Genomic DNA, 72,089 nt, shown 5'->3' on the forward strand with positions numbered 1-72,089 from the left:
CGGCGGACGTCCTTGCTCGTATCGGTGCCAAGCGCGACCCCGTCCCACCTAACACTTTCCTGGAACGGCTTTTTAAGCCATCTGTGGTGTGGCAAGGGGAGGCCGGCAACACTAGTCCGGATCCGAACACAACCCCAGATTCCAAACAGACCGATATCATCGGGGGCTTGGCCACCGAAATAACACCGTCGGCCCATCTTATTATGGCAGTAATTGCCCCATGGACTGAACCCTTCTTGGCCTACCTCAATAGGAAGGAACTCCCTGAAGATCAGAACGAGGCCCGTCGCATTGTCCGGCGTTCGAAGGCCTACAAGGTTCACGAAGGAGAGCTCTACAAGAAAAGCGCTACCGGAGTCCTTCAAAGATGTATCTCCGAGGAGGAGGGCGGCAACTATTGGCTGAAATTCATGCCGGTCTCGGCGGCCACCACGCCACAGCTCGAGCCCTTGTTAGCAAGGCCTTCCATACAGGTTTTTATTGGCCGGCGGCCCGAGCAGACGCGCAGGACCTTGTCCAACATTGCATCGGATGCCAGCTTTTCGCCAACCAGAGCCATATGCCACCTACCGCTCTGCAAACAATCCCAATCACTTGGCCTTTTGCTGTCTGGGGATTGATATGGTTGGACCCCTTAAAGGAGGAAGCCATAAGAAAAAATATCTGCTGGTCATGGTGGACAAATTCACCAAGTGGATAGAGGCCAAACCAGTTAAAACGGCCGAAGTCGGACCAGTAATAGACTTTATATCCGGCGTTGTACACCGTTATGGTGTTCCACACAACATCATCACCGATAACGGCTCCAACTTCACAGCGGATGAGGTAAAAATTTGGTGCGCCAATCTGGGCATTAAGCTTGATTACGCCTCCGTCTATCACCCGCAAACAAATGGTCAAGTTGAACGGGCCAATGGTCTTATTATGAGCGGCATCAAACCCAGGCTGGTGCTGTCTTTGAAGGAATCAGACAAGCACTGGGTTGAGGAGCTCGACTCTGTACTCTGGGGGCTGCGGACCACACCCAATCGCACTACCAGATACACACTTTTTTTCATGGTGTACAGCGCAGAGGTTGTGCTACCCTGCGACATTATACATGACTCACCTCGGGTGCGCATGTACGAAGAGAGAGAGAGGCCGAGCTCGATCGGCAGGACAGCCTAGACGCCCTGGAGGAGGAGCGCGACGTAGCAAAAGCCCGTTCCGCATTTTATCAACAACAGGCTCGCAGATATCAAAGCAGAGAAGTACGGGCCAAGACTTATAACATTGGCGAACTTGTTCTACGCTTGCCGGAGAAGAAAAAGGACAAACTCAAGCCCAAATGGGAGGGTCCCTTCATCATTGACGAAGTTCTCACCGGAGGAGCGTACCGCTTGCGTGATGCATCAGACAATCGCCTCGAGCCGAACCCCTGGAATGCGGCCAGACTCCGAAGATTCTATGCCTAAGCGCCGAACTCTTTGTTCGTCTCCTTCTCCCTGTTGTTTCCATAATACCTTTTTATTCTTGTTTCTTTCTCTCTCTTTTTGTTTTTTCTTCAGCCTTACAGCTTTCGTGCGGTTAGACCGTGCACACCTGACGCATACATCTTTAAAAATGTACGTCCATTATACCTGGGGGCTTCTTGATCATAAGATTGCTATTATTATTTCCCGAGCATCAAGCTCATCACATATGCGCTTTTTCCATATGTACCTCTTCTTTGCCATTATATGAATCGATATGACTTAAGTTTTGGCCAAGCTGGGTTGTCTGGCTCCTGTGCTTATGCCCTACGTTCCCGTTAGTTCGGCTAGGGCATAAAGGGAGCACCTCTGCGATTGTTACTGCCGGGTCATCCGGACGTGTACCTCAGACTGGGTGAAGCCGAAAGCTAGCGTTCTTAAGGGAATATTCGGTCGGTGAATTAAAGATGTTTCTTGCATTCACTCCATTGCAAACCCCCAGAAGTTATATATACTGCGATTTTTCAATCACAGTTTGGACATGCACTTTAACGCATGCACACCCAGGGAAAGGAACCATTAACGGAACTATTCTCTCTGGAAGATGTTTCTTACAATGTTAACGTAATATAACATAACTAGCCGGATACAACTTGTCTGTTCAAGCAACTATGACCCCTACACCTGGTTTCCACGCATACCCCGGTCTATTCGGCCGCACTGGTATTCGGAAACACTCCGCGCCTTCGGCTAGAGGTCGAAGCAAAAAGGTCTGCCATGACAATAGTTTTACAATTCAGCTAGAGTTACATATATCAAGGAAAGTACACATTCACTTGGACTCATAAACTTCCTCCTCTATACCATCCAACAGGTTGTCCAACTTACAATTCTATTGGGAATACTTGGCAGCTACTGCTACTTGGTCATACACCAAATTAACGGGAACTTCTTTTCCGTCTAACCCTAGCGGTCCGACCCGGGCCATGCGATTTGGATCAAGCTTGGTATACCGTGTCTTCACCATGGCCCAGGCCTCTCGCGCACCCTCCCGGCAGGCCGATATTTTCCACAATCGGATACGCCGCCGCGCTCCCTTGAATAGCTCTAAAAGCTCCTCCATGCTTCCTGGAGGGGAGGCGGATGGCCATAAGGCCTTGGCAACACTCCGCATTGCCTGGCCGTCTTGCTTGTGCATTTGCGACAGCCCTTGCAGCAGATCGCCCGACAATCCGGACATCTCATCTTTGGGACGGCCCGTCAGCATACCTGCAAAAATACATCTATTAGTTCCTTGCGTCTCCGAACTATCATAAGGTAAGTTCGGCCACATATTGAATAGCCACGCAACATTTTGTTCTCCTTCACGGAGTTGGCCAGCTGGGCCCGCACATCTTTCAGTTCCTCGCCCAGCTGGATGTTTTGATCCTGGAGCTTATTTTTCTCCTCCCTGACCCGGACTAGCACACGCTCGCCCGCGGCGTGTAGTCTTTTGGCTTCTCTCTCTCTCCCACTTTTGCGATTTTCAGCTTCTCCTCCAGTTGATCTGACAATCCTGTTATGACAAGCAACAATATTAGCACAAGCCAGTACATAATTATTGTTTCTCAATGGAGGGAAACATTACCAGACGGCGCCTTCTTGGACTCTTCTAGTTCGGCGGTCGCAGCAGTTAGCTGTGTCCGGCATTTTTCCAGCTCTTGGGCTAGCAGATTATTCTTCTCCGTTAGAACTTGGTTACACAACGCTCCTTAAATCACTTGTACCAACTGCTTCAAGTCTCGGGGGCTACTGGCATATGATTACCATATTCGGACAAATCAAACTTACCTGAACATCTTTTAAATGCTGCTCTGTGGCCCTGTTAAGACCATCCCGAGCAGCCCGGATGTACGCATCAGCTGAGTTGAAGGCACTGAACACTTCTTTTGAGAAGCGAGGATCTCGTAAAATGGTCCTCCGATGCCGATGATTCATGGCGCTTTCCACTTCCGAGTTGGTGACGGACATATCTTCCGAGCCCTCAGCCGAAGGACAGTCCGGCGCCGCTTCCCTATCAACCCCCGTCTCCTCGGCTGGGACCGGATCCAGGGTATTGGGAGTGCGACCGGCCAGATCCCCGGACATAGTCCGACAAACCCTCTTCCTGATACAGGGCAAACATAAAAGTCACAGTTGGATGCGACTGCTACAGAAACATATTTGCGAATCTATACCTCTTTGATGAAGGCTCGGCCGTATCTTTGTTCGCCTTCCTCTTCGAAGGCTTACCCGGCGTAGGGACCACCCTCCTTGGAGATACCCCCGGGGCAGCATGGCGCGCCGAACACCTCCCCTTTTGAGCACAGGACGCTGCGGTGGGTGAGGTAGAACGAGAGAACTCTTTTGGACAAGGTGTCTCCTTATTACTTACGTGTGAAGCGGGGAGAAGACCGGGATAATCGGCGATGATGGCTACTTCTGTTCCGTCGTAGCTCGTTCGGTAAAACACCCCATTCTCGAGCGCCACGAATATATCCGGATCCTCTTCGAATCCGGGGTCAAGGTCCCGATTGTGGCCCTCGGGCTATGGGGTGGGGTTGTAAAGCCCCTCGGAAATCTTTCGCCAGTGCTGTTATAAATGGACGGGTTAATGTTCATTGAACGTAGCTCAGAGAGTGGAATGAGTAGAGCAGAGGAGTTGGGGGCTTACCCAGCTAGGAGGACTGTACATAGAATATCCTTCCATGTGCTGGATGCGCAGGAACTCCTCTTCCTCCCCTTTGAACAGTTCGGCCAATATTTTGGCCAGGGCAGCAGGGGTGTCTGGACCCTTCCTGCCGCAGCGGGAGGTGTCATCTTCCCCATTGTAGTGCCACATGGGAAGTCCTCTGTATTGGAGTGGCTGGACCCCCCGCACTATGGAGGTCGCCATTACTTCAACTATCGTATATCCGGACTGGGCGAGCATCCTTATCTTGCTCAAGAGTTGGCGAACTTCCGCACTATCTTCCTCCTCGAGGCTCCGAGGGCGCCAGCTGTGGCGTTTCTTCAAAGGAACACTTGTGAACTCAGGAAGACCCCTTTGGACTGGGTCTGGAAGTACGACGTCCTTGATGTAGAACCACTCGGAAGTCCACTCTTCAGACGCCTTCTTCGGTGTGCCGGATAGGTATCCGGTCTCGGCAATGCGCCATATTTCGGCTCCGCCCACTTCAAATACTGATCCCTCGTGGTTACGCGGGACAAGACAGAATAACTTTCTCCATAGTTCAAAATGGGCCTCACAACCCAGGAATAGTTCACATAAAGCGACATAACCCGCAATGTGCAGGATGGAGGCCGGAATAAAGTTGTGCAGCTGGAGGCCATAATATTCCAGAAGCCCTTGGAGGAATGGATGAATTGGAACGCCCCTTAGCAGATAGGGGACGAAACACACTCGTTCCCCCCGGATGGATTGGGGAAATCCTCCACCTGGGTTTTGCCGCTGAAGGAGGCCAACCCTGCTCGAACAGGGACCAGATCCGTAGGGGGGAGAAACCCCTGTGTTTGCAGCTTCACCAGCTGACCGTGGGATACGGAGCACTTCTCCCACTCGCCTTTTTCTGGGCCGCAGGGACGGGAGGAGGAGCTAGGAATGCTAGACATGTTGGAATGTTCTTTCCTAGCAATCTTTGAGGATTTTTTCCACGAGGTGTCAAATGGATCTGAGATCCAATATCCTTAAATAGACGCTATCCCTCGCGTGGATGGGGTGTTATGTGTAAAAATACCCTGACCTCTCGCATTCGCTCGGCACGTGGAAGCTGAAGTTGTTGATACACAGAAGCCGAGGGGTACTACATTAAATGGAAGGCCGAATACACTACTTGGAAGTCATCAAAGGAGGAACCCGCCTTGCAATGCCGAAGACAATCTATGCGCCGAACACCTTGTCATTGAAGACTGGTTCGGGGGCTACTGAGGCAGTCCTGGACTAAGGGGTCCTCGGGCGTCTGGCCTGTTAGCCATGGGCCGGACTGATGGGCTATGAAGATACGAAGAACGAAGACCCTACCCGTGTCCGGATGGGACTCTCCTTGGCGTGGAGGGCAAGCTTGGCGATCAAATATGTTGATTTCTTTCTTTGTAACCGACCGTGTGTAACCCTAGATCCTCCCGGTGTCTATATAAACCGGAGGACTTAGTCCGGAGGAGAGAGACTCATTACCATAGTCATACAGGCCTTTTAGGGTTTAGCCATTACGATCTCGTGGTAGATCAACTCTTGTAATACTCATATTCATCAAGATCAATCAAGCAGGAAGTAGGGTATTACCTCCATAGAGAGGGCCCGAACCTGGGTAAACATCGTGTCCCCTGTCTCCTGTTACCATCGACCTTAGACGCACAGTTCGGGACCCCCTACCCGAGATCCGTCGGTTTTGACACTGACACCGGTCCCAGATCCCATGGACGGTGGCATGCCGAGGCAAGATATGCTCGATCTCTACGATGGCAAGGATAAGGATGAAGATTAGTTTAGTTTTAGTTTATGTTTAGTTCTAGTTTTAAGTTTAAGTTTAGTTTAAATTTTGGTTGTCAAGACAATGAGTTAAATTTAGGTTGAACTATTATGCAAATTTGAATTTTACTTCGTTATATATAGGGGATCGGCTAGGTGCCAAAATTTTAGTGGAGTAAAAATACTCAATTAAGGTTTTGATCCTGTCGGATCCTCTGTTATATATAGGGATCGGTTAGAGTTGCCCTAAAGATACATCTCCCTTGACCTGTGAAATCCTTCCCCTCCTTTCAATCCCTGTTTAGGGAACACCGCACCCTTCTATTTGGATCTTGCCACCGCTCCCTCAAGGGGTGTCTCCTTGGTGGAGCAGTACTGTGCGGCGATCATCTTCTACGAGCGGTGGCCGCAAATGCATGTGTGATGGTGGTGCTCCTGTCATGTAGGGACGACGGCATGGCAACGAGCCGTGCGGGAGATGGGGCGTCATAGGTGACGCTTTGGTCGCGTCGCTCAGGCGCGTTGCAACAGGGGTTGTCTGCGACGGGGGGATCGTGATCTATCCCGTAAAAAATCCTTCTAAGACTTGGTATAGATTGAAGATGCCATGGTTTGTTCCTCTTATTTTGAGGAAAATGTGTTCTACTTTGTTTAGGGGATGTGGTGTTCTTCCTATCAAGGGTGTGTAAACGTAGGTTCTAATTAACATGCATACAGGCCATCAATTCAAAATACTTTTGTTTTGATTTTAACAATACAAAATAATTATCACTAGTCACAATAAACTAGATTTGGGATTCAGCCGAAGGAAATTTACTGGTGGGTTGGGTCTGTGTCTCTGTGGCTCTCTGCTTGGTGCTCGGACTGTGAGCACAAAAATTATAGACGCAACAGTTAAGCTTGTATCCCCCACACAGAGCTTGTGATTGAGCCGCACATTTGTGGTTCGGCTAGCTGCTGGCTGGGTTCAGTATTTCATGAAAATAGGTCTTGATCAGGATCGTCACATGTGGCTAGGACAATCGCATGATCCAATATGTATCCTAATGTTTATTTCTGTTGATTAATAAAATTTGCAAATTCTTAAAAAAAAACTCTTAGCTCTAAGAGCTTGTATACTAAAAGAAAAACTGAAACAAAAACCAGTGTTTGTTTGGATGTGCTGGAGGGGTCATATTTAGATTGTGGTGGATCTCAAATCAAAAGCGTGGCCAAGTGAGATTGCTTGCAAGCATACTTTTTCTTAACATAGTATAAACATGGACGATCATATATACGCATATACTCTTATTCCTATGAACGCACATACGCATATCCTACCCCTATAAGCACCTTCGAGAGATTGAGCCGACACATCATCTTGATATTGATGAAGTCGCTACAGACGCCTTCATAGTTAACGAGAATATCTCATTCCACTGATCGTACATCGCTGGAAGACCTGAAATAAATCCAGTAAAATACGAGCACCGGTGTCAAGTTAGGATTTGAACCCTGGTGTGCTGGGGATATCACTGTCATCATAACCATCCAACCATAGGTTGGTTCGCATAAGCATACTTTTCGAATTTAACTAGTGGTGTGCTAAAATGCATCAGGGTGGGCGAGACTCCCAATTGTTTTTACAGAACCTGACCGAAAGGGGGGAGCTCCCACATTACATAAAACAGGAAGAGATTTGGTCCGGCTAATGAGGGAAATTATACAAAAAAAACCATACAAGGCTTCGATAACTAAGGAAAATTGGCAAAAACATCACACGCACACACTACCGGCTATCAAGGCACATCGTTCGAGCTGGATACGAGGGAGTGTAGGCCCAAGACCACAAAAATAAAATTGTAATCTACCAAGCCTACCTCCGCAACCTAAATATCACTCTTGTGCTCTTGTAACAGGAGTTGCACATGTACCTAACCTTCTGAAGAAAGCGGTCAAATGTAACCTCCACTGAGGCACAGATTACGTACATCACTGTTGGCGTAAGCGGCTTCTTGAACATCTTCATATATGACTCCATCTTCTCTTGCACATCCTACTCGGGGTGACTTTATTTGTGCTGTTATCTTTTGGCAATTCCCCAAAATCCTTCGGCAACCTATATTCAATGTGCTTGGTAGTCGGGACTTATCCAACCGTCCACCACGTCCCTCGGTGCCAGAAGTAGTACTGGCCTCTTCAAACTGCATAGGTGCTCGAGCAAGGAATAAGGTGCAGACAATGTCGTGCTTTGCGGCTTGCCAAAGTCCCCATGCTGCTACGGTACCAAACACTTTCATCATCCTTACCGCATTGAACCCATTGTTTTCCTAGGAAGAAGACTCAAAGTTGAGCTCCGTGTTGGCCTCTGGGGAGGAGCCCAAGAGAGACACCTCCTTAGCCGTGTTAACCCACAAGGCCACCAGAGTTGACTCCGCCCTTTGCTCGATAATTCCACCAAAGCGCCTAGCTTATACGATAACACAACCACATCAGTTCCACCTTGCTCCTTTCGCGTCACTAGATGACCCGTTGCGCCAATGGCGCAAAGGCCGAATGTAAGCCAGGTATTGTAAGAGTATGCATTAACATATTGTTGTTCGAAAAGCATAGCTCATGATACTATATGTAGCAAGCAAGCGATAGTCATACGCATAGGATTGTCATGGTTTGTTTTATGTAAGATCGAAAATGATGCACCAAGTCATGTAGGAAAGGATTCTTGTGATCTGTGTAGATTGGATAGACAATCATGCAGAGGCCTTTGGACGTGTAGTTGAAGACGAAAGCATATATTTATTTTATCATGGTTGTTTCAAAAGCATACCGAACAGCAGTCTAAGCAGCAAATAATCGATAGCTAAATGCACAGGATGGTCATAGTGGATTACATAAGATCCAAAAGGATGCTAAACACAAAAGTCTTGATAGGCTTTATACTAATATTAAGTTATATAACAAGGGGCTTTTGCAGTTGGCTTATATTGAGTAGATGATCAGACGCAGTCCCTTGGAAGTGCATTTGAAGGCGAAAGCATATGCTTGCCCTTTGTTCATGTCTGCGTGACGGAAGAAGTTGCTCCAGCCTTTAGTGATGGTGGCCCTTTTTGTCAACACCCTTGATAAAGCGGGTTGTGACAGCGGTAGTTCCATCTCCAGTAGGGATTGGGAGTTCACCACGGTCAGCATCCATGTGTGGGAAAAGGGAACCCGTAGAAAAGGGAACGCTAAAGTACTGAAAATAACAGTAAAGGTTAGTTACTATATCATTTTATACCATGCTATTGTATGAAATTGGACAGAGCAATTGCAAAGGATTACCATTCTTTTGCCGTCTGTTGCAAATGTTTCTGTCATGTGGCACACATAGTAGCAATCAGGCGTGGTGGTGCTGTGGATGATCTTTCACACTCTACGAACATTATGGTTGTAGCACAATGTGGCGACTAAACTCATCTAAGTAGTGGATGCAAGGCTCACCTATGTTAAATTGTATAAAGCTATATCTTTTAGCAGTTGTCGTGAGAGTTGTTGGAATGAGAGGAGTAATGTAGCCCTTAACACGGAGAATGTACTTTCCTGCCTTTAGATGGATTTTTTGCCTTTCAATCCTGCCCAATGAGGCGCACTCGATCCCACATATATTCAAACCTGCATGAACTCTAGATGAACCGCTAGCTGCATTCCACTCCGCTCCATTCCACCCCCACCCTCTCTACTTCCCCTCCGCCCCCAAACTCCTTTCGGGCGATCTCCGGCATGGCAGTCAGCGGATCCGAGTCCTACGCATCTTGATCCGTTGACTGGAAACTCGTCCCACGCAGCCTCTAGGAGAAGAGATGGTTGTCCGCATTGTGCTCCATCGATCTCGGGAGGAGTCTGCCCAACATCGCTCGTACTCCATCTAGTAGGAACCCATTGCGTCCACCCAAATGACGCACGGATCCGGTGTGACGCGCGTCGCCACTGCCTCGCTGGAGGCGGTGTGATCCGTCTGGTGTCCGAACGCTGTGGCGGATGCTCAACCGCTTCATTAGTGCACCGAGGCGGAGGTGCACATCCGCTTCATGTCAGACGCAAATATGGCGTTGTGTTCCCACCATGCGAGGCAGTGGGTGTGGGAGCCGACGATAGCCCTCGCGACAGACATGGGCGTGACGGAGTCGCACTCTTCGACGCTGCAGCGGGTGATCGGTGACCCCTGACGCCACAACCGCGTCGTAATGGACGTGTCGGCCTTCGACCACGGCGGATCCATCGTCAAGCTCATTTCCACCGGCGACATGCAGGCTCCAGGCTCTGACAAGAGTAGGTCATGAGATACATCAGCACCTCAAGTCCCATGAGCTGATGCGTGTCCCATGTCCTACTCTACCTCGTCGGTGACCGCACTTCCACTCCAAGGGGCACAACCAGCCGTTGGACATGGACACTGCTGGAACAATAATGACGGTCACCGGCGAAATTTTAGAATAGTTTCATGTTACATGTAATTGTATAAAATTTGATGATTTGCAAATGGTATATCCGATTGTGGAAACAATTTTTATGTGTTGATCAATCACTGTCTGCAGACACATCCGGACACGTCCACGAACCTTTAGATAAGGATTTTGATACTTGTGGTTGTAGATGCTCTTATATTAAGATAAGTGGGAATATTGATGAAACAATACAGATTATACCAGTTACATAAAGTACAAATTAGCACCAAAGATAAAAATACAACCATGACATTGTGAGAAAGAACCACACACTCTGGAGTATGGACACCTATACACAGGTTGACACCTATACACACGGGTTGCACATATAACGCCAGAGATAACCATGTGGTGGACTGTTAGCCTTGATTCCATCGATCAGTTCATCCTCTTCCTCTCCCCACTGTACTGGAGAAAACACCTGGTGTAGACGATTCACGCTGGACTCCATCTTCGCAGTGGATCACGCTGCAGCTTCACGGGGGAGCGGATCACGCTGCAGCTCGAAGGCACTACGGCTCCAACTGCATCTCGGCGGCCTGGCAGCTCGAAGGCGCAGCACCGCAGCTGCTCCATCTGCATCTGGGCAGCCTGGCAGCTCCCGCTACAGCTCGGAGCTGCGGAATCTGCAGATGGCGCCGCTGTTACTCGTATCAGCGAGCCAAATCCTCACGGTTGCTGTTGTCGCTCCCTGCCGAAGGTGGCGTCTCTTCTGGCAGCCTGGCACTCCCTGAAGCTGGTGACTTTCCATGGCTAGGGAGGCTCCACCAAGCCCACGGCAGTCGCCGTTGCCGCTCAGGTAAAAACTAACCTCCTTCGGTGTTTTATGAATATGTAGAATTTTTGTGATTCAATTCCACCGTAGCACGAGGGGCATCATGATCTACTATTTTGCTGAGATTAGTGGCACGGCAAAGTACATATTCATTTTCTGAAAAATAGAACAAGATGCAGGGACTGATCACTCGTAGAAGTAAACTCCAAAAGGAGAAGCTTATAACTTCACTAAATAACTATACCAGGAGCAACATTACTGTCTGCATCCTCATGGTCTCGTCATTTACAACAGGCCCAGTTGGAAAATGGCCTGTCAGGCCATTGACGTTCCTGACGTGGTGCATCGGCCCACATCGGTGAACCATCGCCGGAGTTGAACTTGTTGATGGACAGTGACGGAATGCATCCACTGAACAAAGTAAGCACTTTCCTGTTTGTTTATCAAATCTCTCATTCTTACCTTAGACATACAAATGAAAAAAAGAGGTACGGGAGACTAAACAAAGAGAAACCAAGATACCGAATGAATACAGAGTGATATGAAAATAGAAAACAAAATGTGAATAGAGACCAAAGACTCGGAAAACAGAGAGTAAGAACGAACACCGAGGACCTAGCACTACTATGTTAATAGGCAAGTCGTGTTGATACTTAGATGAGTGATTCAATGTTGAGTACTAATTAGTGGCTGGGACTGCTCCAATCATTGAGCTGGGTATATTGTATATAATACATAGTTGAGTGATGGCCTTTAGATGTTTCAGATGCTAAAGAGTATTTTCTAATTAACATATACATTATGCTATGCATCCTGACATATGCCCTGTTCATCATTTAGTGTATCTAAGAAAATTCATTGTTGGTGTATATAAAAAACACTACATACCAAGAGATGAAAGGGCCAAACTGCGCCAATTAAGATTGCAATATTTGTTATCTTCTTTTATGAAACAAATGAGTTACGTGCTGACCAAATTAAACCAAAGTTTGTCATCCTTGTTCTATGCAAACACAAGGGAGGTGTGGCTATTCTCTAAAATGCAACAAACTCACATACATTCTCATATATACAGTCTTTGATTCACTCACACGTTTTTCATAATATTTAGAAGCACGAGATAATAGTAGTAAAGGACTAAAAGAGAAAATAATACCAGAGGTAATGAGCATTGAGCAACACCAAAAAACCTTGTGAAAAAGGCTTATTGTATTTTTGGCATCTTCCAGATGCTACAGATAGATACCACAGCCCGACAAAAATCAATAAATCTACCGCAATAGTTAATCCATTGTACTGTATCAATTTCTTGTGCTAACCAAAATTCCTTGTTGGTGTATCTAAGAAATACTATATACCAAGTGATGAAAGGGCCAAACTGTGCCAATTAAGATTGCAATATTTCTTATCTTTTCTTTAAGAAATAAATGAGTTCTTTGAATGCAAAGAACAGATAAGTGCTAACCAAGAATTAAACCAAAGTATGTTCTAATGTAGATTTCTTACCAGCATCTCTAGCATAAAGGAAATCAATGTCAATAACAGCCTCTAAAACCTCAGTACATAAAAATTAGGATGCTTCTTAAGTGTTTTTCTGTTTCCATAGTAAATCATTGAGCTTATTATAGCAGCATGAACAGTCAATACACTTCGTTAGTACGCAGACTGAAATACATACCACATATTCTTGCCATCTCTTACACTTGATGATCACATATTGTACTTCTGATTGCACAGTCCTCTCTTTCTCGAAGAAAATACATCACTATGAATCAGTGGGTTCCACATAGTCCGTGCAACGTCATGGAATTCAAAGCTGGTGCATAAATTTGTCCTGTAAATCCACCATCCATATGGTAAAGTAGACATGCTTGTGTACTGGCCTTTACATGAACATTCTCCAGGCTGAACATTGACACATCTTCAGAAAAACTCGCTGAAAGAAAATATAAAATATATAGAAAGCTCTAAATATGCCAATGTTCAGTGGAAATATATGTTGACCCAACCATGATCTCTACTGGCAAATGCTACTTTATCTAAAATATACATACTTCAGTACTTAGAAAGTGCAAACAATATGTACATTGAGGAATCTAACTTGGCCTTCAGTTTTTTTTCGAGAAAACGCAAATGGCTTTTGCGTTTCATTGCATTGGAAAGAGAGGGAATTTGCATCCTCCTAGGAGGCAGGTTTACACAGCCAGCTTTGACAAACTTTTACACATTGCTAATGTAACTTGTCAAGGGAAAAAACAGGCCACCATTTTTCATTGCTGGGAAACATCTAATGCTAAATATAACCAAACTTAGCTAATTATTTATGTACACTAAATCCAAATAAAACTAATGAACATTCTCTCTCTTGGCTCATTATAAGTGAAAGTGTAACGCGGTTTTGTGAGGCTAGGACTGAATATCAACAAAAGAAAGAGCAAGAAAGAACAAAAAACATCTACCTCTTGGCTGAACTTGTTCTAGCTAATTAGTAGGCTTAACGAACTCAGTATGTCTCCAAGCAAAATGACCAATGAGCATATGATGTAGTTCTACCCTGTAGTTTCAGGCATAAGCAATTTCTGCTACCTATGAACTTCATATAAGCATTTTATCTTAGAATTTTGCACGGTCTCAAAGAATATGCAGCAGTAATTAATATTCACAGCCATTCTTACCACAAAAATGGTATCTACTGGATCCAAACAAGCTTAGATGATCCTCATAGCGTAGCTTCAGTTGCTTTTAGTAGCATGAAAACTCCGAAAGCATAATCTATTCTCAATCCTATATAAGACTCTCGTTTAAAGCCTCCTGGTGCATCCGATTTTTATTCCTTGCAGTCAAAATAGAAATGTCACTCTGCACCAAAGTTATTCTTCCACTAAGCGACCTGAGCGAATAAACACTCCTGACCAAGACCAAGGCCTCGACCACAGAGACACGGTCATCTTTTGAATATGTCTTCAACTTAAGTGCCTTTGTGGGAGAAAATATGTAGAATCTCTTGTCATCGGACTTACTATCCCGAAATGAGGACACCTAGAGACATAAGAACAAATTAGGACCACTATGTTAATGACGGGGAAACCTTTCGATGAAATTTCATCTAAACCACCAAATTTTATCTGAATAACATAGGATTTTAAACAAACTGTTAGTGCACAACAAGATGATGGCGGCATGGAAGGAAATTCATAATTAGAGGTCTACCTTTGAGTGGTACCATAGATGTACTGAAAAGAGTTGTGGCATAGATTTTGTTGTTCGCATATACCCTGCAACGATACTCGGCCTCTGGAATTCCTAGACTTGTCAGCATCAGATGCAGTTTTATTTATCCTACAAGGAATTCTGCCTTTTGTTGGGATATTCTGCAACTTTCAGTAATATAAGACAACTTCAGCTGTGGGTTCAAATAACTAATGATTGTAGATACAGTAAGCAGGGTAAAGGGACTATACTCACGAAAATATGGATGTCTCTTATACATACGAACACACCTGGTTTATACACAATTGGCTACTATGCCTATATAGGATCACAGGTACACAATCTATCTACTTTGGATGAGACAAACTTACTCTTTATTTACCAACTAAACAAAATAGCTAGAGTACCAAGGTATATCGTGTAAACTATCTACTCCAGTAATTTTCATATGGAATGTGCTATTTGTTAACCAAGCTGATTATACTATCTTTACCTGGGAAAGGAGAGCAATTGTAAAATGGGTTAGTTACAGAAGGAGAGCTAACCTGAGTAATCGTTTGGAGTTGGCTGTTAGTTGATGATGCAGGACCTGGCGAGCCTTGTTCATATAGTTCTCCGGTAGCCATGGTCTTCTTCTGTAACAGCAACATAGAATGGTGGTCAAAGTCACCTCTAATTACCAGTGTTAATCTTCTATTGAACTCCATATGGGCACCAAACGTTGAAGATGACAAACTTATAACCGTGTTCATGGGACATCGAAGGTGGCTTCGTGACGATGACCCATCGAGAAAACGCAAGGATCTGTTCGATGGTGAAACCAAACCCCGAAGACGCCCGCGTACGAGGAGCGGCGAGGAAATAGACGAGCTGTTAAAAAATTGGAAAGATTGCCCACTGCCGGGAAAGAAGCAAAAGGCGCCAGAGCCGGGAAAGAAGCGAAAGGCGCAAGAGCCGCTGCTGAAGGTATGGAAAATGAGGTCTGTTTTCTGGGACTTGCCGTACTGGAAGATCCACCGTGTGCCTCACAGCCTTGATGTCATGCATATCACGAAGAACGTGTGCGAGAGTCTGCTTGGTACCCTGCTCCACCCTGCTCCACTGGACATAGCTAGGGGGGAATCCTACACCGGTAACGACAAGGACAGATACTACGGAAGGATCGAGGAGATCTGGGAGCTGAGCTACGCTGGAGAGAAGGTCCCGATGTTCCGTGTCAGATGGGCCAAGAGCGTCCTAAAAGAAGACCGGTATTTCACCACCATGATTATACCCGAAGCCAAATCCAAGACCGCGGGCGCAAACGTCACCGCGAAAAATGAGCCATGGGTACTGGCTTCCCAAGTGGACCAATGCTTCTTCATTACCGACCCGTCAAAACCCAGTCGTGTTGTCGTGAGGAGAGGCAAAAGGAAGATCATCGGAATGGATGGAGTCGCCAATGAGCAAGACTTCGACAAGTACGGCGACCCGAAGATGGAACATGACGACGACGATGAAGTACCAGCATACACCACAAGAAGAAGCAGGACCACCCTACCTAAAGGACGTCCGTTCAAGAAAAGAACTCCATTTACGAAAAATAAGGGCAAGAAGATTGTGAACAGATAGCTAGCTAAGATCGATTGTATTTAAATTGTAGCCTTCATTTCTCGCTTGTATTTCATGGGCACTTTTTGAACTCATGGATATTTTTAAATTTCATGGGCGCTTTTTGAATTCATGAATATTTTTTCAAAATTTATGATATTTTTTCATATTCAATATGAAAAAATATTGAATATTCATGAGGACACTCGATCTCGATCCCCCTCCATCTCGATCGCTATCCCCCTCCATCTCGATCTCGATCCCCCCCGCACCCTCCGTCACTCCACCGCCGCCGACGACCCACCGCACCCTCCCCCGCTCCACCGCCGACGACGACCCCCCGCACCCTCCCCGGCCCGCTCCACCCCCGTCGAGCACCCCCCGCACCCTCCCCGGCCCGCTCCACCGCCGCCGAGCACCCCCCGCACCCTCCCCCGCTCCACCGCCGCCGCCGACCCCCCGCACCCTCCCCAGTAATGTCTTACCAATTCACAAATGAATGCGACTAAAAATAAAAAAACAAATTTGATTATATTTTCAAATAACAAATTTGATGATATTTTTTCATATTCATATATATTTTCAAATAACAAATTTGATGATATTTTTTAAAAAATATTACTGTTTTTATAAAAAAAATATTACTGTTTCATATTCATTTTCATTTTCTAAAAAATATTAGATGCAACAAAAAATAATAATAATAAATTACTTATGGCGCACCGCTGGCTGGTGCGCCATTGCTGTGCAAAAAAAAAGGTTACTTATGGCGCACCACTGGGTGGTGCGCCATTCCTATCTAAAAAAAGATTTCTAATGGCGCACCGCTCGGGGGTGCGCCATTGCTATAAAAAAAACATACTAATGGCGCACCGCTAGGGGGTGCGCCATTAGTACTCTTCCCCCCTAGCTAGCTAATTCGCCCGATCCCTTCGTCCCTCCCTCGCCACACTTCCCCCCCGCAGCCCCGACCCACGACGCCGCCGCCCCTATGTGCGCCGCCGCCCCCGCGCCCCCACCACTGCAGCTCCTCCGCCGCCCACCGGACAGCAAGCCGCCGCGGCCCCCAACCATCCCGCCACCGGCCCGCAACCATCCCACCGCCGACGACCGCACGGGGTGCAGGACGACGACCGCCGCCGACCCGCAACCATCCCGCCGCCGCCGACCCCGACCCCGACCCCGACCCCTCCGGCGACCGGCCGCGCCCGCCCAGGTACCTCTCCTCCTTGCTCCTTCCTCCCTCTCCACCCTTCCTCCCCATTCCCTCCCTCCCTCCCCTCGACCGTGGCCTGAGTTGGATCTAGTACCTTGTTCATCTGCCTGAGTTGCTCCTCTCACTGCCCTGCCTGTGTTCCTCCGCAGCAGATCAAGAACTACAGCAACTAGAGAGTGAAGAAGCTGATTAACAGCAGGGGAAATAGCAACAATAGATCAAAGAAGTACAGCAGATCAACAAGGCAACAGTGGTAACTGAATTTTCAACACTTCTCTGTACTGCATAAACATTCTGCATAAACATTCTGTGTTTGATCAAATGATTGTAGCCTTCCCATGGACTGTGTTTTTTTATAAAACTGTAGAATATCAGATTGAAATATTGGGGAGTACAATACAAGTTCAGGAACAAGGGACATTTTTTGCAATTGTGAACTCTCAATGCTCAAGTCTGGAAGTGTTTACAAATTCAAAGAGTTCACATGACTACTGGTCAAATACTCTAGTGTATTTAGTGTAAATCTAGTCTGAAACTAGTAGAGCTCTTGGTGATTTGCAAATTCAGTTTAAATAAAAATTTGGTACATGACTACTGATCATGTATGAAAGATGTTTCTACTGGATGAGCACAAGAACTACTCAATAGATTTTGATGTACTCCTGATCATGTATGCAAGATGTTGCCACTGGATGCATGGATGCATGACTGGGACATGACTACTCAGTAGATTATGACACCTGATAATCACAGTAAACTGTTAACAAATTACAGTTTACTGTCCATTTTAGCCTAGCATTCAGTTATCTTTTCACCCTTTTTCTGTCCATTCAGTTATATTTTCAGTAGGAAAATCTGTGTAACAAATTACAGTTTACTGTCATTATCAGTTTACTGTCCATTTTTGTTTTGATTTTACTATATGTATCTTAACTAAATCTTAACTGAAATTTGACCATGTCAACTGTAAGTTGGTTACCCAGCATTTGTGTGGGCTTATCACACTGAACTTTCAGTAATCTTACATACTGTTCTGTCACATGATGGATAGCACTGAAGAATATCTTGAAATGTAACATTCGAGTAGTTCACTTACCATGACTATCAATTAATAAGCATGATACTGTACCCTTCTTTTAAAAAAGAATTCCCCTGTGGTTGAGATCTTATAAAACGGTGCCCCTCATGAAGCATCCACCTTACTAAGCCATTACTTGTGTGCATCTCTAGTTTCCTTGCAGGTTGTAAGTTTTTATTAGGATAGCTGTAAATTTCTTCTGTTTTCTAGTAGTACAACCTGTACTGGTCGGGACAAAAACACTGCTTTTGGTGTACCTGTACTGTTCATCACCATGGCCACTACTATTTGGCCCTCTGTGTCCAGCAATATCTTTAAGGCAAATCTGGCTGGCAATTTGGCCCTATGTGTCCATCACCATGGCCACTACTATTTCAAACTGAAGAAAGAAAGGAAGAGGTGATTTTGCAGGTACCCCGAGAGGCCCTTGAGTTTGCCGGAATGTCGATTAACTTCCGTTCCGGCAAATTCGGGTACTCCATATGTCCTATTTTCAGCAAAGGTCATGCTGAAATTTTCCGTGAATTTTAGCATGACTTTGCTAAAAATAGGACATATGGGGTACTTGCGACTAATGCATGGGCCGGGGTATCTTAGTACTTAATTAAGTAAGATCAACTGCCCCTTTATTCTTGCTGCATTAAACCATAGGTGGCAATAGAGCCAAGTGATTAGGCCCAACTTAGAGTCGACAAACCCTAAATTATAAAACCTTGGCTTTTAGGGTGCCTCGGTGTCGATAAAAACCTAAATGATGAAAGCTTAGGCTTTTAGGGTGCCTCGGCATCGACAAACCCTAAATGATAAAAGCTTAGCTTTTAGGATGCCTCGGTGTCGACAAACCCTAAATGATGAGACCATGATCTTGTTCCTTGACAATAACCAACTTTTTGACCAAACTTTTTTCCTATTTAGAGCGAAACATGGCCCACAACGATGAGGCCGGCGGTTCGGGCGGCAAGGCATTCTGGGAGCTGTCCCAGGAGATGGAGGAAGAACCTCACCGCTATGAGGACGCCGCGGAAGACACCGATCCTGACTACACAACCCCTAGTGGCGTCGGGGATGACACCACTGATGGTGCCGCCGAGGATGCCACCACTGATGATGGCAGCGCACGCACAGATGGCAGCCAACCGAAGAGGCAACGGAAGGACCGGCGCCCGAACGTGCCCGGCACCGTCAAGGAGGAATTTACTGAAGTGAACTGCGACGGGGATCCAACGGCGCCCAAAGAATTAGTCAGGGGGTACTCGGTTCAGCTCGGGTGCATTCTCCGGAGCACCGTCTCGATCAACACCGAGAACCTAAGGCATAAGGACCAAGGGAATTTGCGCAACCTCCTCTTCACGAAGCTGCACGAACGATACAAGTTCCTCGCTGAGTTTGCAAACACACGCCTCTCAAGGAATAAAGTGAACAGTGCCGCCCTCACGAAGATGAGCACGACCCTGTCTACTTGGAGAAGCGCGGTGAAGAGAATGATTAACAAAGGTGATAGTTATGAGAAGATCAAGGCGAAAAATCCTTCGATCAGCGAAGATGACTACAAGGAGTTCAAGATCAAGTGCGAGAGCGGCGCATCCGAGGAATCAAGTCAGTGGGGGAAAGAGATGCAGGACTTGAACTTAGGGGTCCACAAACTCGGTCCCGACGGTTACAGAGTGGCGGAACCTATATGGGACAAGGAGGACGCGGAGCGTGCCGAGCAAGGCCTACCGCCCCGCTTCGAGAAATACCGTGAGAAGCAGACCAGGAACTATGTCAGGGCCCGGTACAAGGAGGACCCGGTAACAAAGGAGCTTACCACGGATCCGAAGACCAAGGCGCTTGAGAAAGTTCTGGTAAGGAATACACCCCCGCGTAATTAGCTACATATATGGTTGCATTCTAGTTAATGAAGCCAAAATTCTAAATGGTTCACATTCCTTCCGCAGGAGACTGAAAGCAGTAGCGCGGGGTCGTCTCAGAGCTCCTCGGCTTGGGACAGCACTCTAAATAGGGCGTTGAACATAATGAAAAACAAGGATAAGCTCAGTAAGCCGTCGTCAGCTGGTCGTGTGGCCGGCAAAGGCTTGTCCACAAAATGGTCGTCATACTATAACGCTGGTGGGCGAAAGGAGAAAAAGACTAGCTCGGAAAGCCAGTCGCGCGAGGTTCAAGAACTCAAGGCACAAGTGGCGCGGATTCCGGAGATTGTCCAAGAGCAAGTGCAACAACAACTGGGAACGACGCTCACCGCCATTGTGCCTAGCTTGATTGAGGGGCTGCAGGCGTGGATTGCGGGCGGCAAACAGGGGCCGCCCCCGGTTCCCAGCTTCACGGCCAGCAACTCGCACAACGCGCAGGCGGGGCCATTGGTGTCTCCGGCGGAGGCGGTATTGGTGTCTCCGGCGGAGGCGGTATTGGTGTCTCCGGCGCCGGCATGGGCATTGGAGCTTAATGCACCCGGGTGTACGCCGGTCGGCACCTCGCCAGCAAGCGGCCCCTCCGTCAGTTGCACGCCCGCCGTTGGCGGTGCCTCGACATTAGCCGAGCTCGACGCCATCACGGTAACTAAGCCTCTCGGCCGATGACTTCATCTCCTTGCCTTTGACTGGGCATCCCTGACGCCCTACATGTTTTCGCAGGGCGCCGCTGACGTTCCATGCACTCTCCTGCACTTCGTGGGCGGCGAGTTGATCGATGTCGCCAAGGGCAGAATCGTTCAACTGGGCAACCCCGTGTTCCACGGTAATCCGATGCCACCCACCGTGTATAGGGTTGAACTGGTTCGGGTGCTGCCAGGCTGCGACGAGTTGTTACCTCCGATTCGACCCGCTGGGGCCGACGAAGATGATGTGATGACCCTCAGCGCCTGCGTAAGCTGGCCCCTGCTTTGGCCGAAGAGCCAGATTCGTTTGGGGGCAAGGGACACCACCCCACAGACAACACCGCCAGTCGTGCCGGCGCCAAGCCATGGCAAGACCGCCGCAACGCTACCGGACATGCCGGACATCCCTATGGCACAGGATCCGGACATGCATATGGCACAGGATCCGGACGACGACGACAACGACGACGGTACATTTACCAACGTCGATAAGTACTTTGCCGAACATGGGTACGGTGACGAATTCTTCGGGCCTCCTTCTCAAGAACCCAACCCTGAAAAAGACGACCGCGATCGAGCTGGTACCGCGGAGAAACCCAATTGCAACAGGCGTCATCTGGCGTTCAGTTCTCAGGAGACGCCTCCAGCTGCCGCCTTCACCGAGCTTCAGATAGCCGAGGTGCGGAATATTATCAGCCCCAACACACTCAAGAAGGCGGTCTCTGAGCAGAACTCGATCCCATTACAGGAGATGAGGAAGAAGGGACGAAAACGAAAGAATAACAAGGGCGGTGCGAGCCAGCCGGCACCGAGTACGATCCGTGCTCAGGACGGGCCACCTTCACCTAAGGATATCTCGAGGAGGGTGCATGTGGCGGGTAGGCCGATGCTACCGACTAATCTGCTCAATGCTGCAACCGGTGCTATGCGGAGTCTGCATGACAGTGTTCTTTCTTTGGAGAAGCGGCGTCTCTCGGAGAATGATGTGGCATACCCGGTTTTCGTGGCCAAGGTGCCAGAGGGCAAGGGCTTTGTGGATAGCGCCATCGGGGGTACGATCGTCCTGCGGTTTGATGACATCTTCGCTATGTTTAACCTTCATCCGCTGCACTACACCTTCGTTCGGCTATTTTCGCTGAGTATGGAGATGCGGATCATTAGAGACAAGACCCCGGACATCATGATAGTCGTCCCCTTCTACATGTGTGCCAAGATCTTGGGCAGCGCTGGGGACCAGCAAGTCGCGAGTTCATACCTCGAAGGCGTAATTCTGGCAAACCTAGATAAGGATAACTTCCTCGTGCCTTACTTTCCCGAGTAAGTCATCCCCTCACCGCCCCGTAACATATGATTTCTTAGATTTCGATCGTTCTTTTTTTTCTAACATTCCGTGTTTTGTGCAGTGACACACATTGCACACTCATCCTCTTAAGCCCGAAATATTTCATGGCCACGTATTTCGACCCGGACCGTCAGTCGAAGATAGACTACACAAATATCAAGAAAGTTCTTGATGATGTTCTCCCCGGCTACGCCAAATCTGGAGGCACCTTCAGCAGGCCAGTTCGTAAGTACGGCAAGCACATCTTCAGCCACAATACGATGTTCTCCTGCGTCAAGCAGCCGCCTGGCGGTCAGAAGGATGCCTACTACGCCCTCCATCACATGCGGGCGATCGTACAGGACCATAATCACCTTCTGCTACCAAATAATCTCAAAGATTGGGCCGCACGCTTGTCGGCAATCCAGGACGCGGACATCAGACAAGAATTCTTTCGCATCTAGTCGGAGTTTGCGGAAATTATCCATCAAGATGTCCTTCGTACCTCGGGGCAGTTCTATCTCAGACATCAACCGTCCAATAGTGAGATAGAAACAACGCTACAAATGCAGGCTGACAACGCCCGCGATTTCATGACCATCACGAAAGACAGCGGCTTCATCCACGCTCCGGTCCCTGAGTCGAGTCGAAAGTAGTGATGCTATGTAGCTCTGAAATGTCGATTGGCTCATGTTGTAATATTAAAATTTAATGAACTTGTATGTCTCTTTGGTTTGGACAGTCGTTCAACTTATATGTAATCGATGCTATTTATTAGTAGGACCATGAATCGTGCTATTAATGTGTTGCTTTTCTCTTCCGATCCTTTTGTTGCATACTTATATATTGCTTATGTATTGTCTGTGAATTGCTACTAACGTTTTGTTTGGCTAGTGCATATATAGAGATGCCGTCGTATGTCGTGTACAAGGGTAAGGTTCCCGGAGTCTACGACGACTGGGAGGAGTGTCGGAGACAGGTTCACCGTTCCAGCGGTAACAGTTACAAAGGGTACACCACTAGGGCGGAGGCGGAAGTTAGATACGCGCGCTATCTAGCGGGAGAGAGGAGGGAGCAGAGGAGGAACCGGATGAAGACCAGTTTCATCGCGATGATGCTAATCGTGATGACCGCAGCTCTCTTCTATGTGATGGTAGTTTAGATGATCGATATCGACTTGTAATATGAAGACAAACTCGCTACTCGCGGTTTGGAGACTTGTAATGTTATAACTTTGTTCGGTATTTGAAATTCGGAGACTAATGTGATGAATTGTATTCGGAGACTAATCTTCCATTGTATTCGATAAATCTGTTGTTCATATGTTGCGCTCTTTATATTATGTGCAGTAATATGTTTTGTAACCTGTGCAAAAATCAGAAAAGAAAAAAAATCCCTAATATTCATACTAATGGCGCACCACTCAGCACACTAATGGCGCACTACAGAAAGGACACTAATGGCGCATCACCCCCCAGTGCGCCATTAGTATGCCAAGGCACATGGGTAAATATGGCCCCTGGGAGGCATACTAATGGCGCACGGTGGGCTATACTAATGACGCACTTGGTGCGCCATTAGTATACCAGATACTAATGGGGCACCAGGGGTGCGCCATTAGTATTTAATTCTAATGGTGTGGGGCTAGTGGCGCACCAGTAGTGCGCCATTAGTAGGCAAAACTGGTGCGCCACTAGCAGGCCTTTTCCTAGTAGTGAAACGCCGTTCTCCGGAACTATGGAGAGAGCAACAGATTTGTTGGAAATCATACATACAGATGTATGTGGTCCGATGAATGTTGAGGCTCGTGGCGGATATCGTTATTTTCTCACCTTCACAGATGATTTAAGAAGATATGGGTATATCTACTTAATGAAACATAAGTCTGAAACATTTGAAAAGTTCAAAGAATTTCAGAGTGAAGTTGAAAATCATCGTAACAAGAAAATAAAGTTTCTACGATCTGATCGTGGAGGAGAATATTTGAGTTATGAGTTTGGTCTTCATTTGAAACAATGCGGAATAGTTTCGCAACTAACGCCACCCGGAACACCACAGCGTAATGGTGTGTCCGAACGTCCTAATCGTACTTTACTAGATATGGTGCGATCTATGATGTCTCTTACTGATTTACCGCTATCATTTTGGGGTTATGCTTTAGAGACGGCCGCATTCACGTTAAATAGGGCACCATCAAAATCCATTGAGACGACGCCTTATGAACTGTTGTTTGGCAAGAAACCAAAGTTGTCGTTTCTTAAAGTTTGGGGCTGCGATGCTTATGTGAAAAAGGTTCAACCTGATAAGCTCGAACCCAAATCGGAGAAATGTGTCTTCATAGGATACCCAAAGGAGACTGTTGGGTACACCTTCTATCACAGATCCGAAGGCAAGACTTTTGTTGCTAAATTCGGAATTTTTCTGGAGAAGGAGTTTCTCTCGAAAGAAGTGAGTGGGAGGAAAGTAGAACTTGATGAGGTAATTGTACCTGCTCCCTTATTGGAAAGTAGTTCATCGCTAAAACCAGTTTCTGCGACGCCTATACCAATTAGTGAGGAAGTTAATGATGATGATCATGGAACTTCAGATCAAGTTATTACTGAACCTCGTAGGTCAACCAGAGTAAGATCCGCACCAGAGTGGTACGGTAATCCTGTTCTGGAGGTTATGTTACTAGACCATGACGAACCTACGAACTATGAAGAAGCGATGGTGAGCCCAGATTCCGCAAAATGGCTTGAAGCCATGAAATATGAGATGGGATCCATGTATGAGAACAAAGTGTGGACTTTGGTTGACTTGCCTGATGATCGGCAAGCAATTGAGAATAAATGGATCTTCAAGAAGAAGACTGACGCTGACGGTAATATTACTGTCTATAAAGCTCGACTTGTTGCAAAAGGTTTTCGACAAGTTCAAGGGATTGACTACGATGAGACCTTCTCACCCGTAGCGATGCTTAAGTCTGTCCGAATCATGTTAGCAATTGCCGCATTTTATGATTATGAAATTTGGCAAATGGATGTCAAAACTGCATTCCTGAATGGATTTCTGGAAGAAGAGTTGTATATGATGCAACCGGAAGATTCTGTCGATCCAAAGGGAGCTAACAAAGTGTGCAAGCTCCAGCGATCCATTTATGGACTGGTGCAAGCCTCTCGGAGTTGGAATAAACGCTTTGATAGTGTGATCAAAGCATTTGGTTTTGTACAGACTTTTGGAGAAGCCTGTATTTACAAGAAAGTGAGTGGGAGCTCTGTAGCATTTCTGATATTATATGTGGCTGACATATTGCTGATTGGAAATGATATAGAATTTCTGGATAGCATAAAGGGATACTTGAATAAGAGTTTTTCAATGAAAGACCTTGGTGAAGCTGTGTATATATTGGGCATCAAGATCTATAGAGATAGATCAAGACGCTTAATTGGACTTTCACAAAGCACATACCTTGACAAAGTTTTGAAGAAGTTCAAAATGGATCAAGCAAAGAAAGGGTTCTTGCCTGTGTTACAAGGTGTGAAGTTGAGTAAGACTCAATGCCCGACCACTTCAGAAGATAGAGAGAAGATGAAAGATGTTCCCTATGCTTCAGCAATAGGCTCTATCATGTATGCAATGCTGTGTACCAGACCTGATGTGTGCATTGCTATAAGTCTAGCAGGGAGGTACCAAAGTAATCCAGGAGCGGATCACCGGACAGCGGTCAAGAACATCCTGAAATACCTGAAAAGGACTAAGGATATGTTTCTCGTTTATGGAGGTGACAAAGAGCTCATCTTAAATGGTTACGTTGATCCAAGCTTTGACACTGATCCGGACGATTCTAAATCGCAAACCGGATACGTGTTTACATTGAACGGTGGAGCTGTCAGTTGGTGCAGTTCTAAACAAAGCGTCGTGGCGGGATCTACGTGTGAAGCGGAATACATAGCTGCTTCGGAAGCAGCAAATGAACGAGTCAGGATGAAGGAGTTCATATCCGATCTAGGTGTCATACCTAGGCATCGGGTCCAATGAAAATCTTTTGTGACAATACTGGTGCAATTGCCTTGGCGAAGGAATCCAGATTTCACAAGAGAACCAAGCACATCAAGAGACGCTTCAATTCCATCCGGGATTTAGTCTAGGTGGGAGACATAGAAATTTGCAAGATACATACGGATCTGAATGTTGCAGACTCGTTGACTAAGCCTCTTCCACGAGCAAAACATGATCAGCACCAAGGCTCCATGGGTGTTAGAATCATTACTGTGTAATCTAGATTATTGACTCTAGTGCAAGTGGGAGACTGAAGGAAATATGCCCTAGAGGCAATAATAAAGTTATTATTTATTTCCTTATATGATGATAAATGTTTATTATTCATGCTAGAATTGTATTAACCGAAAACATAATACATGTGTGAATACATAGACAAACAGAGTGTCACTAGTATGCCTCTACTTGACTAGCTCGTTGATCAAAGATGGTTATGTTTCCTAGCCATAGAGATGAGTTGTCATTTGATTAACGGGATCACGTCATTAGGAGAATGATGTGATTGACTTGACCCATTCCGTTAGCTTAGCACTCGATCGTTTAGTATGTTGCTATCGCTTTCTTCATGAGTTATACATGTTCCTATGACTATGAGATTATGCAACTCCCGTTTACCGGAGGAACACTTTGTGTGCTACCAAACGTCACAACGTAACTGGGTGATTATAAAGGTGCTCTACAGGTGTCTCCGAAGGTACTTGTTGGGTTGCCGTATTTCGAGATTAGGATTTGTCACTCCGATTGTCGGAGAGGTATCTCTGGGCCCTCTCGGTAATGCACATCACTTAAGCCTTGCAAGCGTTGCAACTAATGAGTTTGTTGCGGGATGATGTATTACGGAATGAGTAAAGAGACTTGCCGGTAACGAGATTGAACTAGGTATTGAGATACCGACGATCGAATCTCGGGCAAGTAACATACCGATGACAAAGGGAACAACGTATGTTGTTATGCGGTCTGACCGATAAAGATCTTCGTAGAATATGTGGGAGCCAATATGAGCATCCAGGTTCCGCTATTGGTTATTGACCAGAGACGTGTCTCGGTCATGTCTACATAGTTCTCGAACCCGTAGGGTCCGCACGCTTAAAGTTTCGATGACAGTTATATTATGAGTTTATATGTTTTGATGTACCGAAGGTTGTTCGGAGTCCCGGATGTGATCACGGACATGACGAGGAGTCTCTAAATGGTCGAGACATGAAGATTGGTATATTGGAAGCCTATGTTTGGATATCGGAAGTGTTCCGGGTGAAATCGGAATTTTACCAGAGTACCGGGAGGTTAACGGAACCCCCCGGGGGCTTAATGGGCCATAGTGGGCCTTAGTGGAAGAGAGGAGAGGCGGCTAGGGCAGGGCCGCGCGCCCCTCCCCCCTAGTCCGAATAGGACAAGGAGAAGGGGGCGGCGCCCCCCTTTCCTTCCTCTCTCCCTCCTCTTTCCCCCTCCACTCCTAGTCCAACAAGGAAAAGGGAGGGAGTCCTACTCCCGGTGGGAGTAGGACTCCTCCTGGCACGCCCCTCCTGGCCGGCCACACATCTCCCCCTTGCTCCTTTATATACGGGGGCAGGGGGCACCCTAGAGACAACAACAATTGATTGTTTGATCTTTTAGCCGTGTGCGGTCCCCCTCCACCATAGTCCACCTCGATAATACTGTAGCGGTGCTTAGGCGAAGCCCTGCGTCGGTAGAACATCATCATCGTCACTACGCCGTCGTGCTGACGAAACTCTCCCTCAACACTCGGCTGGATCGGAGTTCGAGGGACGTCATCGGGCTGAACGTGTGCTGAACTCGGAGGTGCCGTGCGTTCGGTACTTGATCGGTCGGATCGTGAAGACGTACGACTACATCAACCGCGTTGTGCTTACGCTTCCGCTTTCGGTCTACGAGGGTACATGGACAACACTCTTCCCTCTTGTTGCTACGCATCACCATGATCTTGCGTGTGCGTAGGATTTTTTTTGAAATTACTACGTTCCCCAACATGAAGCCCACCTTGACATGTTGAAATCAGCCAAACTCGCCGGCCAGTTGCAGCTGCCTCGGGTGCCCCGCTGGGACACACGACGGGCACCTGCGCCGCAAGCGGCCCTACCCCTCGAGCGCCTCATCGTGCACCCGGCAGCGGAGGCCGTGCCCGCCACCACGGATGTAGAGCCGGTCCAGTGCAACAAAGATGTTGCAGCAAAGATGTTGGCCTGCTTTGCTCTGAACTCTTCTTACACCCAGAAATAAGTTTAATTAGCATACAAGTGCGAGCTGAAAGAAGGCTTCAAGAAATAGTTTAAACCAGAAAATGAATAATATTAAGCTAAGCTTTGAGGGTAGGACGTGAATTCTGAATTAGATGACCGTGAGGTTGCCAAACTCGCTACTGCTTGAACATCAACTATAATTATTAAGATCAAAATCAGCATCTTTTGCAACTAATGCAGAGTGTGAATTTCTCTGCACACAAAAAGGCTTTGTAGATTCAGTATAGTCGACACAATCATAATGTATTAACTGCTTTCCTCAAGATCCCATGACTAAAAGCTATGGAAACCAAATTGTAAAAATATGAGCATTAGTACTTCTTAGGTAGCAGAAGAAATCGGTGGCACTTCAACAAGAGCCAAACGGAGGGGAGGACACGGGCACAAAAATTCAGAGGATGGAGGCGAGGACGCAGGAACAAACGTCTAGGGTGGTCGGACGGCGGCGTGAGGGCTGGACAGATCCGGACGTCTCTGCGGCCCACGCTTCTCCTGCTATGACGGCGATGGCACCATGGACCCACTGCAGCTCGAGCTTCTCCCTTCAATCAGCAGAAAGTTAGCACATATTAGAAAGGTAATGCCCAAAACAGATATCACATAATAAAGTGCCAAGAAAATATGCAATTGATTACAACTTTCATCAGATAGAAATATTAGAAAGAATCCATCTCACACAAGGATCATCACACAAAAATATTAGAAATATTAGTTATTGTTATAGAGAAAGGGGCAGAGGCCATGTGCCGCGGCAAGGACACAAGGAGGGGCAGGAGACATAATTAGCACAGTCAGGTATGCACTCATCAAGGAACCGAAGAATCAACCAGTAAAAACTGGGAGAAAAAGATGGCGAGGACGCAAATGTGCAGCCGAGATCGGAGAGGAGTGAGAAACAAAGGGGAGGAGGGGAGAAGCGAAGGGAAGGTGGGGAGATTACCTATCGATGTGTGCGGCTCCATAGGGTCGCTCGCCTCCGCCCCTCGCGTGCACTGCCATGGCCCTCTCCAGATCAAGCGAAGAAACTCGGGCGACGCCATCCCAATCCACGAGGCCCCCAAGCCTCTCCCGCTTGTATGCGTCTGCCGGTCCCTTCCCCTCCATCGGGGTTGCTGCCGGTCTGGTCGACGCGCCGTTGCTGCCCTTCCAGCTGCCGCCACGCCCGCCAGACCCCCGTCGGCCGCCAACACCCAGCCCCTGCTTCCGCCGGCTCTCAGGCTCTACGCGCGCCCCCACTGATATTCTCTCACGGCCGCCCCGCTCGCCGTGGATGGGAGCGAGGAGAGCGGCGAATGGGAACTAGATGGGGAGGCAGGGCTCAAGGGCGAAAGGGATTGGTGGTGACGAGGGTAAAGGGAGAGAGACAAGCGGGTAAACGAAGGACCTCACCAGGCGCATGTACCCAAGAGACCGACGAATGGGCCCAAGGCTCTTTGACGAGGAAGAGTCGCAGCTAGGTGGAAGCGAGCATGGTGCGAGTAGACGGCTAGAATCCACCCACCCGCCTGCGAACCCACCCACGCACCTGACAACGCATGATCGATTTGACCCTGCTTTCACCCGGACAGAAGCACGCACACAACATGTCGCTTCGAGGCTGGCCTGCGCGCAAGACTGTCCCTTGCGTCAGTTGCTCTAGCCCGAACATGTAAACTAAAACATCCAACAAATGGTTGAATCATGAATACGCAAAGCATATTGCTTACAAGACCCACCATGCAAACGGTCATCATAATTACTTTTGAAGCTTGTTTTCTGACCATACCAACATAACTGAATATCAAGATGATCAGGGCAAACAAATTATTAACAGAACCATGTATGCTTGTGCAGCTAATCAGGCATCTCACTAAAACAGATCAGCGAAGATAATTTGCTCCCAGAATCATATGTTCTGATGCAACGAATGAAACATCTATATCAAACAGCCACTGAAAAAACATTTGTAAAGTGCAGCGGATAAGGATTTTTGTTGATGCTCTCAAATTCTCTCTGCCTGATCACAACAACTGCTTTAACCTAGACCAATGATAGTCCTGTATGTCATATAAGGTAAGAAGAGTGAAGTGGATAAGGATTTTTTTGTTAAACAGAACATAGTTTACACATATTTCGTCAATTGCTTTATCCAGAACATCAACAAGACACTCAAGATGCTATGCATACTGGCAGCCATCTAATCCAACAAAAAAATCAACAGCAAGCCCCCTTAAGAAGCCAGCTGGTATATGTTTATTTTATAAATAGTAAAACATAAGCATTAACATTCCTTTAAGCATGAAAATGAAAAAAAAGAGGATTGAAACAGTTAAAGGAAGAAATAACCACCTTTTTTGTCAAGCCATTCCTTTTCAGTGAACCTTTGTTAGGCAAGCCTTGTGGCATCTGCAACCCTGAAATTTAGTAAACCCGTGATATATGTGACCCCTATAATTTAGTAAACCAGTGATATCTGTGGCCCTAGAAGATACTGTAACATATTGTAATGGAATATAAAATAACATTGCCAAGAAAGCGTTTAAATACTAAAATCAACGTACTTACTTTGAAATGCATAGATATTGTTCACAGCCATATTCTTATACCCACAAAGTAGCATGAACTTCAGTATCATTAGCACTGCCAAATCTGCAAACAGGAGAACTTATCTCGTAAGAAACTTTTCTTTACACTGCCTGTGATATCTTGTTGTATGCCATTCCAACTGTGAACCTGTCCTGTTACTGATGCAACGTAGCTGCCATTTATGTGATTTACATTCCCATATGCAGTTAACTCATGCCTGCAGATATTACATTTTGTCCGGACCAATTGCTTAACCCTTCTACAAAATGAGGATTTTTGATAATAGTCTCAATTCCGCTTGGTGATTCTCCTTCAAATGAAAGATTAACAGGCCAAAAGCATCGCAAGAAAAGAACATGATTGCATACTGCACATCTAAGAAAATGAATATATGCATAACTGAGAACAAGTTCGAATGCATATTCATGCTGAAATTTGCAAAAAGTAACAGACGAAGACTTAGTAAAATCGATGGTCTGCACCAAAAACATTATAATGTAAAGACTATCAGAAATCCTCAATGGCTCACACATAAAATGCAGTAAGTTTTCTCTTAATTTTGTTCCTAAAATTACATGATGGCGAACACTACAGGCCAGCAAGAGAATTGATGAACTGCTTGGTATACAACATCTAGTCAAGTGTCTAGAATATTCTATCGACGAATAGACCAAACAAAAGGTTTACCTGATTGTAGAATTTCATTGACAAATTCCAAAACTGTAATTTGAGACAAGATCACTGGCCAAGTCAAAGCGCTTAACCAGAATTTCATTAACAAATTCCAAAACCACAAAAAGTCAGCATAGTGTCGTTGCAACAAAATCCTGCCAGATAGAAATAAAGGTGGAACCACCATAAGAACAAATTAGCCCATGAACACATCATAAAAACATGACAGGGCAAATACTGCCCAAACAAAGTATAGAGAAAAGAGAAGAAGCAAAGAGAGAGGAGCACCTCGACCAAATTCTGGAGGAAGACGTCTTCCACTCCTAGAGCTTCTGGAGCCGACGCCGTCATCCATGAGATGAGACGAAGAGGAGAGACGAGCTGCTCCTGCTGCTGCCGCCATATCTCTCTACCCAACACCCCTGCCTAGAGCGCCGCCTTCCTCTCCTCCCCCAAGCACTCTCTTGCCGACGACGGGTCGAGGCCGACGGGCACCGACGGAGCACGGGGCGAGGCTGCTGCTCCCCTCCTGCCGAGGTCGGATCGAGGCCGACGGGCATCGGCAGAGCACGGGCCGGCCGAGGTCGAGGCGACGGCGGCGGCAGGAGAGGAGGCGGACGAGGCCGAGGCGGCGGCAGGAGAGGAGGCGGCTGCGGGGGCGCGGGATAGGTCTGGCTGCCTCTTCTCTTTTCTCTCGCTGCCGCTTCCCCTTTTCTTTTCTATCATGCCCGCTCGCCCAGGCCGCCCGCTCACTCGCTAGCCGCGCACTCACGAGACCGACAGATGGGTCCACCGCGGCTGAAGTGGAGGCGTCGCCGCTGGGTGCAAACGAGGACGGTAAAAAAAGCCCATGCCAACCCACGACACTGGCAACCCACGATCGATCGCCAATGCTTTCACCCCGACAAAGGCACGCACACGCCCTGTCGCTGCTAGGCTGGCCCGTGCGCAAGGATGGCCCATGCGTCAGTCGCTCTAGCCCGATTACGCAACTTACACAAAAACGAGCGCCCAGATGTTTACCACGGCGATGAAAAGTACGATGCCAATGGACAGCAGTGCAAATCGAGCGTACAGGATGAATTTCAGACGGAGATGATGCTAGAATGGCGGGTACTCTAGCAGCGTTTATATGTTCAATGGACCAACTTCTTTGGAGGAAATAGTTCCAAAGCAGGACCCCCTTCCGCAGGAGCTGCCGATTTCTTTTGAAAATTTCTGTGAATGGGGCTCATGTCGGTTGGGTTCGAAAACTGAGAATGCTATTTGGCTAGGTGGTGTGTGTGACACCCCCGATTTGACCGTACACTAATCATACACGCAACGTGTACGATCAAGATCAGGGACTCACGGGAAGATATCACAACACAACTCTAAAAATAAAAATAAGTCATACAAGCATCATAATACAAGCCAGGGGCCTCGAGGGCTCGAATACAAGTGCTCGATCATAGACGAGTCAGCGGAAGCAACAATATCTGAGTACAGACATAAGTTAAGCAAGTTGCCATCAGATGGCCAGCACAAACTGGGATACAGATCGAAAGAGGCGCAGGCCTCCTGCCTGGGATCCTCCTAACTACTCCTGGTCGTCGTCAGCGGCCTGCACGTAGTAGTAGGCACCTCCGGTGTAGTAGGAGTCGTCGTCGACGGTGGCGTCTGGCTCCTGGGCTCCAGCATCTGGTTGCGACAACCAGGTAGAAGGGAAAGGGGGAAGAGAGGGAGAAAAGCAACCGTGAGTACTCATCCAAAGTACTCGCAAGCAAGGAGCTACACTACATATGCATGGGTATATGTGTAAAGGGCCATATCGGTGGACTGAACTGCAGAATGCCAGAATAAGAGGGGGATAGCTAATCCTGTCGAAGACTACGCTTCTGGCCACCTCCATCTTGCAGCATGTAGGAGAGAGTAGATGGTAAGTTCACCAAGTAGCATCGTATAGCATAATCCTACCCGGCGATCCCCTCCTCGTCGCCCTGTTAGAGAGCGATCACCGGGTTATATCTGGCACTTGGAAGGGTGTGTTTTATTAAGTATCCAGTTCTAGTTGTCATAAGGTCAAGGTACAACTCCGGGTCGTCCTTTTACCGAGGGACACGGCTATTCGAATAGATAAACTTCCCTGCAGGGGTGCACCACATAACCCAACACGCTTGATCCCATTTGGCCGGACACACTTTCCTGGGTCATGCCCGGCCTCGGAAGATCAACACGTCGCAGCCCCACCTAGGCACAACAGAGCGGTCAGCACGCCGGTCTAAATCCTATGCGCGCAGGGGTCTGGGCCCATTGCACACCTGCACGTTGCGAACGTAGCCGGAAGCAGACCTAGCCTAGCAGGCGTTCCAGTCCAATCCGGCGCGCGCCGCTCAGTCGCTGACGCCACGAAGGCTTCGGCTGATACCACGACGTCGAGTGCCCATAACTGTTCCCGCGTAGTTGGTTAGTGCGTATAGACCAAATGGCCAGACTCAGATCAAATACCAAGATCTCGTTAAGCGTGTTAAGTATCCGCGAACGCCGACCAGGGCCAGGCCCACCTCTCTCCTAGGTGGTCTCAACCTGCCCTGTCGCTCCGCCACAAAGTAACAGTCGGGGGCCGTCAGGAACCCAGGCCCACCTCTACCGGGATGGAGCCACCTGTCCTTTCAGCCCCCTCATCAGAATCACCTGCGGGTACTTAACGAGCTGACCCGACTTTAGTCACCACATGTGTCATGTATATAAAGTATATAGTATATACCCGTGATCACCTCCCGAAGTGATCACGACCCAGTAGTATAGCATGGCAGACGGACAAGAGTGTAGGGCCACTGATGGAACACTAGCATCCTATACTAAGCAGTAGGATAGCAGGTAAGGGTAACAACTGTAGCAACAATGACAGGCTATGCAGCAGAATAGGATTAACCGAAAGCAGTAACATGTAGGAGATATGCCCTAGAGGCAATAATAAATGATATTATTTATCTCCGAGTTCATAATTATGTTTATGTTCCATGCTATAACTGCTATGGTTCTCGAGTCTGCAATAACCACGAGGCTCGGAGGAAGACTCATATGCACGTGTGGAATAATAAACGGTAAAATGTATTCCTAGTCTGGCCTCTAAGACTAGCTCAAGTGTTGCATGATGGTTATGTTTTCCTGATCATGGGCATGTCTATGTCAGCAACCTTGAGGGCACAATGTTAAGAGAACATTTGTGTTGAATCGACCCGGATTGATGTTATGCTATGAGATTCATTCGTCACAAGTTTATTGGTACATAACACAGAGATGGTTAACGTTTGCATGATTCCTTAGACCATGAGAGTATCGAGTTTCTTCATGCTTGCTTCATGAACTTTGGGGTTTGTTAAACGTCATCCGTAAATGGGTGGCTATTACGGCGGCTTACGGGTTCATGGAAAAGTGTGTCAAGTAACTTGATAGCTCAAGATTGGGATTTGCTCCTCTGACGATGGAGAGATATCTCTGGGCCCTCTCGGTGTTACGGTATCCATCATCGTCTGGCCAGACACTTTGTGATTTGATCACGGGGATGCCGGAACACGATAACGAGAAAAGAGAACAATACCGGTAACGAGGTAACTAGCATAGTGGACAAGTTGTTGATCCACGGGAATGCCAACACGTCTCACCTCGGGTATTTGTAACATATCGCGAAGCAACAGGAATAGCACACGGCAACTGGAGGTTCACTCGAATATTTATTCGTGTGGGTATAGGGGTCAATATGGGTGTCCACGGCTCCGATGTTGATCATTGATCGGAAGGGGTTCCGGGTCATGTCTATACTTCACCGAACCTATAGGGTCACACGCTTAAGGGTCATCTATCTGCTGAATACTAGACAGGGAGTCTGAGAGAAAATCACCGAAAAAGTTTCGGACACCGAAAAGTTTCGGACAGCGGAATCGTACCGCAGAGAGAGGTCATCGGATAAGTTTCGATGATACCGAAAAGTTGTTTCGGGATACACCATTAAGTCAAATTGGTTTCGGCACATGCCTGATAATTCTTGGAGGATGCCAGAATCATTCTGGAAGCTTTTTGGAATTTTCTGAGATAAAAACCGGAAATGTTCCGGAGCTGCCGGAGCCACTTCAGATGCGTTTCGCAGATGAAAATCACTAAAACCGGAATTGTTTCGGAACGCGTTGAAAATTATTTTAGTGGGTACTGGAAATGTTCTTAGCCCACATAAATATTTTCAGTTCGATCAGACGCTGAAAAATGTCGTCGTGAATAGTGAAAATCAGCTTTATGGTTACTTTATGGAAAGCCACCTTTTGGGGCTTTGCTCCAAAAGATCTTGGGGATGACATGGATGGATAGGAGCCATTTTTGGGGCCCCTCATGGGGGTGTGGCCGGCCACATGGGGTATCCCCCCTTGGGGACCCTCTAGTTCCTTGGTTTCACTCCTAGGTCCTTGTGGAAGGACTTCATTCATGTGCATTTTGGGTTTTTTGTGAAACTACCCTACCCCCTTGGGATTTCCTATAAATAGAGGTGGAGGGGCAGCCCTCCACACTCATCCCTTGCTCTCATACACATGCCATGCATTATCTGGCTTCTTCTCTCCCTCCCACGAAAAGAGTTTCGTAGAGCCGTAAGGCTGTCTGGGTTCCGGCAGGAACTAGTTCTGGACGGCGAAGCCCTGCCGGATAGATGACACCGTATGTGTGCAACTCTGTAGAGAGATCGTAGTTTCGGTCTTAGTTCGTGAGTGCCTCCCGAAGGGCTGTCCGTGTGACCGTCCGAGTTTCGAAGGTCCTCCCGAAGGGCTGTCCGAGTGACCGTTTGAGTTTCGAAGGTCCTCCCGAAGGGCTGTCCGCGACACCGTCCGGGGGGCTGTTCGACCGCCTCCCGGAGGGCTGTCTGAGGAGCAGATGAGGGTATACATCCTCGCGGTTGGGAGGTTGTAAATCCTAGCTGCGGGGATCTGCACCGCCGATCGTCATCGACTCTACTTCCCGCTGCGCTACGAGTCGGTAACGAAAAAGATCAAACCATGTATGCAGTCTCCATAGTGGTCCTGGGCTGGTGCGTAGGTCGGAAATTTTTTGTTTTCTGCTGCGTTCCCCTACATAACATGCTACACTACTCTAATGCAAGCAGTATAGAGAAGAATAGGCGATATCTGGTGATCAATGGGGGGGGGGCTTGCCTGGTTGCTCTGGCAAGTAGGGGTCGTCAACAGCGTAGTCGGTCGGGGCACCAGCAGCGACGTCGGTCTCGTAGTCTACCGGAGAGAAGAGGGGGAAGAAACAATGAATATAATGCAAACATAAGCATGACGGTGGAAGACATGACAATGCGCGGTGCTAGGTGTGCCCTAACGCGGTAGAAGGTGATACCGACGAAGGGGGGAAACATCCGGGAAAGTATTCCCGGTGTTTCGCGTTTTCGGATAGATGAACCGGAGGGGGATTGTTGCACGTTTGCTATTCTAGGGATATGTGGTGGACGAACGGGCTGCGTATCCGGATTCGTCTCGTCGTTCTGAGCAACTTTCATGTAGAAAGTATTTTCATCTGAGTTACGGTTTATTTTATATGATTTTCTAAAGTTTTAAATCATTTTTAGAATTTATTTAATTAATTTAATTCAACATTATCCAGAATAGTGTATGCTGACGTCATCATGACATCAGCAGTCAACAGGGCGTTGACTGGGTCAATCTGACGTGTGGGCCCCGCATGTCATTGACTGTTTAGTTAGAATAATTACTATTTAATTAAACTGACAAGTTAATCAGATTAATTAAATAGGATTAATTAACTTAATTAATTCACTAATTAATTAATTAATTATAAATTTTATTAATTCATTTTTATTTTAAAACTTTCTGGGCGTGGGCCCCATATGTCATAGGGCCAGGGGCACTGGCCCAGTGGTCAGTGGCCCATAGGCCATAGCGGGCACGGGCGCTAACGACACAGCCCAAACGGGCGCTAACCCGCGGGGGTGCACCCGACTGGGCAACATGGGGCGGCTGGCGGGCGCGGGCGCCAGCGCGCCGACGTGGAGCTCCGGCGGCTGCGACCGGGCGGAGCATGGGGAGGGCTGCGGCTGTAGGTGAGCGGCGGAGAAAGGCAGCAGGCGGGGCGGAGCAGGGGAAAGGTCAGGCACGGTCAGGGGCGGCGGTGCGCTCCTGGGCTGCGTCGGGCGCGGGACGGCACGGTGGCCGGAACGGGCGACGCATACGGGGAGAGAGGGAGGTGCTCACGGACGGTGTAGGGGAGTGGCAGCGGGCTCGAGGAGGACAGGGATGACGGCGAGGTCGAGGCGTTGGTGCAGCGGTGGGGCGGCGCGCGTCGACGGCGTCCGGCGAGGAGGGGGATGAGGACGACGCAGTTCGGCGGGGAGGCGGCGCCGACGAGGTGGCAGGCGACCCGGCGAACGGCAGCAAGGGCGATCCGGTGGCGGCAGCGTCGATGTGGCGGCGGGGCGCCGGCGTGAGGCGGGGAGGTCCAGCGATGGTGTCGGGGACGAGCGGTGTGCGCCGCCCCCCCCCCCCCCCCCCCCCCCGCCGCCCCCCGATCTAGATCGAGGGGGAGGGGAACCGAGCGAGAGAGAGGGATCGACGGAAGTGGGGTCGGGGGTTAGGGTTTGTGGGGTGATGGGGTTATACAAGGGCACCGGGTGGGCCGGCCTGACTGGTTTCGGCCAGTTGGGTTGAGGCCCAGTGGGAAAAGGGTGGGCTCACTTTTCTTTTGTTTCTTTTAATTTTCTTTTGACTTTTGTTTTCTTTTATTTCTTTAATAGTTTATAGTTTTACAAAAAAGTAAAACCCACACCTAATATAGAGTTACAATTCCAACTACTGTCACAAAAGTTTTACCCCCGAACAAAAACAGCTTAGTATTTTATAAAGTTCAAAAGACATTTATTTAATTGTTTTAGATACTGTTTTTATTCATTTTAGATTATTTAAACATTTTATAAAATTGTGCTTTCTCCACCATAATTACCTATACATTATTTGGCCCCACCCGAACATTTATTTTTAATATTTAAAAACTTTTATTGTTTGCCTTTATTTTAAATTTTAAATCTGAACTGGGTTTTGAACTGACGCGAGTTTATCAACAGTAACCGAGGTGACATGGCATCATTAGTGAAGGTTCACTGTAGCTTAATTATCCAGGCGTTACAGTGTGTGGGGCGCTTGTCTAGGCAATATGGTTGGGTTCGAAAACTGAAAAATGCTATTTGGCTAGGTGGTGTGTGGGGCACTTGTCTAGGCAATATGGTTGGGTTCGAAAACTGAAAAATGCTATTTGGCTAGGTGGTGTGTGGGGCACTTGTCTAGGCAATATGGATGTCCCGAAATTGGTTTCAATAATAAAGTCTCTAATACTTTACTCCGGCCTAGTTTGGCAACACCGTTTTTGCAAAACCATAGTATTTCAAGACCTAAGTATTTCAATACATGGGCAGTAAATACTTCAGTTTCTAAAAATCATAGTTTTTCTCAGTTTTGATAAAACTGCCGAGGTGTTTGGCAAGTGGTAGTTTTTTTTAGTTTTCTTTGGTTTGGATTGTTACGTTGTTGCATGCATATTCAGCTATACTAACGGATCAGCTTGTACTAATAGCAACCATATACATTCAACCTTGCACGAGCATGTTCTCTCCTACTCCGTAGATGCTAGGATCTGTAGTAGAGTTATCTTTTATAATCAATCAAGGACCGAGGTAGTTAAGACATGCACTGAAGGTCTACGTCTGCAGCTCATGCGTCCATGTGTTTTCAGCCGGCGGCTAAGTTCATTTGTAAGTGTACTTCCGCCTCGAACCGGACAGATCGATCGGCTAGCTATTGATTTATGTACCACAGGCGTTGATGGCCAGAAGTTGGACACAAAGAGACCAAGCAGCCAGCGTTTCTCAGTTTTTAAAAAAGAGGCCAGGGCCTCTTTTTATATACTACAAAAATACCATAATTTTAGAGATGCCACGGTTTGTTAAACTGCAGTATTTTTTTCATCCAAACGGCTCAAAGTATTGAATATCAAGGTTTTTTCAGAAACCACAATATTCTTAAGAAACTACAAAATACTTTGGCTCCCAAACGCACCATAAATCAATGGATCTGTGATTGCAGTGGATGTTGCTACTTCTAGAAAGGCGTAAAGATGAGATGGGCACGAGAGAAGCTTCACAACATGATCAACAATCTTCAACTGGTGCACAATGGGGATCAAGGTGTTGGATGCTTTGTGTTATCTCTTACTTCTCGGTGTTTGCATGCGCTTCTTTCATTTATATTGTTGCGGATGACTATATTTCTGATTTTGGTTGTGTGTTTTTTGGATCCAGTAGCGAGTGAAATCTTGTTGGTTGTTCCCTGACGACGAGGGCGATTGTTTCATTTTTATCCTGGCTTCTTAATTACCCTGGCATTTCTCCCTTAATGAAAATGGCATGAAAAGAAAAGATGGACAACAATAACTCAACGCGCGAAGCCGTTCATTTTTCGGCTGCGAGGGAGTGACATCCAGTCTTCATGTCGATTTGGGAACCGGGGCAAGCCTTTACTCAAAAAGGCTTTCGTCCCGCTTTATATATAAAGCACCGATCAACAAGCATCCAGTATAAACGCACGTCACCATTACACACGCACACACTCAAGGCAGGATACAAAGGCGCTGAGCACAGCAACACCACCCCTAGCACTATCATCACGAAGAGATGAAGCTACATATGACGATCCATGAGCTCCAAAGCGGCGCCTTCAGGAAAGGGACGACACCGACGCGCCGCAACCGCCCGATCCAAGGATCAGAGTTTCCCCTGGGGCTGCATGATGGGCAATGAGAGCCGCGACGATGCCTTCAAGAAGGGAACAATCTTCGCCACCGCCGGTCCGTCCGAAGATAGAACAGGTTTTCACCTCGGCCAACACTCACCGCCACCGAACGCCACACCCCGGCTACCACGCCGCCCACACGGCCATGGCGAGCGGGCAGCACCAAGCAACGGGCTCTGCCCAAGAGCACCGCGCTACCACCACCAGGGCCGCCGCCCCGACATCCAAGACCTTGACACCACCTCACCCGAGACCCGCCGCTACCCCAACCAAAGAGACGAGCGGAAAGGTCCCACCTTTCGCACCCCTGGGCGACCCCCATCGTCGAGACCCGATAGGCCGGCCAGAACTGGAATCCATCAGCCCGTCCTGCAGCCCCGAGAGCGAGACGAACTCGATCCTGCAGCACCGTGAGGGGGACGAGGTCAGTCCTGCTGCACCGTGCGCGAGACGAGCTCGGTCCTGCTGCACTGTGCGCGAGACGAGCGATGGACCGCAGCTGGGAGAGGGCCAGCCCTTGGATGGAAGTAGTGCCCGGACGACGAGGAGATGGGGCGAAGGTCAAGACGGTCCGAACGCGGACGAGCCGACGCCGGAGAAGCCGGCCGTCGCCGCAGTCAGAGCCGTCGAGCCACCATGAAGCCGCCACGACACCGAGAGGCCACCACCAACGCCGGACCTCCCGCGCCGCCGCCCACGGCCAGAGCAACAGCCACGCCCGGCCGCTGCCCACCCGCGTCGCCCGGCAAGCTCCAAGCGTCGGAGCAGCCGGGCACACACCATCGATGCCACACGCCGGAGCGCCAGCCACCACCACAGAGCATGCGCATCCACGCCCTGGCCAACACCACCGGAAGCCCCACCATCCCACCGGAGAAGCACAACCACCAGCAGCACCACCACCACCTTAGCAGGGCCGCCAGCCGTCCCCGCCACCACCAACCCCCAACACCAACCAGATCTGGGCAGAGCCACCCAGATCCGCCGCCAGAGCAACCCGCCTCCTCGGATCCCCACAAGCCGCCGCTGGAGGGGGGAGGGAGGAGAGGGGGGCACTCCTGCGGGCCACCATGACACCGGGGAGGGGGAGGGAGCCGGAGCAGAGGAGAGCCGCCGCCAGACGCCGACGGGCAGGAGGGGGCGCCCCGCGACGCCGGCCACCTACGCGCGGGAGGAGACGCCCCGCCGCCGCCTGCGCCACGCGGCCTTTGGCCGGTGACGCCGCCGGCGGCGGCGAGGGAGGAGAGGCCGAGGCGAGGGGCTGAGGCGGCGGCGCTAGGGAAGCCGCCCGGAGTCGCCCGCGGGAGCGACTCGGCTGGTCACCGGGGCAAGCCTTTCAAAGGAGAACAAATCCAAGAAACTGCCCAGATTAGCTGATGTAACATCAACCGACATTGGGCCACTGACAGGTGGGGGAGCATGTTTGGGGCCCCACACATGAGTGGCCCTAGATCAGCCCAGGTAAAAGTCAGCGATTCACAACCCCATCCAGTCGTAGTGCCGCGCGTACGAGTCAGAGATGGACCGGACATGCATGTGCAGTCCAAGTGCGATGCCGTCCGCAGTTTCATACTCCTACATGCAACTGGATCCTGTCGTCCTGCTGCTGACGAGGAAGGAAACGGGCCGGAGAAGGGCCGTCGGCGTCGTGTGTGGACAGAGACGTCGGAATCCAAGAAGAAGAGGACACCCGCCGGACACTGGTCACCAGCTCCGTCGACGGATGGCCGGACCGGAATTGTTAATGCTCGATCAAAAACAATGAATGTGCTAGCTGCATCTCGCTAGCCACCTGCCCGCACATGCCGCGCGTTCCCGTGCATGCATGCATGACTGAACTGCAACTTTGACAAGTTCGTCCTCCCTGAGACCGGCCTCAGGTCTGAACCGCATGACCGCCGTCTTCCTGTTTCTTGCGGCCGACCCAGACGGAGCGGACCCAGACGAGTTCGTCGGAGGCTTCACACACACAGGAATCACGTTATCACAGCACATTTTGTTCCATCCATCGTCACGTGACCTGCTACAGGGCAGCGACAGTGCTGTGAGGCACGAGCGCAGAGCACGTACAGCGAAAATGGCGACCGCGGTACGTACGAGGAAACGTTCTGCTCCAGAGCCGTGAGCGCCGTCGCCACTGGTGCCAGGCCCTGGCCACCCACGGCCAAGGCAGTCAGGGCAGGCTCACTCGTCGCCATCCGCCGCGACGACATGCATATGCATGAACGTAATCGAAAGGGAGTCTTCCGTTGAACTGATTCAGGCGAGATATTTAGGGCCAAGCGTGCCGTTCCCACTCGTTAGATACGTACGTATGTTTCGGCCTCTTGTCATCTGCCAGTGTCTGTCACGGGTACTAGAACAGAAGCCGCCAGTAGGATATCAGAGCGCCGCCTTTGATTTCATCCTGTGACGATCCGTGCACGGGACGCTTCCGGAAATCAATCAGAGTACATTTGTTTAGAGCAAAAACGTCGTGCCATTGCAAAATGCCAAGAAGAAGAACACGCTTGATTTGTAATCTGTATGTATATCAAGAGACGCAATTAGAACGGCATCATGGATGGGGCCAGGCGACGTGGTCGTCCTACATGTGCAGTACGTACGTACGTGGTCTAATGATGATGAAGGCCGCCGGAATGATAAGATGGATCAAGAGAGAGACACGCACTGCAACCTCTGCCTTGATCCGGCCGTGCCTTCCATATGTGTATCGGCGAACATGCATGCCTGTGATGCGCGATCGAAAATCCCACCTAGGAGTGTCTCAACATGCGTGCACGTGGCCATGTCCACGCACCAAAATGATCAGAATATGTCCTTGTGTTCACCCGAAATGCCGGCACTCGCTCTGCACCATAATATAAAACGTTTTGTAGTTTAATAAATCTTGAAAAATGATCAGAATGTGTCGTTGTGTTCACCCGAAATGCCGGTACTCCCTATGTACCATAATATAAGACGTTTTGTAGTTTAATAAATCTTGAAATACGCACGAGTCTTGTTCGTTGGAATGGAGAAGATATTATAAAATTTGGAGACCCAACAACAAATTAATATAAACTAAATGTGCACGATCCATCATTCATTTTGCTTATTTATGTCCCTTTAATAATTATTATTTTTGAGAAATCGTATTCTGTTATGCAATGTTTTGAAAATTAAGTTTTTGTCATGGCTCTAGATTTTCCATTGTATGCAAGTTGGAGGACTGAGATCCTCTACATCAATTACACATCCAACAGTGCCGATGACACGTGAGGGGTCAGGGACACACGGCAACAATCATAGTTGTGGTACAATTACTGCAAAGGATCTGGACTAAAAGTTGGAATGCCGAAATTCAAATGAGGAGAATATGATGAAAAGGAGAGACCGAACAACAAATTAAAATGAACTAAATATGCATGGTCTATCATTCATTTTGCTCATTTATGTCTCTTTAATAATTATTATTTTGAGAAATCGCATTATGTTATGCAATCTTTCGAAAATTAAGTTTTTGTCATGAGATCTAGATTCTCTGTTGTATGCAAGTTGGAGGATTGAGATCCACGACAGCAACTGCATGTGCAGTACTGCTAATGACAAGCGAGGTCGGGTCCACATGACAGCGTTCGTAGCTGCGGTGCTATTACTGCAGAGGATCCGGACCCCAAGTTGGAAAGCCAAAACACAAAAAATGCAAGTTCATAATAGAAATTCAAAGCATGAAGTTAAGTAGATAAAAGAAGCAAAGGCCTAGTTCTTTTGACCGATTCTTCTAGAATCTTGAGAATTGAACCTTCATCCAGCTTCTCCTAGAATCTTGAACCTATATTTATTTTTGACAATCCTAAAAGCACTTGTGAAGAAGGAAGCATACTAAGCTCGTGATCCACGATAAACATGGAACAAGTGTATGGAACAAATAAGATTATGATACTCTTGTCTTTACCCTTCCATTCTGATTATTTATTTATTTATTGGCATAGACCAAAAGGTACCTCGATCCGATGACGCTGTTATGTGTCTTTGCACGTCTATGCGAGTCACACCTTGTCACCCCACCCAAGCTTTAATTCATTAGATAATTTCATGTGGTGAGGAGTGTAAAAGCAACAAAGTCATTATGGTACAACTTCCATCTACATGAAGGCAATGTGGTGGTGTATATTAACTTAGCATCAAAGGGCTCCTAGTCAGGGCAGTGGAAAGGATGGTTCTACTGCCAGCCACAAGAAGGCACGAACAAAAAATGAAAACCTGAGGTCTGACCTTTATTGGTTGTGCCTGGCAATTGCCTTGCTGAAGGTATTGTTTCGAGAGCTCGGTTGTTCTCCAAGGCGAAAACCTGTGATCTTGGATCGGGCGATGACGACGCTTGAGCATTGTTTCCTTCTTGAAGGCGTTGCTTTTGGAGACCTTTTATGTTTTCTGGATGTTGTTTTTGGTGATGGTTTGTGTGCTGCTACTGAGAGGAGTTGATCACTATTGCAAGGCCTTTTTCTTTTTTACCTTTTCTTTTTGTTTTCTCTTCGGGTTGTGTGCATCCTGAATGTCTTTATGACATATTGTTGATGCAGAGGCTGTGTGTAATTGGTATCTTCATGATATTAATATATCCCTGTCTTTTTTAAAACAAACAAACAAGAAGGCATGAACTATTGTGGTCTCGCACTGCGCACGAAAGATGTTTGGTGGGAGGAGCCTCCTAGCGGTTCTAGGGGGCAAGGGACTTCGTTATTGAAATCGACGTTCGGAAAGAAAAGAAATGTCCTTGCTACTCCACAACTATCCGCCGCTATTACTAGATCACGCTCGGTTTCTGCATCATTACGATGCACACAACCATACATTTACTAAGGTTCACACACCTTCTAAATTGCTGAAAATGCTATCTCCAAATGATTACACCATACAAAAACCTTATTTGACATTTTTTTTCATAGCATGAATTCTTTTTAGAAATATATAGATCTTGGTGGAAATATTTTCATTAATTACTTTGACAACATTTCCGGTTATTCAGAGGGACAATCTGCATAGCTGTTGCATGCCCCGATATGTACCGCGGCCGCTATGATTGCTCAATAACAAGGTTTGGTCAATCATCGGGGTGAAAAGGGAAGAAGAAAGGGACTCCTCTCCTGGCTTCCTCTTCACACCCCTGTTCCCGTCCCGGCCGCGGCACCCCGTCCCTAACCAGTAACCACCATCGCTTCAGCCTCCACACTTCATTGACTTAAAGCAATCGCCCAGTCCAGTACACCGATGGCTGACCGCTGACGCCAGATCGATCGGGAGCCCCAGCTCGCCGGTGAGTCCATTCTGGATCGGCTCATCGGTGGAGCCGTGCATGCCTCAGTTTCCTTCGCCACCATTATAAATACCGCCCCACCCACACGCCGGCGAACACATCGGCGCACACACACAGTCACGCACTAGGCATTTCTTTCTTTCCCCGTCCGTCCGTGCGTGCTCTCCGGAGCCCACGCACCACGACGTAGTACGCCTCCCCTCCCGCTTTCTCTTTCTCTTTCTCGCTCGCGGGATGGGGATAAAGTGGCCGGGCCAATGCGGCGCGGCGGCGTCGCTGGCCCTGCTTCTCGTCCTCCTCGTCGCCGCGCCGCCGCGGGGATGCGTTGCGGCTGCGGGGAGCGGCGGGGGAGGGCTCACGAGGGGCAGCTTCCCCAAGGGGTTCGTCTTCGGCACCGCCTCGGCCGCGTACCAGGTTCGTTGGCTGCCACTTTCCTCGATCTCTCTCGCTGGTCCGCCGCGCGTTCATGGATCTTGGCGAATCTGACATGATGGCGCCACTGATTTTTTTTTTTACTTCTGTCTTCGTGCATGCGGGCCAGTTCTAGTGCCACTGCCATGCATGTTGTGTCTGAGGATGAACAAGCGTACATGATCATATTTTACGCGTGCGGTTTTTAAGTTTTTCAACTTTGGCTGTTGCCCTCATTACATGTTATTAATCGAGGTCGTCGATGATTTGCTTGGAACAAATTGACGAATCTTTGGTTTGGATTCCTTGCAAAAAAAAAATGATTACTGCCTAAGATGCGTAGAGTATTAGTAGTGCGAAGAGCTCGAAGAGTATATACCCCGTCATAGCTAGGAGGAAGAGGACCATGCCCCTAAGCATCGTTGGCCTTGCTGTAAGCATCACCATGGGATGGGAGGGACATGGGAGCCTAGAGGCCAAGTGGTGGACAAAAAAGAGGTTGGAAGGAACAAAAGTTGTATTCTTGTCTTGTGGCCTTGGGTTTGCTTTCTGACGGTGGCCTTTTGGACCCTCCTCCTCGTCTGCAGCCTGCCTACCATCTCTGTTTGTGTATCCATCGGTCGTGCATAGGCCATCCACCTCAAGCATAAATTTCACCGTGGATGCGCGTACACGGCAAAGTTGCACACAAAGTTAAAGAAAGAAGACACTAGATTTTCATCCGAGGTGAAAAAGACATTGTCTGGCAAGCTAAATGTTTTTCACTCTTATAAACATGATCCACTCTCTCTAGGTCTCTCTATCTCTTTCTTCAAATATTATTAAACTCCATTAACAGCACTAATTTTATTCTCCCAAGAAAGGAAATATTTGATGCGCGATTAAGTGTACTGCTAGACCCAGTGGCCCCTGCCAGATTTTGTGTAGCCAATTAATTACTGCCCAACTCATTGCCATCCATGCCAACAAGATTATGCAGAAGAGACCGGTCGTCTCAATCAAGGAGCAGGAGCAGGGGCAGGTACGCATGCATGCTCTACGTACCCGACCTGTCATCATCTCTCGGGACGGATGCATATATTCTCTTCTCCCGTGCCCCCTGTCCGTCGGCGCCGCGCTAGCTGCCTGCCTAGCCTAGCTGCTTGACCGTGGGTGCGAAACCTGCCGAAAACGACCGGAATTTTCCAAGGTTCACGGGCGGCACGCGTCCGGTGGAGAGGACGGTGCCCATTCGCGCGCGGCTCGCATGCCCCCACTGGCAGTGTAACCGTTCTCTTCCTCCCAAATCGTACGTTTGACCTGTGTTGTGTGGACGCACAACGCTGTCATGACGGGATCAATTATACGGAGTAGTACTGAATGCTACTTCAATAACGTCAAAGGTATTAGAAAACTAATGCATCGAAACCCTTCGCCGATCAAAAGCTTGAATGAAGACACCCGATCGGCCCGACTTTCCCAAATATCGGCCACCAGCCCTTTTCCTGTAGTACGGGTCTTGATTTCTTATCTTATTTTTGTTTTAATCGTGGTGATCGCCCGGGAAGAAAGAAATGAATGAATGTACTTTTAGGAAAATGTAGAATAATACACCTACCGAGGCGAAAGCCGAGGGCGAGTTTCGTAGGTGGACGTATCGAACTAAAATAAGATCTAAGATTGAGTATCCTATTTCCATAGGCTCGAATGACCCATTCTCATAATAAGAATGTGCACGGTCTGGTTCGGTACGGAATGAACTTATAGTCTGATGATCGAGTCGATTCCATGATTATATGTTCATAACCTAGCGCCCATTTTCATTTTGGGCAGAACAGATCTACTAATTATTTTATTCCAGTTAGTAAGAGGGATCTTGAACTAAGAAATAGACCTAGCAGCTAAAAGAGGGTATCCTGAGCAATTGTAAGAATGGGTTCATTGATATTCCTAATATAGTAGATGCTATCACACATACAGTCATACTCAATTCGCGTATCCATATTAATTTTCACTCATTTAGTATAGTACTAAATCAACAACGATTAATATATATGGATTTGATTTTAAGACGAGCTCGACCTGCAGTTCATGGCTCGACCGAATAAATCTTCATTCTTCAAAATAAATCTTTTGTTGTTTCGTACTCCCTCTGTTTTTATTTACTTCGCATATTAGCTTTGGTCAAAATCAAACTTTATAAAATTTGACAAAGTTTATAGAAAAAATATTAACATATACAATAACAAATCAATACATTTAGATTCATTATTGAATATACTTTCACATCACATAGATTTGCTATTGTACATGTTTATATTCTTTTCTATATATAAATTTGGTCAAACTTTATAAAGTTTAGTTTCAGTCAAACCTAATATGCAGAATAAATAAAAACAAAGAGGTACTACTGAATAACTTGTCTTATGTTGTAATAATATCCACTTGTGCAGTACGAGGGGGCGGTGAAGGTGGACGGGAGAGGGCAGACCATCTGGGACACCTTCGCGCACACCTTTGGTATGTACTTTACTTCTCCTGTATTACTTCTCTACTCCTATAAAAGACTCAGTTGATGATGGTGGTGTGTCTGTCAACCATCATTTCCGACCATTAATCTGCATCTAACGACTATGGGGTAAGTTATGCTATTTTTACAACACTAGCCCACTTCTCTGCTTCAATTTGCAAAAAAAAAAAACCTTAGTATCTTCAAACCAACCACATCCCTCCCTCACCTCATCAAAATAGCTCGAGGAATATATTTTAAATGAAACATAATATATTTTTAGTGATAAATGTATATCAAAGAGTGTTTTCTTTTAAATTTATGACCAAATAGTATTTTACGTTAAATCCGTTGCAACGGATAGGCACATTGCTACTACCACTAACCAGAGACAGTACCCCAAAGCTAGTCCTCTCAGTGCCTACAGCTACAGTGCAGCCACGTGCATCGTTAAGAGCATCTCCAGCCGTTGGCCTCCCAGGAGGGGCTAAAAATCGTCCCTGGGGGCGCACCGGCGCTAAACCGCGCGCTGGGGGCGTGATGCCCCCAGTTGCGGCACCCACGTTTTTTTGAAAAACTTAAATACGGCGCAAACACGGCTCAAATTTAACGCAAACATCGGCAAGTTCGTTCAAATTTAAACATATTTTATAAAAAAAGAAAAAAAAACTACTAGGGGCTGCTCCTTGCCGTCTCCATCGCCGTTCCTCGCCGTCTCCCTCGCCGCTCCTCGCCCGTCCTTGCAGTTCTACATGCCGAGGAGGCTGTAGAACCGCGTGTACTCGCCGCCGTCGTCATCGTCATCGTCGTCGCCGCCGCCTCCTCCGCCGCCGTCCCTGCTGCATCCCTCCCCTGGTTGGCGCGGCGGGTTGGACGGTCCGGGGGCGTCCTCGTCGTCATCGCTGTCGAGGATCACGGCGCCGTGCTCGTCCTCGCGCCCACGTTTGTGGGCTTCTATCTCCTCCAGGGCCCGGCGCTGCCGGACCAACTCGTCGCGGTAGTAGTCGTCCCGCGCCCACTGTAGGGCCTCCTCGTCGGAGAAGCCGCGTCGGGCTATCTCCTCGTACTCCGAGGGGAGGCCGGGCTCCGGCTTGGGCTCGACGAGGACGAAGCGGCCGGAGGGGGGTGGAGTCGCCGATGCGGACGCCGGAGCGGCGGGTGCGCGCGCTGACAGGCGTGTCCTGGGGCTCCGGCTTGACGGGGCGGAGGCAGGGAGAGCCGGACGAGCGGCCGGATGAGGAGGAGGACGCCCCGGGCCACTCTATGCGCCTCGGCGTCCAGGAGCTCCCACGGCGGCGTGAGAAGGACGGGGGAGAGGGGTACTCGAGGCGCGGCGTGTTGCCGCCCTCGATGTACTCGAGGACGGCCTCCAACGTGCGGCCGGGCACGCCCCACCACCGGCGTCGGCCCTCGGAGTTGAGCCTACCGGAGGGCACGACGCCGTTCGTCGCCTCGAGCTGTTCGGCATGGCGGCGGCGGAAGTAGGGCTCCCAGAGCGGGCTGTCGGGGGCGTACCGCGGGCCTTCCCTCGCCGCCCGCGGCAGGGACGCGCGGATACGTGCGATCTCCGCACGCCGCGCCGCCCCGGTGGGTGGTGGTGGCACCGGCACGCCGCCGGCGCTGATCCTCCACGCCCCGGGCACCCGCATGTCCGGCGGGACCGAGTACTCGGCCTCGAAAAGGAGGCGAGCCTCGTCCTCGTGAAGATGGCGGCGCCCGAAGCCATTCGCCGCCGCGCCCTCGCCTGGGAAGCGCTCGGCCATTCTTCTGAGCTGGAGACGGCGAGAGGAAGCGAGGGAGGAAGGGGAAGAAATGGGCGCGTCGGCGGTGGAGGATCTGTGCGTGTCTCCAGCGCGCTGGTGGTCGGCTTATATAGGCGGAGGCGCCGCATACTACGCGTGGCCGGCGCGTTACGCGTGGCGGGCGAGGGGACGCGCGTCGCCCGGCCTTCACTGCGCCGCCCGTGAGGCATCAATGGAGGTTGACCGGCGCGGCAGCGCGCGCAGCTTTGGCATTGATTCGCCGCGGGGAACAAGGCGACGAGGACAACGAAGCGGCGAGAAGAGAGTCGAGTCGCTGGCAAGGGGGGCCCGCGGCTCTTCGCGCCAAAAACGATTCGCCCGGCGCCCCCGAGCGCCCCCAGCGCGCCGGGTTCGGGTTGGGTCCGCCGGCGCCAATTTCGGCCCGAGCTGGCGAAAACTGGGCCCTTGAAGGTGCGACTGGGCCATTTTTTTGACGCCGGCGGCCAAAAAATCGCCTGGGGGACCTTGTTGAGGTGCGGCTGGAGATGCTCTAAGAATAAGGGCTTAGATGCTCGTAATTTACCATCGCAACGTGCACCGCCGCACTGGGATACACGTCAGTGACTGGATAAGCTAGACGTCAACTCACGATAGAGACACAAACATGCCTGGCCGGCCTGACATTCAGTGCCGTGTAACTTCTTTCCTTGGATTACCCGTTTGTGTCAACCGAGTTACAAGCGCCACTGCCTTGGGTGCAAGAAGCTTTACCACCACGTAAATGGAGCTCCCATCTCTGTCAAGGAATGGTGGAACGCCTCAGCGCGCAAGTCCAATCATTGGGTCGTGGTCATATTCATATCGCGGCACTAACTAGCAGTCTCTCTTTCCCCGCCGAGTCTAAGCCAGCTTTGACCGAAAGTGCCCCCGAAGTTAGTGTTCCTTGTTTGTTGCAATGCTTACTTTCTCTTAAAAAAGCGTGGATATGTAGTGGCGCAAAGCAAAACACATTGTGCATGCGCGCCCTGATTGATGTGCATGTCCCACCTACCACCCCTTCTGCACTCACCAGATTTGCATTCCAAGCAGTGGAGTACATCGACAAGGCAGCGCTGATCTAGCCATACTGTGTTTAGTTCAGTTTGAGAATGTATCTAATAAGCTGAAATTGTGGGCAAGGATTAACTGAACTCGCTGCATTAGGCAGCCATCATTAACTGAACGGTGCTTCTGCCTCTTCCCCCCTTCTCTCTATGTGCAGGAAAGATCACTGACTTCAGCAATGCGGACGTCGCGGTGGATCAGTACCACCGTTTCGAGGTGAGCACTACGTTACATCCACTGATCTGTATAGGAGTAGTGTTGTGTAGCGTAGGAGGTCTTGCGCATCTCGACGTGATTGCTGCTTTGGGAATGATGCATGGTGGTTTCTTGTCTGTCAGGAGGACATACAGCTGATGGCGGACATGGGGATGGACGCGTACCGCTTCTCCATCGCCTGGGCCAGGATCCTCCCAAGTAGGCCGCCCATCTCCACCTCAAATCATCAGATTTGTCAGTGATCTCAGCCAGACCGCTCTCTGCCCTGACATGTGCAAACGTTCTCTGAGTGTGTCTTTTTTCAGATGGCGTTGGTCAGGTCAACCAGGCCGGCATCGACCACTACAACAAACTCATCAACGCACTGCTCGCTAAAGGCGAGTGCAATCGCAACACGTACCTATCTGCATTTGTAGTCCTGCTTGATCGGCACTGACACATGTGAAATTCATACATATCTTGCAGGGATTCAGCCATATGTGACCCTGTACCACTGGGACCTCCCCCAGGCCCTGGAGGACAAGTACAACGGGTGGCTCGACAGGCAGATTGTGTGAGCACACGCCACCCTAGCTCTTAACCTGCAACTCTTCTTGCAACTTAACCAACGGTAGATTCACGGCTTACAGTAAGCGCATGATTTCTCCATGGTAAAAACAAATGGTTAAAAACGCAGGGATGACTTCGCGGAGTACGCCGAGACATGCTTCGCGGCGTTCGGCGACAGGGTGAAGCACTGGATCACGGTGAACGAGCCGCACACGGTGGCCATCCAGGGCTACGACGCCGGGCTGCAGGCGCCGGGGCGCTGCTCCGTGCTGCTCCACCTCTACTGCAAGTCCGGCAACTCCGGCACCGAGCCCTACATCGTCGCCCACAACTTCATCCTCGCCCACGCCGCCGTCTCCCACGCGTACAGGACCAAGTACAAGGTGATCGTCCGTGCAACCATCCCCATAGACGATGCGGATTCATATCCTGACCATGTCCACTGTCGCACTGTTGGAAACTGCTGCAGGCGGCGCAGAACGGGGAGCTCGGCATGGCGTTCGACGTGATGTGGTACGAGCCCATGTCGTCCGCCGCGATCGACGTCGAGGCGACCAAGCGGGCGCAGGAGTTCCAGCTGGGGTGGTTCGCGGACCCCTTCTTCTTCGGCGACTACCCGGCCACCATGCGGAAGCGGGTCGGGGAGAGGCTGCCGAGGTTCACGGCGGAGGAGGCCGCGCTCGTCAAGGGGGCGCTCGACTTCGTGGGCATCAACCACTACACCACCTACTACACCAGGCACAACGACACCGACATCATCGTCCGGCTGCTCAACGACACCCTCGCAGACACCGGCACCATCAGCCTGCGTCAGTCACCTCTCTGAACCCCCCTCAAGTTTTTACCCTCCCGTTCGTGGTGGAAATGAGAATATTGATGTTTTTGGCGATTTGCAGCATTCAAGAACGGCAGAGCGATTGGGGATAGGGTGAGTCCGGCATGCACACATTATCTCCAAGATTATCGTGCTAATAAACTGTAAAACTGTATGTGATTGAACTGAAGAGTGATGCTACTATGCAGGCGAACTCGATATGGCTGTACATTGTGCCCAGAGGGATGAGGAGCCTGATGAACCATGTCAAGAACAGGTACAACAGCCCGCCAATCTACATCACCGAAAACGGTAAGAGCATGAGGAGCCTGGATTATGATCCTGCAGCTAAATAGATATGAGATTCAGCGCTCTAACAGTGTGTGATTGCTGATCATGCTGGTGCAGGGATGGATGACAGCAGCAGCCCCTTCATTGCCCTCAAGGACGCCCTCAAGGACACCAAGCGGATCAAGTACCACAACGACTACCTCACCAATCTGGCCGCCTCCATAAAGTATTGCACTCTACTACTACCACTTCTGAATTTCTGCCAATTTTCACATTGCCATGGCTGCATTTTTAGCAAAAAAAAGTGCACGGTTTGCGCAATGTTTGTTTCAGTAAGAGTCTTACGTGTTTTGGTGTGGTGGTTGATGCAGGGAGGACGGGTGCGACGTGCGCGGCTACTTCGCGTGGTCGCTGCTGGACAACTGGGAGTGGGCGGCCGGGTACACGTCCAGGTTCGGGCTCTACTTCGTGGACTACAACGATAAGCTCAAGAGGTACCCCAAGAGCTCGGTGCAGTGGTTCAAGAGCCTCCTCAGCTCCAGTTGAGATCGAGCTACGAGCACTTTGCTAGGTCATTGGTTTGTGCTCGTGTGCATGGTGTGGTTGCATGTATTGTCATCGTGTCTGTCTGTTGCTGCCAGTATGTTAGGATGATACACACGTCTGGGGTTTCAGAGTTAGAAGGTGTTGTCTTCATGGATTGTATAGCTTCTACTTGTGGTCCTTGGGCGTTTTCTTCGCAATATACACACACACACACAAGGGCAGACATATACCAATTGAAATATTTGTGTATACACACCGTGTCCAGTGGGTTTCCTGATAGTGCTGAACTCGCTTTTCCGTCTCCTATAAACATCTGAACTGTATTTCCGTTACAAGTAACGGAAAGGGGAATATCCTGGTTCAGAAAAAAATGTATACGCACACAGACACTCACACCAAAGTACAAAATACCTTTTTCTTTTCTTTCTACTACTCCCTCCGTTTTTAAATATTTGTCTTTTTAGAGATTTCAAATGGACTACCACATACGGATGTATATAGACATATTTTAAAGTGTAGATTCACTCATTTTGCTTCGTATGTAGTCACTTGTTGAAATATTTAGAAAGACAAATATTTAAGAACGGAGAGGGTAGAATACATCGTCACGTCCTGTCCAGCAAGCTCTCGCGTCGTTCTCCTCCCTGTGTCGGCCTTGCTGCTCGGCGTGAAGATCCGCGAGATCGATGACAGGTGGTTGAGGATGCGGGTGTGTTGGCACAGGGCGTCGCCATCCTAGGTGTGGCGGCCCTGGGTGTGGCACGCTCGGTTGCCGGTTAGACGGTCGGTCATCGTCGGTGGGTGCAGCTCAATCAACTCCAGAGCTGGTGACGGCCATAGGGCGGTGCGGTGCTACGAACGCACGACATGACTGATATGCACACGGTATGTGCCTAGGGACCTTCAAGCTTCAATGTTGTTGGTAGCCCGCCGCCGTTCCCCTAGTGGCAATGGTTGTGGCGGCTACTGCAGGTGGCCGGGAGGATCATAAGGATCCTTTACCTCTCGCATATAGTGGCTATTGCCTGTGGCTCGTACTGGCAATGTTGCGGGACGCGGCCGGAAGGCTGCTTTGTGGAGTTTGGCATCTCTCGCTGCGGCCAGTTTGCCTTTGTCATGCAATCTACGGATGGCGGCCTAGCGCAGAGGGTATGGTTGTGCAGCGACGGTTGTGGGATTTCTGGCCTAGCATATGAAGCTGCTGGGATTACGGAAAAATGGTGGCGAACACATGATTGACCTTGATTTGGTGGTGCTTTTTGCGACCTGGTCTCGAGCCCCTAGGCAAAACCTCGATCTGACCCGGGTTGGTTATACCTGACAATAGCGATATTTTTGCATCATTGCTTTGTTGAAGGCATTGCTCGTATATGCTCGGACTTATTCTTCAAGGTGAAAACTTACTAGCTAGCCTCTAGTGGTTGGATTCGAGGCGCTTCAGAGTCGTTACCTTATTGAAGGTATTGTTGTTGGAAAACTCCGCAATCATTGTGGTGTATGAGATAGTTGGTGTGGATATAGTTGTTGTTGTAGTTTGGTCCGTCGTTGTTTTGATATCCTCGAGGTACTCCCCTTTTTCCTTGCCTAGGCAAATATTCGATCTTGTATGACTTTGCTATTTGCCGGCGTGTTTTCTTTTTTGTGTGTGTATTCATTGATGTTGGTTGTGTGCATTCTAATTATGCAGATGTTAGATGTATGCCAATTACTTTTGTATCCTCTTAATGCTTCATTATGAGTCAATAAATCCAAAAAAACCAATAAATGTATCGTACAAAGAAATCCAAAGCATCGCCCTTTGGCGCGAACACTCCCACTACCACTACAATGAGAAATGACACGCCCTATCAAATCTTGAGTTCAGAATGGCAAGGAGGCGAGACACATGGCGTCAAGAGTGCTTCTTGAGCAATGTCGGGTACCTCCAATGGACTAGCGTAACTTTGGTACAAACCGAATCAACGCCTCCCTCATACGCCTACAGTAGTCGGCAAGTGGATGGCAGAACCGGCTGGACCTGAGAAATTTGTTGTCTTGGAAGCACTGGCAATGGTATACATTGCACGCTTGAAGTTAAACCCGAGCATAAGAACTGAAGACCAAAGGCCGAACTCGTAATGATCGAGATCGAACCCATGTAGACTGGCCTATAAAAGACGGAACTAAAATCGGTCATCAAAACTGAATGACCAGATTAAGTTCGGGGGGATTGCCCTTCTTCTCTGGATGACCGGATAACTTAGATAGGCCAAATTAACACAATTCTCTCGATGTTTATGGCACAACTAGCACAACTCCTCCTCTTCTATGGATGTTTATGGCACAATTTTGGTTGAATACACCTATTGCATACGAATTTTTGGGGCATACACCTGTTATACATACATGTTGTCTGAATTCTGCTTGCATACACCTGTATTGTAATGTGCATGAATCTAAGTTGTAGTGCGGAATTCCGTCTATTTGATTGGGATAGATCACCATCCTATAAAGACCGAAGACCAAATAGTGGGGAATTGAGAAGACCGAAATAATTTCGGTCATCTCAGTCGCTCGCCTAAGATGAGTCACTGAAGACCGTATTTTTGAAAGACCAAAATTACTGGACCGAGCAAATCCAAAAGATCGTACGCCCGGGCGTACCTAAAGCCGTGTGATGTCTACTGATGTTTACTACACAACCTTCTTCTTATAGACGTTGTTGGACCTCCAAGTGCAGAGGTTTGTAGGACAGTAGCAAATTTTTCTAAAGTGGATGACCTAAGGTTTATCAATTCATGGGAGACGTAGGATGAAGATGGTCTCACTCAAACAACCCTGCAACCAAATAACAGAGAGTCTCTTGTATCCCCAACACACCCAATACAATGGTAAATTGTATAGGTGCACTAGTTCGGCGAAAAGATGGTGATACAAGTGCAACATGGATGATAGATATAGGTTTTTGTAATATGAAATTATAAAAACAGCAAGGTAACTATTGATAAAAGTGAGCACAAACGGTATTGCATTGCGTTGAAACAAGGCCTAGGGTTCATACTTTCACTAGTGCAAGTTCTCTCAACAATAATAACATAATTGGATCATATAACTATCCCTCAACATGCAACAAAGAGTCACTCCAAAGTCACTAATAACGGAGAACAAACGAAAAGATTATGGTAGGGTACGAAACCACCTCAAAGTTATTCTTTCTGATCAATCTATTCAAAAGTCTGTAGTAAAATAACACGAAGCTATTCTTTCCGTTCGATCTATCATAGAGTTCGTACTAGAATAACACCTTAAGACACAAATCAACCAAAACCCTAATGTCACCTAGATACTCCAATGTCACCTCAAGTATCCGTGGGTATGATTATACGATATGCATCACACAATCTCATATTCATCTATTCAACCAACACAAAGAACTTCGAAGAGTGCCCCAAAGTTTCTACCGGAGAGTCAAGACGAAAACGTGTGCCAACCCCTATGCATAAGTTCACAATGTTACGGAACCCGCAAGTTGATCACCAAAACATACATCAAGTGGATCACGTGAATATCCCATTGTCACCACAGATAAGCACATGCAAGACATACATCAAGTGTTCTCAAATCCTTAAAGACTCAATCCAATAAGATAACTTCAAAGGGAAAACTCAATCCATCACAAGAGAATAGAGGGGGAGAAACATCATAAGATCCAACTATAATAGCAAAGCTCGCGATACATCAAGATCGTGCCAAACCAAGAACACGAGAGAGAGAGAGAGAGAGAGAGAGAGATCAAACACATAGCTACTGGTACATACCCTCAGCCCCGAGGGTGAACTACTCCCTCCTCATCATGGAGAGCGCCGGGATGATGAAGATGGCCACCGGTGATGGATCCCCCCCTCCGGCAAGGTGCCGGAACAGGGTCTCGATTGGTTTTTGGTGGCTATAGAGGCTTGCGGCGGCGGAACTCCCGATCTTGGTTATGTTCTGGGGGTTTCTGTATATATAAGAGGTTTTGGCGACGGGGACAAGTCAGGGGGGGTCTCCGAGGCGGCCACGAGGTAGGTGGCGCCCAGGGGGGTAGGGCGCGCCCTCCACCCTCGTGGGTGCCTCGGGACTCTTCTGGTCCATCTCCGATGCTCCGTGGGCTTCTTCTGGTCCAAAAATAATCTCCGTCAAATTTCAGGTCAATTGGACTCCGTTTGGTTTTCCTTTTCTGCAATACTCAAAAACAAGGCAAAAACAGAAACTGGCACTGGGCTCTAGGTTAATAGGTTAGTCCCAAACATCATATAAAATAGCATATAAATGCATATAAAACATCCTAGATGGATAATATAATAGCATGGAACAATCAAAAATTATAGATACATTGGAGACGTATCAAGCATCTCCAAGCTTAATTCCTACTCGTCCTCGAGTAGGTAAATGATAAAAACAGAATTTTTGATGTGGAATGCTACCTAACATATTTATCAATGTAATCTTCTTTATTGTGGCAAGAATATTCAGATCCATAAGATTCAAAACAAAAGTTTAATATTGACATAAAAACAATAATATTTCAAGCATACTAACAAAGCAATCATGTCTTCTCAAAATAACATGGCCAAAGAAAGTTATCCCTACAAAATCATATAGTCTGGCTATGCTCTATCTTCATCACACAAAATATTTAAATCATGCACAACCCCGATGACAAGCCAAGCAATTGTTTCATACTTTTGATGTTCTCAAACTTTTTCAATTTGCACGCAATACATGAGCGTGAGCCATGGACATAACACTATATGTGGAATAGAATGGTGATTGTGGAGAAGACAAAAAGGAGAAGATAGTCTCACATCAACTAGGCGTATCAACGGGCTATGGAGATGCCCATCAATAGATATCAATGTGAGTGAATAGGATTGCCATGCAACGGATGCACTAGAGCTATAAGTATATGAAAGCTCAACAAAAGAAACTAAGTGGGTGTGCATCCAACTCGCTTGCTCACGAAGACCTAGGGCATTTTGAGGAATCCCATCATTGGAATATGCAAGCCAAGTTCTATAATGTAAAATTCCCACTAGTATATGAAAGTGACAACATAGGAGACTCTCTATCATGAAGATCATGGTGCTACTTTGAAGCACAAGTGTGGTAAAAGGATAGTAGCATTGTCCCTTCTCTCTTTTTCTCTCATTTTTTTTTGTTTTTTTGGGCCTTCTCTTTTTTATGGCCTCTTTTTTTTCGTCCGGAGTCTCATCCCGACTTGTGGGGGAATCATAGTCTCCATCATCCTTTCCTCACTGGGACAATGCTCTAATAATGAAGATCATCACACTTTTATTTACTTACAACTCAAGAATTACAACTCGATACTTAGAACAAAATATAACTCTATATGAATGCCTCCGGCGGTGTACCGGGATGTGCAATGAATCAAGAGTGACGTGTATGAAAGAATTATGAAGGTGGCTTTGCCACAAATACGATGTCAACTACATGATCATGCAAAGCAATATGACAATGATGGAGTGTGTCATAATAAACGGAACGGTGGAAAGTTGCATGGCAATATATCTCGGAATGGCTATGGAAATGCCATAATAGGTAGGTATGGTGGCTGTTTTGAGGAAGGTAATGGTGGGTGTATGGTACCGGCGAAAGGTGCGCGATATTAGAGAGGCTAGCAATGGTGGAAGGGTGAGAGTGCGTATAATCCATGGACTCAACATTAGTCATAAAGAACTCACATACTTATTGCAAAAATATATTAGTTATCGAAACGAAGTACTACGTGCATGCTCCTAGGGGGATAGATTGGAAGGAAAAGACCATCGCTCGTCCCCGACCGCCACTCATAAGGAAGACAATCAAAAAATAAATCATGCTCCGACTTCATCATATAACGGCTCACCATACGTGCATGCTACGGGAATCACAAACTTTAACACAAGTATCTCTCAAATTCACAACTACTCAACTAGCATGACTCTAATATCACCATATTCATATCTCAAAAAAATCATAACTAATCAAACTTCTCATAGTATTCAATGCACTTTATATGAAAGTTTTTAATATATCCCTCTTGGATGCCCATCATATTAGGACTAATTTTGTAACCAAAGCAAATTACCATGATGTTTAGGACTCTCAAAATAATATAAGTGAAGCATGAGAGTTAATCAATTTCTATAAAATAAAACCACCACCGTGCTCTAAAAGATATAAGTGAAGCACTAGAGCAAACGACAAACTACTCCAAAAGATATAAGTGAAGATCAATGAGTAGTCGAATAATTGTGCAACTATGTGAAGACTCTCTAACATTTAAGAATTTCAAATATTAATATTTTATTCAAACATCAAGCAAAACAAACTAAAATAAAATGACGCTCCAAGCAAAACACATATCATGTGGTGAATAAAAATATAGCTCCAAGTAAAGTTACCGATGAACGAAGACGAAAGAGGGGATGCCATCCGGGGCATCCCCAAGCTTAGGCTCTTGGTTGTCCTTGAATATTACCTTGGGGTGCCTTGGGCATCCCCAAGCTTAGGCTCTTGCCACTCCTTATTCCATAGTCCATCGAATCTTTACCCAAAACTTGAAAACTTCACAACACAAAACTCAACAGAAAACTCGTAAGCTCCGTTAGTATAAGAAAATAAATCACTACTTAGGTACTGTTGTGAACTCATTCTAAATTCATATTGGTGTAATATATACTGTATTCCAACTTCTCTATGGTTCATACCCTCCGATACTACTCATAGATTCATCAAAATAAGCAAACAACACATAGAAAACAGAATCTGTCAAAAACAGAACAGTCTGTAGTAATCTGTATCAAACATATACTTATGGAACTCCAAAAATTCTAAAATAAATTGGTGGACGTAAGGAATTTTTCTATTAATCTTCTGCAAAAATAATCAACCTAAAAGCACTCTCCAGTAAAAAATGGCAGCTAATCTAGTGAGCGCAAAAGTTTCTGTTTTTTACAGCAAGATCGCAAAGACTTCACCCATGTCTTCCCAAAGGTTCTACTTGGCACAAACACTAATTAAAACATAAAACCACATCTAACAAGAGGCGAGATAGAATATTTATTACTAAACATTAGCAAAAGGCAAAGAACAAAAATAAAATTGGGTTGCCCCCCAACAAGCGCTAACATTTAACGCCCCTAGCTAGGCATGATGATTTCAATGATGCTCACATAAAAGATAAGAATTGAAACATAAAGAGAGCATCATGAAGAATATGACTAGCACATTTAAGTCTAACCCACTTCCTATGCATAGGGATGTTGTGAGCAAACAACTTATGGGAACAATAATCAACTAGCATAGGAAGACAAAACAAGCATAACTTCAAAACTTTAAGCACATGGAGAGGAAACTTGATATTATTGCAATTCCTACAAGCATATGTTCCTCCATTATAATAATTTTCAGTAGCATCATGAATGAATTCAACAATGTAGCCATCACATAAAGCATTCTTTTCATGATCTACAAGCATAGAAAATTTACTACTCTCCACATAAGCAAAATTCTTCTCATTCGGAATAGTGGAGTATCATAAGAAACTCGAATACTATAAATTGTTTCCACATTAAAAGAGTAATGATCAGAAAAAGGGTAATCATAATCATGACAAGTTTTATAAATATAATCATCACTACTTTTTATAGCATAAGTGTCATCACAATAATCATCATAAGTAGCAACTTTGTTCTCATCATAATCGATTGAAACCTCTTCCAAGATAGTGGAATCATTACTAAATAAAGTCATGACCTCTCCAAATCCACTTTCATCAATATAACCATCATAAATAGGAGGCATTCTATCATCATAATAAATTTGCTCATCAAAACTTGGGAGGCTAAAAGTATCATCTTCATTAAACATAGCATCCCCAAGCTTGGGACAAACATTAATTGCAGCAAATAAATTCTCAAACATGTCATCCTCATCAAACATAGCATCTGCAAGTTTGGGCCTTTTCATATCATAAGCATAATCACTCTCATCATTAATAGTATGGATAGCACCAATATATAGTATAGCAATTATCATCATCACAATGAGTAATAGGAGCAACAACATTTGGGAGGGATACCTTTTCACCTTTGCTTCTCCGTCTTTTCTTTTTCTTCTTCACATTATGCGTGGGTTTAATCCTCATTTTGGAGCTCCTTATTAATGAGATGGGTTGAATAGAAGGCTCCTACTCGTTACCTGATTCATCATAAGAAATAATAGGAAGATGTTGGGAAGTCTCTTCCTTTCATTAGTATTCTCTTCATCTTCTATTTGTTTTCTCGTCTTTATGTAATTGGCAATATAAGGATTTTCAATGCAATTCACCGCACAATACATAAGAATTTATTCTAGATCAAAATCAAGCAATCTATCAAGATTAAATTTTGGAATACGCTCAGTTATACGTTTCATTTCTTCATACCCCAAAAGACGACTAAGCTCTTTATGATGCTCATGGGTAATCAAGTTATCACAATTTTTGGACACGATTTGATCATGAAACAAATAGCATTGGAGCTTTAAATGACCATGTTCATTACAAAGTTCACAAGGATGGTGATAAATATTGAATCTTTCAGCACAATCATCTAGCCTTTCTTGCAACCATTTAGTTTCCAAATACTTATGCCTCTTGCAAAATCTATCTTCCCTGTTTGGTGTGTACTTGCAAGCTCTATGTATTCCACAAAAGTTGACATGCTTATAAGAGACATTTTCATCATGACTAGTGCAATCATCATTAGTACCATGGATATTCAAAGAATTCATACTAACAACATTGCAATCATGCTCATCATTCAAATATTTAGTGCCAAACATTCTAATGCATTCTTCTTCTAACATTTTGGCACAATTATCAGAATCCTTATTTTCATTTTTTTTTCGAATACGCACGAGTGTGCGTATCATTCATTATAGAAGAAGGGGGTGGGGAGCCCCAAACCACCGGTACAACTAGTTATATTACATGTGGATCTGCTCCGGCCTACCCTGTACGTACAAGGAAAAAGAACCAACTACTCCGGTCCTGCCCGCTCCACCTGCGCCGCCTCGTCCCCTATAGTCAAATCACTGATTAGGCATGCCTTTACCCAAAGTGCTCCTTCTTCGCGTATTCTACTCAGCACTCGTGGCAATGAGGGTGTGGCCCCATTGAAGACGATGTCGTTCCTATGCTTCCATAGTATCCACATTGCCAGCAAGCAAAGTGCTCGCTTAGACCTCCTGTGATCTCTGTTAGCATCATGTCTCTCGCACCATCCGCTAACGGTATTGATGACCCACAAGTATAGGGGATCTATCGTAGTCCTTTCGATAAGTAAGAGTGTCGAACCCAACGAGGAGCAGAAGGAAATGACAAGCGGTTTTCAGTAAGGTATTTTCTGCAAGCACTGAAATTATAGGTAACAGATAGTTTTGTGATAAGGTAATTTGTAACGAGTAACAAGTAACAAGTGTAAATAAAGTGCAGCAAGGTGGCCCAATCCTTTTTGTAGCAAAGGACAAGCTTGGACAAACTCTTATATAGAGAAAAGCGCCCCCGAGGACACATGGGAATTATCGTCAAGCTAGTTTTCATCACGCTCATATGATTCGCGTTCGGTACTTTGATAATTTGATATGTGGGTGGACCGGTGCTTGGGTGCTGTCCTTACTTGGACAAGCATCCCACTTATGATTAACTCTTATTGCAAGCATCCGCAACTACAAAAGAAGTATTAAGGTAAACCTAACCATAGCATGAAACATATGGATCCAAATCAGCCCCTTACGAAGCAACGCATAAACTAGGGTTTAAGCTTTTGTCACTCTAGCAACCCATCATCTACTTATTACTTCCCAATGCCTTCCTCTAGGCCCAAACAATGGTGAAGTGTCATGTAGTCGACGTTCACATAACACCACTAGAGGAAAGACAACATACATCTCATCAAAATATCGAACGAATACCAAATTCACATGACTACTAACAGCAAGACTTCTCCCATGTCCTCAGGAACAAACGTAACTACTCACAAATCATATTCATGTTCATAATCAGAGGGGTATTAATATGCATAAAGGATCTGAACATATGATCTTCCACCAAATAAACCAACTAGCATCAACTACAAGGAGTAATCAACACTACTAGCAACCCACACGTACCAATCTGAGGCTTTGGGACAAAGATCGGATACAAGAGATGAACTAGGGTTTGAGAGGAGATGGTGCTGGTGAAAATGTTGATGAAGATTGACCCCCTCCCGATGAGAGGATCGTTGGTGATGACGATGACGATGATTTCCCCCTCCCGAAGGGAAGTTTCCCCGGCAGAGCAGCTCTGCCGGAGCCCTAGATTAGTTCCGCCAAGGTTCCGCCTCGTGGCGGCGGAGTTTCTTCCCGAAAGCTTGCTTCTGATTTTTTCAGGGTAAAAGACTTCATATAGCAGAAGATGGGCACCGGAGGCCTGCCAGGGGGCCCACGAGGCAGGGAGGCGCACACAGGGGGTAGGGCGCGCCCCCACCCTCGTGGCCAGGGTGTGGGCCCCCTCCGGTATTTTCTTCGCTCAGTATTTTTTATAAATTCCAAAAATGACTTCCGTGAAGTTTCAGGGCTTTTGGAGTTGTGCAGAATAGATCTCCAATATTTGCTCCTTTTCCAGCCCAGAAATCCACCTGCCGGCATTCTCCCTCTTCATGTAAACCTTGTAAAATAAGAGAGAATAGGCATAAGTATTGTGACATAACGTGTAATAACAGCCCGTAATGCAATAAATATCGATATAAAAGCATGATGCAAAATGGAGGTATCAACTCCCCCAAGCTTAGACCTCGCTTGTCCTCAAGCGGAAGCCGATAACGATAAATATGTCCACATGTTTAGAGATACAGGTGTCGATAAAATAAAATACGGACATGAAGGCATCATGATCATTCTTATAACAGCAACATATATAGATATTGTCATATTATTTCTTATGCTAAAGTAACAATCTATCCACAATGTCAAATATGAATCAGAAACTTCATTGAGAACTAACAAACTATAATCTCAGTCATTGAGGCAATTGCAATTTATCATAACATCAGAAAGAGTCAATATAAGAGCTTTTCAGCAAGTCCACATACTCAACTATCATTTAGTCTTTCACAATTGCTAACACTCACGCAATACTTGTGGTTATGGAGTTTTAATCGGACACAGAGAAAGATAGGGGCTTATAGTTTCGCCTCCCAACCTTTTACCTCAAGGGTAACATCAACAATAATAGTTCATGCCAACTTACATCCAATTGGATATATATATATATATATATATATATATCAGGATCTTTCCAACACAATGTGGTTGCCAAAGGATAAAATGTAAAAAGGAAAGGTGAAGATCACGATGACTCTTTCATAAGGGTAGAAGATAAAAGTAAAAGATAGGCCCTTCGCAGAGGGAAGCAGAGGTTGTCATGAGCTTTTATGGTTGGATGCACAAAATCTTAATGCGAAAGAACGTCACTTTATATTGGCACTTGTGATATGGACCTTTATTATGCAGTCCGTTGCTTTTATTTCTTCCACATCACAAGATCGTATAAAGCTTATTTTCTCCACACTAATAAATCATACATATTAAGAGAGCAATTTTTATTGCATGCAACGATGACAACTTACTTGAAAGATCTTACTCAATCCATAGGTAGATATGGTGGACTCTCATGGCAAAACTGGTTTTGAGGGTATTCGGAAGCACAAGTAGTATCTCTACTTGGTGCAAAGAATTTGTCTAGCATGAGAGGGAAAGGCAAGCTCAGCATGTTGGATGATCCATGACAATATACTTTATTTCGGATATAAGAAAACATAACCCATTACCTTGTCTTCCTTGTCCAACATCAACTCTTTAGCATGTCATACTTTGATGAGTGCTCACAATCATAAAATATGTCCAAGATAGTATATTTATATGTGAAACCTCTCTTTCTTTTTTACTTCCTATTAATTGCGACGATGACCAAAACTATGTTTGTCAACTCTCAACAACTTTTAATCATCATACTCTTTATATGTGAAGTCATTACTCCCCATAAGATAAATATGATCTCTTTTATTTCTTTTTATTATTTCTCTTTTCTTTAATTCCCTCGAGATCATAGCAAGATAATCAAGCCCTTGACTCAACACTAATTTTTATTATATATAGCTCACGGACTCGATTACATAGAAGGATCATAAGGCAAAACTCAAAACTAAACCACACTAAAACTTTATTCTACTAGATCAAGATATTACCAAAAGGATCGAACTAAGAAAAACGGTAAAGATAGGAGTGTGATGGTGATACGATACCGGGGCACCTCCCCCAAGATTGGCAGTTGCCAAGGGGAGTGCCCATACCCATGTGATTATGTCTCTTTTGCTGGTGAAGGAGATGGAGGTGATGATGGATAGTCGCACATCGAGCGTAGGAGGTCCTCCAATTTGCGGATAATGCCCTTGAGTGTGATGATATGCTCCTTCAACAAAATATTTTCATGTGTGAGATGTTTTTTTGTATACGAGCTAACTCAATCATCTTGAAAGCTTCAATCTCTGGAGTAAAGAGAGGTGGAATGATGTCTTCTTCTTCTGCTGCAGGCGCTTGATCCTCCTTGGCCTTCTTGATTCCTTCATCCTTATTGACCTCCACGGTTTCTTCTCTCTTCAGCTCTATCTTCATTAGCCAAGCATCGTTGCCCTCATTGTTGGAGGAGGGGGGCGACATGATGCCTGGCCTTGACAACTCTGGCAGAAAACAGCTCGAAACAAGAACAGAGGATAATTGCATGATACGGTGGTCAAAACCTTTGGGAGACTATATAATGAGTTTTTACCGACCAAAAGAAGTATTGTGCAAGAAAACGGAGTTCGGAGAGCGCACGAGGTGCCCACGAGGCAGGGGGCACGCCCAGGGGGGTAGGGCGCGCCTCCCACCCTCGTGGATGCCTCGTGTCCTTCCCGGACTGCTTCTTATTTTCCTATTTTCTTAAATATTCCAAAACAGAGAAAATTGCCATTAGAACTGTTTTGGAGTCGGTTTACTTACCGCACCACGTACCTATTCCTTTTCAGAGTCTGAAGCGTGCTGGAAAGTGTCTCTTATGTATTCCTCCGGGGTTACGGTTTCAATAACATTGGTTTCAACATTTATAGGATTACCTGAGATATAATGTTTGATTCTTTGACCGTTCACTAACTTCAGATTTGTGCCTTCGAAGTTGTTGATTTTTATGGCACCGGAACGATAGACCTCCTCGATAACGTAAGGACCTTCCCATTTAGAGAGAAGTTTTCCTGCAAAAAATCTTAAACGAGAGTTGTATAACAATACATAATCACCTATATTAAACTCATGCTTTTGTATCCTTTTGTCATGCCATCTTTTAACTTTTTCTTTAAACAGTTTGGCATTCTCATAGGCTTGAGTTCTCCATTCATCAAGTGAGCTAATGTCAAATAACCTCTTCTCACCGGAAAGTTTGAAATCATAGTTGAGCTCTTTAATAGCCCAATATGCCTTATGTTCTAGTTCGAGAGGTAAGTGACATGCTTTTCCATAAACCATCTTATACGAAGACATACCCATAGGTTTTTTATATGCAGTTCTATAGGCCCATAATGCATCATCAAGTTTCCTGGACCAATTCTTTCTAGATCTATTAATAGTCTTTTGCAAAATTAATTTGAGCTCTCTATTACTCAACTCTACTTGACCACTAGACTGTGGGTGCTTAAGGGGATGCAATTCTATGATTAACATCATATTTAGCAAGCATTTTACGAAAGGCACCATGAATAAAATGTGAACCACCATTAGTCATTAAATATCTAGGGACTCCAAACCTTGGAAAAATAACTTCTTTAAGCATCTTAATAGAGGTGTTATGATCAGCACTACTAGTTGGAATAGCCTCTACCCACTTAGTAACGTAATCAACAACAACTAAAATATGTGTATACCCATTAGAGGAAGGAAATGGTCCCATGTAATCAAAGCCCCAAACATCAAATGGTTCGATAACAAGTGAATAATTCATAGGCATTTCTTGACGTCTACTAATATTACCAATTCTTTGACATTCCTCACAAGACAAGACAAACTTACGGGCATCCTTGAAGAGAGTAGGCCAATAAAAACCGGATTGCAATACCTTATGTGCAGTTCTATCTCCAGCGTGGTGCCCTCCATAAGCCTAGGAGTGACACTTGCGTAGGATCTGTTCCTGTTCATGCTCAGGTACACAACGTCTAATAAAACCATCTACTCCTTCTTTATAAAGATGTGGGTCATCCCAAAAGTAATGTCTCAAATCATAGAAAAACTTTTTCTTTTGCTGGTATGTGAAATTAGGTGGTATAAATTTAGCAACAATGTAATTAGCATAATTAGCATACCATGGAGTAGTTCGAGAAGCATTTATGACAGCCAATTGTTCATCAGGAAAGCTATCATCAATAGGTAGTGGGTCATCAAGAACATTCTCTAACCTAGACAAGTTGTCTGCAACGGGGTTCTCAGCTCCCTTTCTATCAATAATATGTAAATCAAATTCTTGTAGCAAGAGAACCCATCTAATAAGTCTAGATTTAGCATCTTTCTTTTCCATAAGGTATTTAATAGCAGCATGATCAATGTGAATAGTTACTTTAGAATCAACAATATAAGGTCTGAACTTATCACAAGCAAAAACAACTGCTAAAAATTCTTTTTTAGTAGTAGCATAATTTCTCTGGGCATTGTCTAGAGTTTTACTAGCATATTGAATAACATTTAATTTCGTATCAACTCTTTGCCCTAAAACAACACCTACAGCATAGTCACCAGCATCACACATAATTTCAAAAGGTAAATTCCAATCAGGTGGCTGAACAATAGGTGCAGAAATCAAAGCTTTCTTAAGTATTTCAAATGCTTCTACACAATAATCATCAAAGACAGAAGGTATATCTTTTTGTAATAGATTAGTCAGAGGCCGAGAAATTTTTGAGAAGTCCTTAATGAACCTCCTATAAAAACCGGCATGACCCAGAAAACTTCTTATACCTTTGATGTCCTTAGGATACGGCATCTTTTCAATAGCATCAACTTTAGATTTATCAACTTCAATACCTCTTTCAGAAATTTTATGTCCCAAGACAATGCCTTCATTAACCATAAAGTGGCATTTCTCCCAATTCAAGACCAGATTAGTTTCTTCACATCTCTACAAAACTCGATCAAGGTTGCTCAAGCAATCATCAAAAGAGGGTCCATAAACGGAGAAATCATCCATGCAAACCTCACAAATCTTTTCACAAAAGTCAGAGAATATAGCCATCATGCATCTTTGAAAGGCAGCAGGTGCATTACATAAACCGAAAGGCATACGTCTATAAGCAAAAGTACCGAAAGGGTAAGTAAAAGTGGTCTTTTCTTGATCCTCAGCTGGCACAGGTATTTGAGAGAAACCAGAGTAACCATCTAGAAAGCAGAAATGTGTATGTTTGGATAATCTTTCTAGCATTTGATCAATAAAAGGCAAAGGGTAACACTACAAAAAAAAAGACACATCCGTGACATTTTGGGCCGAACGAATTTTTTTTCTGTCATACATATGACACTTCTATGACGATAATTGTGACAAAACCCGGTATCATCATAGATGTGCTGGGCTCCTACTTCTATGACAAAAAATCATGATAGAAAATGGGCTTTTTGTCCTGGGCGGGCCGGAGACGCAGCTGCATGACATTCTTTGGGCCGTCCATGACGGAAAAAACCGTGGTAGAAGCGAGGGCGAGGAAAATTTCGGGGAGTTCCCGGTTACGGTGGGAGGTCGGGGGCCGAGCGATGCACGTTTCTCTCGTACACGTACGCGCGTGTGTGCGAGGCGTTGGCTCTAACTGAACCCGAGCGAGGCGTTGGGCTCTAACTGAACCCGAGCGATTGCACTCCAGGCTATGCGTTACTGAACCCGAGCGATCGATCGATGGCTGTTAACTGAACCTGATCAAGCGATTCCTTCGCTACTGCTGCTAACTGAAGCCGATCGATGCTGCCTCTGGGATGAACAGTGAGCGTTGCAGGGGGGTTGGATGAACAGTGAGCGGTGGCGTTGCCTCTGGATGAACAGGACCCCGTGGTGTGGTGGAGGGCTGGATGAACAGTAGATGGTGGAGGGGTGCCCGTGGAGGGGTGGTTGAACAGGACCCCGTGGTGTGGAGGGCTGGATGAACAGTAGACGGTGGAGGGGTGCCCGTGGAGGGGTGGTTGAACAGTAGTCGGTGGAGTAGCGCGCGGTGGAGGCTGGATGAACAGGAGCCCGTGGAGGCTGGAGGAGGTCGACGGTAGCCCGTGGAGGCTGGAGGAGGTCAACGGTGGAGATGAACAGTATCCCGTGGAGTCCCATTTTGCGGTATGCCACACCCCTCCCGATCAACAGGACCCCCGTTTCGACCGTAGGAGGTCCGTTTCCTCTGTTTTGCGGTACGCCACACCCCTCCCGATCAACAGGACCCCCGTTTCGACCGTAGGAGGTCCGTTTCCTCCGTTTTGCGGTACGCCACACCCCTCCCGATCAACAGGACCCCGTTCCGAACGTAGGAGGTCCGTTTCCTCCGTTGTGCGGTACGCCAGGCCTCGTTTCCATCGCCTGTTCCGTCCAAGCCCTCCCGATGAACACGACCACGCATTCCGTTCCGACCTAGCCGGTTGGCTCCCACGCCTTCTATTGCCTCCCGATGAACACGACGCATTCTGTTGCCTCCCCATGAACACGACGCATTCCGTTGCCTCCCCATGAACACGACGACGACGCTGTTTCTCCGTTCCGACCCAGCCATGTCAACGAGCCCTCGCCGTACGTATGCGCGAGTAGGCGTTCGAGACCCCGCCCGTATGTACACATACGTGGCCGTATTTTCTTTCTTGCACCCTGGCCGCTGTACGTACGTGTACATGCTACGTGCGCGCCTCTACTACGACACGTGCGCGCCTCTACATCCACCAGTATATATGTACGTACACGTTCGCGACCAGAATGACAACGCTACGTACGCTTCGACCAGGTGGGTCCCGACTGTCAGGCACTTCCTTGCGTGCGAAGATGTAGCTGGTGGGTCCCAGCAGTCAGGGGGGCGAATCATTTTGTTTTTTTTTTGCCCGGACGCACTTCCTTGCGTGCGAAGGTGTAGCTGGTGGGTCCCAGCAGTTAGGGGGGAAACGTTTTTTCACGAAATACGGTGGCCCGTCCAGTGGGTCCCCGCTGTTAGGTGGAGGAATAATTATTTTGCGCGTAATAAGGAGGCACTTCCTTGCTGCGGCCGTGGACCCAGCTGTCAGCATCTCCACGCACAATACTCTTTCGATGGAAGTCGGTCGTTGACCACATTGACCACGCCGCGCCGAGAGCACCACGGCGGTGGACGACGGCGAGGCCTAGGAAGGGGACGACACGGAGGCAGGGAAGGCTCGGCAGTTGTTTCCCACGCGGAGGGGAGTACGACTGTACGAGGGTTTACTGGTTCGTCTGCCGTCGCCGGAGAATAATAGCAGGTGTGGGTGAGTAGAGGGATGGCTAGGCCAGCGATGGGAGTACGGTGGGACGGTGAGGCTTGCGCGGCAGCACAGCCGGCCGCGGGGAGGAGGGAGCAGACAGTCCCGCCGGCGCTTGTTTGAGCGGCTGGAGCAGGAGGAGCAGAGATTGAAGAAGCACGACGGCTGTTGGATGGACATCCAACAGTCAGTGCTTGTGCGTCAACCTGTTTTTTAGGAAAGCCTCAAATATGTGGAAAACAGCATACAGCCCATCTGCCATTATTTCTAATAATTTATAGTCCATTTGCTAATTCTTAAGGTTTTTTTTGGAGCCCATATTCTTTTTGTTAGCATTACAGCCCATATTGTGGCCATGGTTAAAAAATTATACGAAATTTTGCATATTTCGGTGCGGTCCGAACTGTTTTTAATCCCGAAATTTCGACTCACATTCAAACTGATTTTAAAAATAAATGTATATCAATATAAAATCCAACAAATTCTCCACACATAAAAATTAATGTAATTT

General features: G+C 47.1%; 1 protein-coding gene and 1 long non-coding RNA gene across 10 annotated transcripts; one reads left to right on the forward strand and one right to left on the reverse strand.

The window, feature by feature from the left end:
* Positions 1 to 10,559: 10,559 nt before the first annotated feature.
* Positions 10,560 to 32,354, reverse strand: LOC109731642 (uncharacterized). Of its 9 annotated transcripts, XR_012182337.1 has the most exons (10): positions 32,008 to 32,354; positions 31,027 to 31,874; positions 30,811 to 30,875; positions 28,223 to 29,024; positions 14,931 to 15,020; positions 14,386 to 14,552; positions 13,851 to 14,214; positions 12,854 to 13,111; positions 11,420 to 11,607; positions 11,280 to 11,331 (listed from the first exon to the last, which is right to left on the reverse strand). It is a non-coding gene; the product is annotated as an uncharacterized lncRNA (long non-coding RNA). The 9 variants fall into 9 exon arrangements; XR_012182336.1 differs by having other exon boundaries at positions 11,280 to 11,586; XR_012182334.1 differs by having other exon boundaries at positions 11,280 to 11,607.
* A 13,426-nt stretch (positions 32,355 to 45,780) lies between these two features.
* Positions 45,781 to 54,254, forward strand: LOC109731643 (beta-glucosidase 6). The gene is made up of 12 exons (XM_020290811.4): positions 45,781 to 46,257; positions 48,687 to 48,753; positions 51,746 to 51,804; positions 51,927 to 52,002; positions 52,110 to 52,181; positions 52,270 to 52,357; positions 52,481 to 52,736; positions 52,823 to 53,162; positions 53,250 to 53,281; positions 53,377 to 53,479; positions 53,576 to 53,684; positions 53,830 to 54,254. Exons 1-12 carry the CDS (start codon positions 46,078 to 46,080, stop codon positions 54,002 to 54,004), a joined length of 1,557 nt encoding a protein of 518 aa, XP_020146400.1. The 5' UTR covers positions 45,781 to 46,077; the 3' UTR covers positions 54,005 to 54,254.
* The last annotated feature ends 17,835 nt before the right edge of the window (positions 54,255 to 72,089 follow it).

Source organism: Aegilops tauschii, chromosome 4, assembly GCF_002575655.3.
Source record: "Aegilops tauschii subsp. strangulata cultivar AL8/78 chromosome 4, Aet v6.0, whole genome shotgun sequence".
Classification (NCBI taxonomy): Eukaryota; Viridiplantae; Streptophyta; class Magnoliopsida; order Poales; family Poaceae; genus Aegilops; species Aegilops tauschii.

What these genes read in the sequence shown, in the direction of transcription:
- LOC109731643 (XM_020290811.4), top strand. Translation starts at nt 46,078, where the DNA reads ATGGGGATAAAGTGGCCGGGCCAATGCGGCGCGGCGGCGTCGCTGGCC. An exon ending in CGTACAGGACCAAGTACAAG is followed by an intron (nt 52,737 to 52,822) that starts GTGATCGTCCGT and finishes AAACTGCTGCAG; the next exon opens with GCGGCGCAGAACGGGGAGCT. An exon ending in GCAGAGCGATTGGGGATAGG is followed by an intron (nt 53,282 to 53,376) that starts GTGAGTCCGGCA and finishes GCTACTATGCAG; the next exon opens with GCGAACTCGATATGGCTGTA.